Source organism: Gossypium hirsutum, chromosome A11 (assembly GCF_007990345.1).
Source record: "Gossypium hirsutum isolate 1008001.06 chromosome A11, Gossypium_hirsutum_v2.1, whole genome shotgun sequence".
Taxonomy (NCBI): Eukaryota; Viridiplantae; Streptophyta; class Magnoliopsida; order Malvales; family Malvaceae; genus Gossypium; species Gossypium hirsutum.
In genome coordinates, this window is record NC_053434.1 from 61636726 (window position 1) to 61703381 (window position 66656).

The 66656-nt window shown below is 33.2% G+C and overlaps 2 protein-coding genes across 4 annotated transcripts in view; both read right to left on the minus strand.

The window, feature by feature from the left end:
- Positions 1-26175: 26175 nt before the first annotated feature.
- On the minus strand, positions 26176-28770 carry LOC107893153 (insulin-degrading enzyme-like 1, peroxisomal). 3 transcript variants are annotated; one of them, XM_016818081.2, is made up of 6 exons: positions 28692-28770; positions 28093-28183; positions 27921-27994; positions 27790-27833; positions 26775-26826; positions 26176-26598 (listed from the first exon to the last, which is right to left on the minus strand). In XM_016818081.2, the coding sequence occupies exons 3-6, from the start codon at positions 27964-27966 to the stop codon at positions 26402-26404; spliced, it is 339 nt and encodes a 112-aa protein (XP_016673570.2). In that variant the 5' UTR covers positions 27967-27994; positions 28093-28183; positions 28692-28770; the 3' UTR covers positions 26176-26401. The 3 variants fall into 3 exon arrangements, 2 of the variants coding, with proteins under 2 accessions (XP_016673570.2, XP_040937764.1); XR_005905089.1 differs by lacking the exon at positions 26775-26826; XM_041081830.1 differs by lacking the exons at positions 28093-28183; positions 28692-28770 and having other exon boundaries at positions 27921-28086.
- A 37576-nt stretch (positions 28771-66346) lies between these two features.
- The window catches only part of LOC107893160 (putative glycosyltransferase 7), a 1527-nt gene continuing 1217 nt past the window's right edge, over positions 66347-66656 (minus strand). The window contains exon 1 of the mRNA XM_016818092.2: positions 66347-66656. This exon is cut by the window's right edge and continues 1217 nt beyond it. Within this exon, the coding sequence (XP_016673581.1) occupies positions 66455-66656 (202 nt within the window). The 3' untranslated portion in view covers positions 66347-66454.

Here is a 66656-nt window from a genome sequence, read left to right on the forward strand (position 1 = left end):
CCTCTTAGCCTTAATCCGGCGATCGGATTCGGATTAGGGGTGTTACATTTTATTGGTATCAGAGTTACGGTTTAGTCGATTCTAGGACTAACGTAGCGTATATGAGTCTAGCTATACATGCCATATAGTGTTAATACGATAGTGTGTTGATTTATGACAGTTAAAAATGTGTTTTCGTATAGTAATGGATCCCGATCCCGATCAAGCGGTAGCTGATGATGTAGAGAGTGTAGCGCCTGCTCTCGCACATGGGACAACGCCGATGGACTCTTAACCTATTGCGAGCAATCAAAATGACGAGGCTAGACAAGCCTTTTATAATGTGATGAATGATTGGTTTAACCAATACATTCGAACTAATGCGGCTGCTCCACAACCTCCACTTCCGACAAATACGCCCCCTGCAACCACGATACCTCCGGTAATTGATCAGATGAGGTTGAATAAGCCCCCGGTTGACAAAATTCGAAAGCATGGGGCTACTGAATTTAAAGCTACAGACAGTGATGATGCCGAGCAAGCTGAATTTTGGTTGGACAATACTATTCGAGTACTTGATGAACTATCTTGCACACCCGATGAATGCCTAAAATGTGTTATACCTTTGCTACGTGTTTCTACCTATTATTGGTGGAATACATTGGTTTCTGTTGTACCCAGAGAGCGGGTGACGTGGGAGTTCTTCCAAACTGAATTCCGGAAAAAGTATATCAGTCAGAGGTTCATCGATCAGAAACGGAAAGAATTTCTTGAACTTAAACAGGGTTCCATGTTAGTTACTGAGTATGAATGAAAGTTCGTCAGACTTAGTAGATATGCTCGAGAATGTGTATCGTCTGAGGCTATTATGTGTAAACACTTCGAGGATGGGATAAATGAAGATATTGAAATGTTTGTTGGCATTCTTGAAATCAGAGAGTTCGTAGTACTTGTTGAGCGAGCTTGCAAAGTCGAGGAGCTTAGTAAAGAAAAAAGGAAAGCTGATGTTGGAGCTGGAGAGTTTCGTAAAAGATCTTAGGGAAAGCCTTTTCAGCAATCATCGAAGAAATTTCGAGATGATTCAGGTCGACCTAAGAACACTTCGGGCATTTCCAGACGAGACCGTAATCGACCTCCTATGAGTACGCGAGCCACTTCAGTTGCCAGTGTTGGAAATGATTGTCGGGATAGGACCGAGTGAAAGTTTTATGGAAAATGGCATTCGGGGAGTTGTAGATTTCATGATCGCTCCTGTTATAGATGCGGATCATCCGACCACTTCATCAAAGACTGCCCGAGATTGTCAGAGCAAAATATGAATCAGTGTGGGAAACCGAGTACTGCTACAGCTCGAGGTAAACCACCTAGGAATACAGGGAATGCTAGTGGCGGTCAGAGAGGGTCTAGAGATGCTACGATCAGATCCGAGGCTCGTGCTCCTGCTAGAGCTTATGCTATACGCGCACGTGAGGATGCTTCTTCGCCTGATGTTATTACCGGTACTTTCACTCTCTTTGATACTGATGTGATTGCATTGATTGACCCTGGTTCTACTCATTCATATGTATGTGAGACTTTAGCATCCAGTAAGACTCTACCTGTTGAGTCTACTGAGTTCGTGATTCGAGTGTTGAATCCCTTGGGTCGATATGTGGTAGCCGACAAAGTGTGCAGGAAATGTCCCCTGATAATTCGAGGTTCCTGTTTTCCGGCCGATTTGATGCTTTTACCGTTTGATGAATTTGATGTTATTCTTGGTATGGATTGGTTGACCGTACATGATGCAGTTGTGAATTGCAAAAGAAAGACTATTGATTTGAGATGTGCAAATGATGAGATAATCCGAGTTGAGTCTACTGATTTGAACGGGTTACCAGTAGTAATATCCTCGATGTTGGCTCAGAAATATGTAAAAAAGGGGTGTGAAGCATATCTTGCGTACGTACTTGATAGTAAAGAGTCAGAAAAGAAACTTGAATCAGTGCCAGTGGTTTGTGAGTATTCAGATGTTTTTCCTGAGGAGTTACCGAGATTACCACCTGTTCGAGAGGTAGAGTTTGGCATTGAACTTGTACCTGGGACTACACCAATTTCAATAGCTCCGTATCGTATGGCACCAACCGAATTGAAGGAATTGAAAGCTCAGTTGCAAGAGTTGACGGATAGAGGTTTCGCTCGACCGAGTTTCTCACCTTGGGGTGCACCAGTATTGTTTGTGAAAAAGAAAGACGGAACCATGAGAATGTGCATCGACTATAGCCAATTAAATAAATGACAATAAAGAACAAATATCCGTTACCGCGTGATGATTTGTTTGATCAGCTGAAAGGAGCCTCAGTGTTTTCAAAGATAGATTTGAGATCGGGTTATTATCAGTTGCGATTTCGAGACTCAGATGTGCCTAAAACTGCTTTCAGAACGAGATATGGTCACTACGAGTTCTTAGTGATGCCGTTTGGGCTCACTAATGCCCCTGCGGTATTTATGGACTTGATAAATCGGATCTTCAGACAGTATTTGGACCGGTTTGTAGTTGTGTTTATAGACGATATTTTGATCTATTCGTGAGATGAAACCGAACATGCCGAGCGCCTGAGATTAGTGTTGCAGATTTTACGGGACAAGCAGTTATATGCTAAGTTCAGTAAGTGTGAGTTCTGGTTGAGAGAAGTTAGCTTTTTGGGGCATGTGGTATCTGCATCGAGTATTCGTGTTGATTCGAGTAAAATATCAGCCATACTTGATTGGAAACCTCCTAGAAATGTTACTGAAGTTCAGAGCTTTTTGGGACTTGCCGGTTACTACAGACGGTTTGTAAAGGGTTTCTCGATGATAGCCACACCAATGACAAAGCTACTTCAGAAAGATGTTAAGTTCGAATGGTCAGAAAAGTGCCAGAAAAGTTTCGACCAACTGAAAACCTATTTGACTAAAGCTCCAGTGTTAGTGCAGCCTGAATCTGGTAAAGAGTTTGTCATTTACAGTGATGCATCCTTAAATGGTCTGGGTTGTGTATTGATTTAAGAAGGTCGAGTTGTAGCTTACGCTTTGAGGTAATTGAAGCCACATGAGAAAAACTATCCGACCCATGATCTTGAATTAGCTGCCATCGTATTTGCTTTGAAAATATGGCGACACTACTTGTTTGGAGAGAGGTGTCATGTATATTCGGATCACAAAAGCCTCAAATATTTGATGACTCAAAGGGATTTGAATCTGAGACAAAGACATTGGCTTGAATTGTTGAAAGATTACGAGCTTGTCATTGACTATCACCCGGGAAAGGCTAAAGTGGTTGCCGATGCTTTAAGTTACAAGTCATTGTTTGCTTTGCGAGCGATGAATGTACACTTGTCCATTTTATCCGATAATGTGTTAGTAGCAAAATTAAAAGCCAAACCGTTATTGATTCATCAAATATGTGAAACTCAGAAAGTCGATGATGAATTGGTTGCTAAACGAGCTTAATGTGGTTCGAATGTGGATTTAGAGTTTCAAATTGACGACAATGATTGTTTGAGGTTCAGAAGTTGATTGTGTGTTCCAAGAAATTCAGAACTTATTTCGATGATTTTGAGCAAAGCTCATAATAGCAGAAAGTCGGTCCATCCTGGTAGGACAAAAATGTACAATGATCTAAAACGTCAGTATTGGTGGCATGGTATGAAACGTGATATATCTAACTTTGTATCGAAGTGTATAATTTGTCAACAATTGAAATCAGAACACCAAGTACCTTCAGGGTTACTTCAACCGATCATGATACCCGAGTGGAAGTGGGATCGAGTTACGATGGATTTTGTGTCTGGGTTACCTTTGTCACCGAGCAAGAAAGATGCGATATGGGTTGTTGTGGATAGATTGACTAAATCAGCTCATTTCATTCCCGTACGTATGGATTTCTCACTTGATAAGTTAGTCGAGTTGTATGTCTCTCAGATTGTCAGATTACACGGGGTACCTATTTCAATTGTGTCAGATAGAGACCCAAGATTTACATCAAGGTTTTGGAAGAAATTACAAGATTCTCTGGGTACCAAACTACATTTTAGCACCGCGTTTCATCCTCAGACAGACGATCAATCAGAACGGGTAATTCAAATACTTGAGGATATGTTGAGATGTTGCATCCTTGAGTTCAGTGGTTCATGGGAACGGTATTTGCCTTTGATTGAATTCGCTTACAACAATAGTTTTCAATCAAGCATTAAGATGGCACCTTACGAAGCTTTGTACGGTCGTAAATACCGTACACTGTTGTTTTGGATCGAGCTCAGTGAAAGTAAAATCTTCAGCGTTGATTTGATTAAAGATGCTGAACAGAAAGTAAAAGTGATTCGTGAAAGTCTGAAAGCAGCTTCAGATCGTCAGATGTCGTATGTGGATTTAAAACGAAAAGACATTGAGTATCAGGTCAGAGACAAAGTATTTCTTAAAGTTTCACCTTGGAAAAAGGTGCTCAAATTTGGCCGTAAGGGAAAATTGAGTCCGAGGTTCATCGGGCCGTATGAAATATCCGAACGAGTTGGGTCGGTAGCATACAGATTGATTTTGCCCCCTGAACTTGAAAAGATTCACAATGTTTTTCATGTTTCGATGCTTCGACGTTATAGATCTGATCCATCGCATGTAATTAGTCCATCAGAGGTTGAGATTCAATCTGATTTGAGTTACGTAGAAGAACCAGTTCGTATATTGACTCGTGAGGTAAAGGAGTTACGGAATAAAAGAATTTCGCTAGTGAAAGTATTATGGGTTAAGCACGGGGTGGAATAAGCTACTTGGGAACTTGAGGACTCTATGAAAGAACGATATCCTAACTTATTAATTGGTAAGATTTTCGGGGAAGGAAATTGCTAGAATAAGGTATGTGTAATGCTACTCTTGGAAATTCATGCATAATTTGAATGGTTAGTTTGAATTCTACCTATTTCATGGTTCGAATTTTTGTTATTTTGGAAGATTGATATTCGGCCATGGAGGTTGAAATTCTTGGTAGATGTTTTGATGTCATTGGTATGGAGATTTATGTTGGATGTGTTGAGTTTGCTAGTTGTTTTGGCTTGAAAGTTAAGGTTTTAGTATTTGATTATGTGATTCCCGAATTTAAATTTAGGGAGACAAAAAAAAATTAAGCATTCAGTTATGTTATAGATTCATGATGAAAAATGTTTAATGCTTTATATGTTATATATATGTGCTTGTATATGAATTTGAGATTTGTTAAATTGTTGAAGGGAGGTGTCGAATGTGGTTTTTGAAAGTGTCTTAAGGAATAATATTATTGTGACTTGAGTTTAATGACATTCGGCCAAAGGCCCTATGTGTTAGCAAATTCGGATATAAATGTTTAGGTGTTATTCATATTGTATTTGATGTTTTGAAGAATAAGTAGTGGTTAATTGAAGTGAAGAAGGTTGAATTTTGAGTTTTTAGTTAAGTTTGTGCATTCAACATATTTCCATAAATTGAAATGGTGTAATATGAAAGTTTTTAATTAGTTCATAATTATGTGGTGATAGAAACATGAATGAAATTTTGTTAAAAGAGCTATGAACATGTTAAAGTTTGATCGATTGGATTTTAAATTCATTTTATATCCGGTCAAGAAAAATTTATATGAAGCTTGAGTAAGGTTAAATTGTAAATGCCGAATGAGCTATAGGAAGTGTGGATAAATTTTATGCATGTGAGTGTGTGTATGCCATTTAGTTGGTGACATTCGGCATTTCTTAATTAACATTAGAGTTGAGTGCATGAAATCGACATGTGTACTTGTGAAAATGCTGAATTTGAACTTAAATAGTGATTTGAGCACGATGTGTTGTATTGAGATTATGCTTAAGTGAAATTATAGATATATGTGATGAAATTGATTGGTGACATACATGTTTAAATAATATGAATGCAAAGAGTTGTGAAAGAGTAAATTGTAGTAAATCTGCTTGGGACAGCAGCTGTAATGTGAATTTGGAAAAATCACCATAAATTGTGGGAGTGGAGTTAGAAGCTGAATAAATTATGTAATTAAAGCTTAATAAGTCTAGTTTTAAATGAAATCAACGAGATTGTATTTTGACTTCTGTACAATTATAAATTTGATTCGTAGTAAAGGGTGGTCAAATTAGTCAAACAGTGAAATAGGGGAAAACTTTAAGAAAAATATGGTATTGTTTGGCCAAACTAAAAATTCTGAAAATTTTATGGATAAAAGATATATGAGTCTATTTTCAGGGAAATTTTACGGCAATTGATTTGGAGTTTCGTAGCTCCAATTATAAATAATTTAGTGACTGTTGCTCAGGAAGACAACTTATTGTGAATTTGTGATTATGTGGTAAACATTGATAAAAATTTGTTAATGAGTTGCTTAATGTTTTCTTATAAACTTACTATGATCTATATGTGTGAAAGTCGAATATATATATTATATTTTTGAAGAAATGCTTGAATAGTCGAATAATGACTAGTTTAAAATTGTTGAATTTAAGCTCAAGAGCAAAGAGGGGCAAAGTTGGATAGGGGAAAGGAGAAAGTAATTGAGTAGTCTTTCCACAACCGTTCAAGTATATTCAAGGTAAGTTTTGAATAGTCACATTTAGTACGCAATTGATAATGTCTTGATATGTGTATGATAATTGTACTGCAATCTATTGATTCTATTTGAATATAGTTGAGTGACAAATCATTTATGTTTAAGGCTTAAAGCCGAATAGACATTAGAAGTTAAGCTTGGAAAGTAAAATGGACATATATTTTTATGTATGTTATTAAGCCAAAAGTTATATGAATAGTGCCCTTGTTATGTTATTATTCGAATGAAATAAATGAACTATGATTGTGAGATGCTATGTGGATTGAATTTTCTTGCGAATAAGTATGCATGACATTCAGTGATGTATATCCGGACTTAAGGTCCGCAGGTTATGTGCTGGAATTATATCCGGACCTAAGGTCCGTAGGCTATATGCTAGAATTATAACCGGACTTAAGGTCTGCAGGCTACGTGCTGGAAATATGTCCGGGATAAAGTCCCATAGGCTTCGAGCTGGTATTATACCGTGTTTAAATTCCCGTAGGCTTGTGCTGGTAATTGGTTTCAAGTTCTAAGACCTGACAGGCTTAATTCTAGTAAATTAAGTAAGATTACGATATTGAATGTTCGCAGTAAACCATCATTGAGTAAATATTGAATGTTCGCAGTAAACCATCATTGAGTAAGTACTATACATTTAAGATGTTCAGGTACGTATTACTTACACATCGGTGATTTGATTTCGAAGTGAATCATTAGCATCAAAGATGAATATATATATAAATGTGATTGATGGTTATATTTGCAAATATGAGAATGATTTAATCGGTCATGGTATATTTGTATATGAATTATATGTTAAAATTACTTTATGTACTCATTTACATTCAGTCAATGATTTTGTGAATTATTAGTATTAAAGAATGATACTTAAGTGTGAATGATTGTTATATCTACGAGTAAAAAAATGACCTATTCGGTCAATTGTTGTTAATATATGAGATTATTTGATTTAAATGCATCGTATGAACTTTAAGTAAAAGAAAAATATGTGCTGAGAATCTATGTTTATGTTTATGTGTATTCGGCCGTGAAGCAATTTGAATTGAGAATAAGTCTGTTTAAATGAATGTTTCAATTTTCGATAAGTTTTAATTGTTTGTGATGCTTAAAACTTACTAAGCTTTGAAAGCTTACTCTATTCTTTATTTCTCTGTTTTATAGATTGTTGATTTTGGCCACCGACTCGGGGATCATCAGCAGTTCATCACACTATCGATCTTTTTGGGTACAGCTATATTTTGGACTCGATATGGCATGTATAGGTTAGGCTGATGATAACAATGTTTTGAAATTGTAAATATTTTGGCCATACGAAAATGGCGTATAACTAGAATATCAGTATGTATTTCAGCTCGATCTCTGTTTATGTGTATTGACAATGTGAATGAGATAATTAAATGTTTAGTTCGGTAATACCTCTTAGCCTTAATCCGGCGATCGGATTCGGGTTAGGGGTGTTACAATCTGAGAGGTGATTCAAGTGTTGGAAGATCTGCTACGGAGTTGCGTTATTAACTTCCGTGGTAGTTGGGAGTATTTTCTTTTAGTAGCTGAATTTGCTTATAATAATAGTTTTCAGTCCAATATTGAAATGGCACCATACAAGACTTTATATGGTCATAAGTGCCGCACTCCATTGTATTGGACCAAGTTGGGTGAGAGGAGGATTATTGGTCTGGATATGGTTTCTGAGACTTAGGATAAGGTCAGGTTTATTCAAGATCGTCTTAAGGTGACTTCTAGCAAACAAAATTCTTATGCATATCTTAAGAAGAAAGATATAGAGTTTCCTGTAGGAGATCAGGTTTTCCTTAAGGTATCTCCATGGAAGAAGGTTCTATGATTTGGTTGTAAAGACAAGTTCAGCCCTAGGTTCATTGGGCCTTATTGGATTTTGAGACGAGTGGGATCGATTGCCTATCAGTTAAAGTTGCCTCCAGAGTTAGACCGCATACATGATTTTTTTCACGTCTCTATGTTAAGACGATATCGTCTGATTCATCTCACATGTGTCTATTGAGAAGATTGAGGTGAGGTAGCATTTGACTTTAGAGGAAGAACCAATACTAATTCTAGATCGAGAGGTTAAGGTATTGAGAAAGAAGATTATTCCGTTGGTTAAGGTTTTATGGTTGAATCATGGTTCTGAAGAAGCCACTTGGGAACCGAAGGACTTGATTCGATAGCAATATCCATATCTGTTTTAGTCAAGTAAATTTCGAGGTCAAAATTTCTTTAAGGAGGGGAGAATTGTAACACCCCAAAAATTTTCTTTTTGAATTGTTAAAACTTTTCAAGTGAATTAAATTGCTCCAATGGTTAAGCATTATGCTTGTGTGTGTGAGGTTCTGGGTTTGAATCTTTTCGCTAATTTTTTTTTGTTATTTTTTCCCAACCCTTATCTTTGAACATCTAGCATATATATTTTGTTTGCTCAATTGTTGTCAAAATGAGCCTGCTGGTTTAGTGGTAAGACTTCAGCTTACCAAGAGGTCCTATGTTTGAATTTTGTGCGTGCAAAGTGAAAGAATTTTTGCTATTCTTTTTCTGCGTTGCCCATGTTATCAAAATTTGAGTTAAATTCAAACTCTAAAAAATTTGATAAGTTAGGATTATATTTTATTTTATATTTTAAAATTTTTGAAAATTAGTTACTTAAAATTTCTCTTTTCATATCTCACTCTCCCCACTCATCTTTCAGTTTTGGTCCCCACGATACTTTTCTTTTTTTTTCTTTCTTCCTAAATTTTTTTGTTCTTCTTCTCCTATATTTTGTTTTCTCAATCAAACATCATTGTTTTGGGTGTGTGTTTACGTGCTTGAATTTTGTATCTGGTCTTGTGTATTCGAAAGTTCTCTGCTGCAACATTAAATTTTGGTGTAAGTATAAATCTATTCATTTGGCTAGGAGGTGGAGTGTGAGCTTTCATTAGCGGTTTGTGAATGTTTCTATTGGGTTAATTTGTTTTACCTTGTACTTCTGTTAGGTGAATTTCGAGAGGTGAAAAACCTTTTCCGATGTTCGGTGAGTCTTAAGATCGGTTACTTTGATCGGGCTAAGTGTCTGAATGCTTTTTGGGGGACGAATGTTTAGCATAGATGGAAATTTTTTTTATTAAGTTTCGCATAATGTTGCTAATTAGTCCATTTTTAATGCTAGTTTTACGGTTTAGAAGTGTGCTGAATCGTCGTTTATAAAAAAAAGTTCAGGTGTGTAACGAAAACCTCGAAAATAGCAAACAACGCGATACTGAAAAGGCCACTATTGACATCACACAGGCTAGATTAGTTGAGCTGTGTGGGCCATACGAGCGTGTGTTAGGCTGTGTGGGTCACATAAACTGGGCTAGTTAGAGCCTATTTCTGTAAAATTTCATTAAGGTCATATTTGAAGTGCGATTCTAAATCAGTGACCTTTTAGGATCCGATATGTGTTATGTATGGGTAATGGATACGAAATCTAATATTCTGCCTCTGCTAATGTGATTTATGAAAACATGGTATTATATTCTGATGTGTATAGCATGTATTACATATGTGCATATGATATCTGTATAGTATTGCATGTGCATTGGGGTGGGTTAATGATATAACAAAAGAAATGTTGGCAGTTTAGTGATCTACCTTATCTTGGTGTTTTTAACCACATTTCTGTTTTGGTGGCTTGACTATACTTATGTGATTTTGGCAGTTTATCGCATTATTGGTGGCAGCTTGACTACATTATTCTAAAAAGTGACATATGCTCACTTATAGGTGTGTGGGGTTGGATGGGTATTTATTACCTTAATTGGTGTGTAGGGATGGACGAAGATAATGTGTAGCGGATGGAGGTAGGATTTGATTCTGTATCTTTCCTTCATATGTATCTAATTCTGAAATTGCAACTGCATTTGTATCTTGCATCTGTTTCTGTATCTATTAATGTATATGTATTTGTTCTGTTTGTTTGAGATGAGTTACACATTGAGCTCGTAAGCTCACCCTTTGTTTTCATCCTCTCAGGTAATCAACAAACCTAGGAGCGGACAGTGTATAGGAACTCGGGATTGGACTCTTTTGATAAAATGATTTAATATGAACTTTATGTTAATACTAGACTTTTGGGATTTTTGGACTATAAACTATTTTGGACTTTATTTTTTGTATTGACATGTTTTTCTGGATTAAGTACTATTATCTTTCTATCCGTAAAATTATTTGTTTACAAATCAAGCCAAGGTTTTCAAAATCTCAAAACATAGAAAATTTCACTGCAAGACAAAGATTTCTCATAAATGTTTTTTGTAATAAAACAAATAGTCTTAATGGGTATTTTCCCAAAAAAATGGAAAATGATTTATCAAAAGTTAACATTGTTTTCTACACGATTACAATTCAATCTCTAAGTTTAAAAAAGTTATTGTAATTCCTCAAGCTCCGGCCACAATGTCTAAGCTGGGTGTAGGGTGTTACACTTGTCGACTTTAGAGAAGTAGGCGAACTCAGTTGGGGGTTAGTCTTGTTGGCGACATTGTACTGAGAAATGTGTCGAGTAACGAAACCACAAAAAATAAAAATCGGTGGTTGTATGCTAGTACTACAATCATGGCCACGATATCGACTGCCATTTTTACGTCTTCGAGTAGACCTCCCCTATACATTCTCACTCATAACAAGGTAAAATTCATTAGATAATATATTTACCATAATATAATTATTGAATTTTAAATTATTGTGTTAACATATTATTTCAATAGGTAGAACCATGGGCTGAGTTATGTTGAACTACCGAATGAGCTTCAAGATATACGACTTCTGTTAGACTAACGATCAGAAGCGGAGGTATGTATTTTTTTAAATTTGTATTATATAATATTAATGTAGTTCATTTAAAAATTAGTAGTATATAGATAACCAAAATTTTTATTATTTTAATATAGTTCGAATGGACGCCATACTATGATCAGACAATTCAAGAATGCATCTCGTTTGAATTCTTGGTGAATCCCAACATCTGGCACGTGAAGGTGCCTTTGGTAGTGTACATTACTGTGGAGATACACGAGTCGGATAGAGTGTTACGAAAATTCGGGTTCAGGCAAGAAATTCCATCGGCACCCCAAGACATTGAAGATTTGCATCATATCTACTTGCAGGGGAGAACGAATGAGCATTGATCTGCATTCCACGCGCAATATATCAACATTTGGAACAATAGGTATGATTTTTTACCTACTCGCGAGGCCATTGTCGCTCCGGAGTTAGTCTGCTATTTAGAGTACATGCCACAGTTTAGGGTCTATGGCAAGCCATAGTTGCTGGGTGAAGAGGCAAGGGGTAGGCAACTGCATACGAGGAGGCCACGACAGGCGCCTAGGATCCAAGGTGAGGAGGCCACGACAGAGCTACTGAGGTGATTCTATTGTCTACACTTACACAAGAACTAACATTGATGGCCGCTCCCAGACCTGCTCATGGGAAAAAATATAGGCCCGAAAAATAGGCTTGGGAAAAGAAATAATGCCTATTTAAAAAATGGGTCGGGCCTCGAGTAAGGTATTTTTGGCCCGGGCCCGACTCAATTTCACAAAAGGACAAAAAATATGTTTTTTTTTGTTTTTTTAATGTTTTTTTCTTGTTGTTTTCTCCCTATTTTTCTACCATTACATTATTATGTTACTACTATTTTGTTGTTATTGTTTAGATATTGTATAACACTTGTTTTGTTGTTAATTTTGTTATTATTTTAGAGGCATTTACTTGTTAAGTTGCATCTATCTTAGTGTTATTTAAGTATACATATTTTTTTAAAATTTATTTTCAATTTGTTGAGAAATATTTATTTTATTATTTTTAGTATTTTTGATTTATTATATATATTTAAAAATTATATAAAAATAATATAAAAATTAATACTGCTGGGTCGAGCTGGGCTTGGGTTTTAGCATTTTTATATAGGCCTAGATTAGGAAAAATTTTAGCCTATTTTTCGAGCCAGCCTAGCCCATGAGCACCTCTAGCCGCACCACCCCCCAGTTAGTATGACTCGACTTATTCTGGTGCTTATACTAACCCCATTATTTTTACACAAGCACCACATATTGCACCACATTTTTCTTCTTCTACTTAGATGTTAGGTTTTGTTTTTAGGCCTCCGTCCCCGACATATTACATGTTGATGCCATTGACGTTTCAGATGACGACGATGTCAACGACGACATATAGGTCACCTATGTTTGGGCCACTAACCAGGAGTCTAACCGTTATACCATTGGTGTATGGGGCACAGTATAGTTATACCCTTACGTCGATGGTGTCCCAAACACCATGGGGATTATTGTTCTACAAAGATGGACCATCTTCGCAACCACCTATTCCTAGATCGAAGGATACACGATGGTAATGAGGAGCAACCGATCACAATCAACTAAGGACGAAGGCGAAGAAGATGAGAGGCCAAGACCACAACCTATACCAGAGGTTGAACCAAGAAGGAGTCCTGCTCGCAACCGTCAACCACCCCGATGTGGTACACATTTTGACCGGGGATTAGATTGATTTATTTTATTTTTGTACTTTTCATGTAAATTTTTAAATAAATATGAAATGTTTTTATTGTATCGATGTTGTACATCCTTATGTTTTTAAATAAATATTGTTTTTGCATCAAAATTGGTTATTGTTTTCATTTCATATTATTAAATCAAGTCTCCACAGGAACAATGGAACAATGTTGTATATTTTATTGATTTGTATGGTATAATAAAAACACGTGTTTACAAATTAAAACAAAATTTGATATGAAAAAAAGAACAACAACAAATAGATTGCAGTTTAAAAATTAATAAATAGGTTAACAAATTAATAAATATGAGTATGGACGCGCTTTCAATGCTTTTTTTACAATGCACTGAAAATAATGCACTAAACCTATCTCAATGTTCGAAAATAATGCACTGGAAAAATAATACATTGAAGCTATCTAAATGTTCGAAAACAATGCACTGTAAATAATGATTAAAACTCAGTTGCATTAAAAAAAATTCAAAAAAAATTTAAAAAAACTAAGATTTAATCAAATCGAGTAGTACAAGTTTTGATTATGAATCGAATTGAATTTTGCAATTCGCATATATGATTGGTGTAAATACAATGCTTCTAAATATCAAATTAAATAATTATTAACTTTATATCTCAAAAAATTATAAAAAATAATATATAAAAAAACTTTAAAAAATATAAAAAACTAACAAACCCTAACCTTACGTTAAAAAAACAAAACCTTAACTCTAAAAAAATGAAACACAAGGAAAACCTTCCAGTTGGAAGCGTTTTCCTTATTTTGGCCTAGTCCCGTAATTTTTTGAAAAAATGACTTAATCTGGTAACTTTTTTAAAAAATCGGGATTTTAAAAAAATTCAATCCCCAAATAATGTATCAAAAGGAATTTTAAATAAGTAAATAATTAAAAGAAAAATGGAGAAAAATAATTTGAGAATAAGAAGATATCAAATATTTAAAAGAAAGTTCAATGGAAATTGTTAAAATTTTAAGCTATAAAAGATGTCAAATAATTAATAGAATGCGAGAAAAAGTTAATAGTTTTTATGAAAGAAAAATGTGAAAGTATAATATAGTATATTTTTATAATGAAAAGAAACAGATTTTTCCATACCAAACTATTATGAAATCTTAATGTTCAAAAAAGTATATTTTTATTCTTATTTTAAAAACAATGTTATCTATCTAAGTATAAGAAATATCAACTCAACCCTTAACTTCTCATATATGTCCTAGTTTTCTCTTTCATACTTTATATATAGGTTAGTAATATTTCATACATTTATAGTGTATTTGTAACACCCCTAACCCTTATCTGTCGCTGGAACAGAGTTATGGAGCATTACCAGACTTTACGGACTAATTACAAATATTTCATTACCTTTATTATTCAAATCAAGAATCAATCATATAACACTCATATTGTCCCTTAGATGGGCCCTCGAGGCCAAAAATACACTTTAGAAGTGATCGGGACTAAACCGGACACTTAAGGAATTTTTCCCAAAATCTTGAAATTTTTCTTAAGAGCAGTCCCACATGACTGTGTGGTCGGCCATGTTGCTCACATGGCCAAGAGACACGCCCGTGTCTCAGGCTGTGTGGGCATTCGATGTGAGGCACACAGCCGTGTCCTAGCCCGTTTCCTTACCCGTGTAACTCTCTAACTTGGGTCACATGGCCAACCACATGCCCGTGTGCTAGGCCATGTGCTAAAACCTGAGCATTTGGTTTCAAAATTTTAAGGCGCAGGGGACACACGGCCAGACTACACGCCCATATGCATGGCCGTGTGTCATACACAGCTGAGACACACGTCTGTGTCTCTACCATTGTGGACGAAAATAGGTCATTTTAAGGCCACTTTTCTCACCCTTTTTAACATCAACCTACACATTACATTTAAACACACTAATATATACCAACCAAGCAATCAAAACTAACCAATACATGTTCTAAACATAATATAACATTATATATAGATCAATTACTTATACTTACCCATTAAGTTCTTTTCATTGATTTATTAAATTTTACTACTAATTACACACATACAAACATTTAAGATTCACAACCACAATCAAACTATTTCATTGCCAATCCAATCCAACCCTATACATGTCATATAAAACAAATTTTACATTTCAAAATATTGGATTAAACTGGATAGTGTGACTTGATGTGTTGATTCGATCTCCCGATTACACGTTAATCTACAAGAACATAAAACAACATGAGTAAGCTTAATAAAGCTTAGTAAGTTCAATAAATTAAACATTTATCTTACTGAACTTAATATAATAAATTAAATTGTAAATAAATCATACATTCTCCCTATCAAATATAACATAAGTCAATGAACACACTTCTTTCAAATCAATATCATTAATAATCAATGTATCTTTCAATTCATTCACACAAGTCTTTGACCAATTCTTACTAAATCGAGGAATGACTTACGGATATGAGTACACCGTTTAATTTTTGTCATAGTCCAACTATGGTCTTACACATGCATTTCCATGGCCCAACCACGGTCTTACATTCGTTGTGCCATAACCCTGTTATGGTCTTATCATCAGAGTGCCATAGCCCAGCTATGGTCTTACATGTAAACATTGCCATGGTCCAACCATGGTCTTACATTCGTAGTGCCACAACCCAGTTATGGTCTTATCCGTCAATTCATCCTTTACATTAATGCCATAACCCAACTATGGTCTTACATATAAGCATTGCAATGGTCCAACCATGGTCTTATCCGTCAATTCATTCTTTGCCACGGGCTGATCGTAATCAATCCTGTTTTCTACTCATTTAAAACATTCAATTCAATTTTCATACTTTTACAATAATCTTAATTTCGACAAAAAATATGAATAAATATATTATACCATTCCTAAATTAACAAATAATCATGAAAATTTAACCATAAGAACTTACTTGGGCTGAATTGTAAGTTTGTAGTAATGAGGGACTATTATGCTAATTTCCCTTTTCTCGTTGATCTACGGGCTCTTGATCTATATTATTCATTCATTAGCATATATTTCAATTTCAATTCACTTCACAATTAATACCCCTCAAATTTTGAAATTACACAATTAACCCAACTTTTACAATTTTTACAATTTAGTCCCTCACTAAATATCCCATCAAATGAGCTAGTTTTTATCAATTAAAACTTTATATAAATATTATAAGTTATTATACAGCCTTTGATAAGCATAATTTAATACCAAACCCTAAGATTTAATCTTTTTCACAATTTGGTCCTAAAATCAATTTCTATTGAAATTACTTGATAAAATTATCATTTAACAAAATTAAAGCTTCAATTCCATGTTAATTCATTATAAAAATCCAATACTTATCAATGGTAACTTTCAAAACCACCCATAAAATAAAAACTAATGAAATAGACGATTGGACCTAGTTGTAAAAATCTTAAAAACACAAAAATTTCAAGAAAAGAGCAAGAATTGAATTCACATGATGTAAAAATATGGAAAAACAGCTTTATAAGTTCTCCTATGGGTGTTTTTGGCTGAAGATTGATGAAGAAATGTCTAGAAAATCTTTTAATTTCCATTTGTAGTTAAACTTTTACAATTTTTCAATTTTGCCCTTATTTCACCCAATTCCATGATTTTTCTCTACTTATGCTACCCAAGCCATCATCTCTGGGCTAATTTGCTTTTTAAGTCCTCTCTTATTTAACACTTGAGTTATTCAATCATTTTAGCAAATTTTGCATCTTTTTCAATTTAATCCTTTTAATTAATTAACTATCAAAACAGTAAAATTTTCTAACAAAATTTTAATACCAACTCAATGACACTTTATAAAAATATTCACGGCTTGTTTTATGGAATCGAGGTCTCGATACTCGATTTTCAAACCCAATTTACTTAATAAATTCTTCTAAATCACAAATTATTAATTTAAAAGTCTTCTAAAATCATACTTGACTCATAAATAATAATTAAATAATAAAATTTTCAAACTCACTCGTTGGATTTAGTGATCTCGAATCACTGTTTCCGACACCACATTGGGTTGTTACATTATTTTTTTTATTTCATAAGAAAATTTTAAAAAATTGAAATGTGTTTTTTTTTTTATATTTTTTTATATCTTTATATGACACTTGTCAACCTTCTGACCTTGCTTGTGAAATCTAAAAACTTTACTGGCAATGTACCAAATAATTTCTATATGTATATATAGGAAGGGGAGAGCCACTTACATAATGTAAAAACTAAAATAGTTTTACATAATTTCGTAATTACTTATATGATTAATATTTTAACGATTCAACTGTTATATTTTATATTCTATTCATGTAGATTATACATGTCAAATTTGATTTAAATTTAAAACTTCTAACTAAAATTCAACCGTTGAATATATATTAATATATACAATATTTTAGATCAATATGATAAAAATATCGGATTGGTTCGAAAATTTACATGTATAACAAGTACAATTATATTGATAAATTCAACGGTTGAATCGTTAAAATATTAATCATATAAATACTTATGAAAATATGTAAAATTACTTTAATTTTTATATTGTGTAAGTGAATCCCTACGACATATAAAGATATAATATCTTTTATATTTTTTTATTCAAACAACAATGAAAATTTTAAATATAAGTTCTTTTCAAGATATTACAATATCACTATTTTCTAAATTTCTAAATTGAACATATAAGTTCTCATTTTTGTTCTTGTTAATCATCCATAGTAGGATTGAATTTCTTAATTAGAAAAAAAAATCCTTGAAAAATTGTGAGAACACATGTAAAAAAAATATTTTTTTATAAAACCCAAAATCATAAATATTAAAATTTGATGATAAAAATTATTATATTTAAATTTCAAAATATCTTTTGGGCAAATGAAATATATATGATAAATATCTTCAAAACATTAATTAAGATATAGCAACAGAAAAGTGATAAGTGGTTGTTTTTAAATAAAAATCGGGTTTCATACATAGCTTATTAATAATCATCTCTTATTACCATAAAATAAAATTAAGTGTCATGCAAAATAAAATTCAAAATCCTAAGTCTCATGCCACAACTTCAAAATAAAATATTACATTCCTCGAATAATATAATAAATCACATAATGAACTTATAATAATTTTTTAATTAAAATTCAAGCCGAGACCCTCCAAATATCACATCCGAGTTCTAACCTTACGGGTTATCTGTAAGGATGAAAATTAAAGAGGGAGTAAGCTATGACGCTTAATGTGAGTTCCATGACAAGTAAATCAATGCCAACCACTATTCCAAGCATATATAATAACAATTTTCAATACATCAGTAATCATATAGCATAGCAAAACTTAACAGTTCATTCAAGCATGTTAGTGTGTGACGATGCAATATATTTAGCAATTTCAGTTTAATAGTATAAATAGGTTCTACCCCACCGCTACACTCCACAGTAAGAATTCCCCAGAATTCTTTTATCACGGCCACCTTAGTTTGTGGATAAACCACCAGTGTTACAGATTAATACGCTACCAGTAGTTGTGAGTACATAACGGGTTTGCAGATAATAGCTGTCAGTACAAGTTATGGATAAACCACAAGTTCTTGCAGGTTAATATCCTATCAGTGGTCGTGAATACACAATGGTTTTGTAGACGAAAGCTGTCTGTAATTTGTGGATAAACCACAAGTGTTTGCAGTTTAAAATTGCTAGAACTTCCTCGTTTCAAAACATCCCGTCCCATGCAATGCAGTATGTCATGCGAGCATCAATATAGTACAAAAACAGTAAACATGTTTAACATGCGTTTATATCAACAGTAGCAATAGACATGGCTCTTATGAATTCGATTTATTAATACAGTAAGTATGTGATTCATGCAATCAGTAATTCAATTATACTAATAACAGTAATAATCTAGTGATATTTCAATCATAAAAGGCATGTAAAAATCATGTAACATGCTTATAGAGTAATAAACTAATCAATCAACCATGGATTCTAGCATTTATTGTAATATCCTTAAACCGAGCCTAGTAGTTTCAGGTATATTTTTCGTGTTTCAAGAGTGAAACTAGGAATTTATAGGGTTTCTAGTAATTTTTAATTTAATTTAGGAGGTTAATTTCATCTAAAATCGATTAAACAATAATCCAAAAAATTAAAAAATATTTTTGAAAAATTAATTTTAAAGATTTTAAATAATTATTAGTGAAAGTAATCAATTTGGGTTGAAAAATAATTTTAAAATAATTTTTATTGGGGGCAATTTGAGTAAATTTTAAATATTAATTAAATAGGATTTAATTGTAAAACAAGTGAAAATTTGGAGTATTTATATGGAAAATAAACATTAAAATTCAAAATTTTGGAGGAAAATGATTAAATGGTAAAGTAAGGGAAATATGAGAGTGACCATTAGGCAAATTTCCCAATTTTAAATTTTTGGTAGGTGGTTTAAGTTTTAAAACTAATGTATCTAGCCCACTTTTCACACATTTTACATCAAATTAGATAGTTTTAAAATTTGTTTTCTTTGCATGATTTTGAAGATCTATCATCAGAGAATAGATCCAACCAATTTCCTTCTCAAAATACTCTCTTAATTCACCTGAAATCATTCTCAAAAGTAGCCAAAAATATTTTGAAATTTCTCAAGTTTCTTAAATCAAGATTTTCAATCAATGAATTTAGAGTGAATCAAAGGTAATCTTCAATCCTAAACTTGTTTTTATGATGATTAGAAACAATTTTACATGATTTGGGAGTCAATTAAAGAATTTTTATCAATGTCATCTTCTTCCAAGAACACATGGTTCTTTAATGGTGGATCTTGAATTTTGAGAGCAAATCCACAAATCAATGGATGTTCCAACTCAAAATGGATATATTAAAAGATTTTTTTATCTTATTTATCAAGATTAAACTTGATTTGTAAGGTAATTTAAAGAAATCTGAATTTCATCATTTTCATGAATCGATTTTCTGAAATTTTGTGAAATTGATTTAAAGTCTAGTATTGATGACTGAAAGTGTTAAGGAGGGTTAGAGAGATCGATTTTGTGAGGAATCGAGTTTTCGACTTGATGTTACAAATTCGATAATGTATCTTTGTGAGAGGATTTTGATTACTGTAGTTAATTAAAATTTGTGTTTATTATAAAATTAGAAAGGTGGTAATGCCTACTTTATCTCTGTTGAAGCTTCGAATCTTTAAGAAAACCGAGCTAACCAAAATTGAAGCTTGGATTTGCTTGGTTGATCACTTGTTTGTGGTAGAATAAATTGTGTGGTGAGTATTTCTAATGGTGATTTAGTAAATTGACCCTCATTTATGTTTAATTAGTAGCTTAATTAATGATTTCAATTGATTAATTATAGTTGAATGGCTGATTTTTACAAGATTGATATTATATGTACAAGAGTTGAATTTTTATTGAATAATGATAAGTAATCATTTAGGTGGTTTTGTGCAATTTAATTAGGCTATTTATATTGATGATTAAAGTATGTTTACTAGAGTTTTTGATCATGATATATTAGTGTTACAATTGGTAATTGAACATTGGAAAATGGCAAATGAAATGCTTGATTTAATTAGATGTTAAATGGCTATGTTACATGTTACACATAAGCATTTTGTCACATTAAATTGAGCACAATAATGACAAATTTATATGTTATGTTTGACTGAATATATTGGCAACATGCATGGTGGATCCATTGGATATAGTTGGCATGACATAGGATTTGTGAGTACTCACCTTTATTTGTGACATTGTGAGCATATGGCTCTAGGTGGACTGATTTGTTTGGAGTAGATGAGGGAGTGTTAAGCATGAGTCTCCACTCATTGGGTTATTTGAGGTGCTATAAGGGAGAGTGTGCTTCGGTCCACTCAACTGGGTGGACTATATTTGATATTTGTAGGAATTCGGAGATTCGTTTATCTTATGTATGATCACCCGATTAAGCCATGAGAAATGTATGCCAATATATTTATGTGTTATTATTGTTATATCATTTGATGTTTGTAAGCCATGAATAATTGGTTTTTGATATTGATAAAGTATATGAAAATTAAATTGACATGTTTCATTATTATGGCTGATAATTGGTGATTGATTGGGTTTGATTTAAGCATGATTTGAATGTTGATTTACTAGTCATTTTTATTAACATTCACTGAGCTTTTTAAAGCTCACAGCCTCACAATTCGTGTAGATAATCGTTGGGCTTGAGGAGCTAAGCAAGAGAGTTTCAAGAGATTTAGGCTTGGTAGAGACTTTATTACACGTTTTAGAGAATGTAGTCTGGCATTGTGGAACTCCCAGGAATTAGTTTAATTTTGGTTGTAATTGGACTTTGGACATTTTATTTTGGATGGTTTTATAATAATTTTAAGGCATGTTTGAGTTAAATTAGTAAATGATTTACGATGTATTGTTGTTTGATAACACGATGATTGATAACACGATGTGTGAGGCATGAAATTTATACTAACGATTGTTTAAATGAAGCTTCTATAGAGTGGGTTACTAGTGACTAAGGTATGCCACTTGATTGATTTATTCAGTGTTTGTTATTCATGATATTGATTGTCTAATTCTATATAATTGAGGCTTAATTAATGTCAATAAATTCAATTGAAGGTGTATGTATATGCATGTTAATTAATTGTACTTAAATTGGGTTTAATTGACCATTAAAATATGCAAGACCAGGTTCTAAAATAAGTTTTTTTGCAAAAATAGGTGAAGTGGTTTTCACACGGGCGTGTGGGTAAGTGACACGGGTTTTGGAGTTTAAATTTTTGTCTTTTTAAATTGATATTCTAATTTTTTTAAGTTACAATTTAGTCCTGAAAATTGATTAGTCTAATTAGAGCCTTAAATGATAAGGAAACTAGGTAAAATTTTAGGATAAGTCTCGTAATGGGTAAAATTTGATAGAAACTCACTTAATTTATAATTCAAAATAGGTATTGATAGTTTTTATTTGTTACAATTTAGTCCCTAATAATAAAACTTGAATTAGACATAGTAAATGAACTCAAATAAAGCTAAAATTTTTAGGTTTGCTTAATTTGAGTAAAAGAAGGTTAGTAAATACTTAGATCTAAAATCGGGTTAGTTTTACCATAGGTGGTAAAATGACAAAAATGCCCTTTTGTTAAATTACCTAGGAAAAGTTTAGCTTTGCATTATTAAATAACTAATAATTAGATAATATTGAGGTGTTATGAGGTCGGGGTGTGTCTTGGGTAGTCGTTAGGTGGACAGTCACTTAGGTGGCTAATGTAATGCTTTGAATTCGGATAAGTCCGTCCCGGTCAGGTTTAGGGTGACAGATTTAATCCTAAAATCAGTAACTCAATTGAATTAAATAATCACTAAAAATAGTTCAAGAGCCATTCTTCCCACAGAGGAGACACAACTGCGTGGCAGGCCGTGTGGAGGGTCCTAGGTCCTGTGAGAAGTGAATTCTCTAAGGTTTCAAGATGGACATGGTTGTGTACAAGGGTCGTGTGGTCCACATGAGTGGCCCTCATGTTTGTGTGGTTGGTCGTGTGGTCTATGCTAGACTTGGGTTTTCCTCGATTTTCTAATAAAAAACACACACCTGACACTGAGGTCTCAAACTATGATCCTCACTTCCAAATCTAATTTGGGATACCTACAAGAAGTCTTTCAATCAATAATTACACAAGAATTAATTACAGATTTCAAGAAAAATCAAGATTTTGGAATATTTTGTAAAGGTAATTGAATTGGGGAATTAGCGAGGAATGTTGTTATTTCAGAATTTACAAGTTCTACTAAATAAAATTAGAGTACTTATCGAACTTTTGATGAGAATTTGAGGGCTAGCGACGATAATTTTGACAATCGGTGGAAAACGATTCACGCTTAGGATTAATTTTAGATTCGAGAAAATAATAAGATATTCACAACAATGGAGAGAAAAAATTATGTAAAGAGTAAGATGAAAAGATTTATGGAAGAAATAGGGGAAATGAGCAAAGAAAATATGTTTTAATTTGGAAAGAAAATTATAGTTCTTTTGTGATTAGGAGAAAAGATTAAATATTTAGGGTTTCTTGAACTTGAGGGATTGTTTGGGTAGTTAACTGTTTTTGCTGAAAATAAAAGAAATGAGAAGGAGAATGTCATATTTCAAACTTGGATATTAAGGGAGAATAGATGTTTAACCATTTAGGTTACTACCCACTCTTATTCCTTTTCTACGAAAACTAATATATATCCTAAATTGAATTTGTTACTTAGTTGCTGAAAAAAATAGGAAGGATGTGAATTAACCCTAAGACCTTTAGGGAGTACAATAAACACTTAACCATTAAGACCAAGTTATTTTTTAATTAATTATTACTTCTAACCCTTTATATTTTGAGGTGTTACAGAAGAAAATGATACAAAGTTTGAAAAATAGTGAATATTTTGTATTTAAAATTAAAAAGATTGATTTTGGAAAAAGAAAAAGTTAGATAATATTGCAATATATTTCATTAGAAAAAAGCTTATATTTATTTCTTTTTCGATGTTGTTTTAATAAAAAAACATAAAAGGTATTTGAAAAAAAAGAATCCAAGAGAAATTTATAAGAGAGATGAAGTTAAAGGTTAAATCAACCTTTTTTTTATGTTTACATAAATGTATAACATTATTTTTAGAAATATGAATAAAAATATATTTAGTTGGGAATTAAGATTTCATAATAAAATTTCAAAATACATTAGTGAGCGGTGGCGGAGCCAAAGGTTAGCATAAGACTCAACTTTCTTAAAATAGAAAAATTTTCATTTAAATCTTTTATAATCTATAGAATTTTAAATTAGTAATAATAAAATTATATTTTAGTCCCTAAAAGATGATAAAAATTTGATTTAATCCTTTAAAAATTAACAAAATACTATTAAGATAATCACTTACATATTAAATTAACAAATTACTATTAAGATAAGTATCAAATTACATTTAATATTAAATATATTAAAATAATATTATTTTTTGAATAATTAATCTGAAATAAATTTTTTGGTAGAGTCCTAGTGGGAGTGTAATTCTTCCATTGCTCAACCATCGAAGACCCACTGACTCTGACCATTTTCCAGCAACCAGAATACCGCAGTCCCAGTCGTCGGTACCCCGAGCAAGTTTGCTTTCTATCAGTTTGGTACGGGCCGGTGACGGTTCGAGGTGTCCGATCCAACTAGTGGTTGGACCATCGGCTCAGTTTCACATACTAGGCCTGATTTGACCAGTTTTTGGGTATTGACCTCAGTTTTGGGCTCTCGACCCAATTTACGATCTCAAGTCCAATTTTCAAGTTCAATTACCTATTGGGTCAATTGTCTGACTTGAAAATTAATTTACAAAATATCATATTAATTTTAATTAATTTGATTAATTTAATTTTACTTGATCAAAATTAATTTTCCCAAAAGTCACTTATATTTTCCAAATTAATTTTTCAAGAAAATTCTTTAATCAAATTCTCTAGTTGAAAAATTCTTACGATCGCCCAATTTAATTCCACATCGAATAAATCGACTCAATAACATTTTTTCCAAAGTAGTAGAATTTACTTTTAATTCAAATGCAGTCCAATCAAGCTTTTGTTGAGCTAGCAGAGGGACCAATCGGACATATACAATTAGGTTCTAGTAATTGCAGTTATGTCCAGAAGTATTGTTTCGATAATTCACAATTACTTAATCATGGAGTCAGTTCACAAGAAGTACCATATTGAAAAACCCTTATTGTCTTTACAAAAGCAATTCATCCAAATTCTTTGTTATATAACCTCATCATGTGTGTGTTACCCTCATATGATATCCTTGATTTCTTTGAGTTAAATCATTCTGTAACACTCTAAAATATAAGGGGATAAATTAAATGAATAACCAAATAATTAAATATGCTTGATTATTAAGTTTTGGTAGCATAATGGATTATGTGCATGTGCTTAGTGAATTATTGTTATAAATGCTACAAATGACTTGAAAATTTACATGGTTAAGTCTTATTTGGATAATTCCACAATTTTACTCTCGATTTTACCGAAAATGTTTTACTAAAATATTTTACTGAGATTACGATTTAGTCCTTAAACTTTACTTTAAATAAGTAATTAAAGTATTACAGCACGTTTGGTTCGTTGTATTGGAATAGAGGCGTAATGGAATAGAAGTGTAATGGAATAGAGGCGTAATGGAATAGAGACGTAATAGCAATTCAATTGTTTGGTTGAATGTAATGGAATAGAGGCGTAATAGTATTCTTGTGTTTGGTTGAATGGAATGGAGGTGTAATAGCATAAGGGAAAAAACTAAAATGACTAGAATACCCTTAGCAGAAATTTGTTTAGGTAAATGATTATTGTTATTGTTATTAAATTTTAATAATATTATTAATATCAATAATAAATAATTTAATCATATTTTAACATAATTATTATTAAATATATATTAATTAAAATATATAATTTAATAAAATTCTTAATATTAAATATTCTTATATGAATTTATTAAAATCATAATATATAATACTATAAAATATAATTTAAAGTTATTATTATTAAATATAATTTAATAAAATTCTTAATATTAAATATTCTTATATGAATTTACTAAAATCATAATATATAATAATATAAAATATAATTTAAAATAATTATTATTAAATATAATTTAATAAAAATATATAATTTAATAAAATTCTTAATATTAAATATTCTTATATGAATTTACTAAAATCATAATATATAATACTACAAAATATAATTTAAAATTATTATTAAATATAATTAGATAAAAATATATAATTTAATAAAATTTTTAATATTAAATATTCTTATATGAATTTACTAAAATCATAATATATAATACTAAAATCATAATATATATAATTTAATTTTTGAATGAATGCAAATGATTCACTATGAATGTTTCATTCATAATATCTCCTCTGCTGTAACTTCTTCCTAGATAAAGATTGAAAAACAATAGCAAACAAATAATTCAAAGGATTTTTTCATTAATTTTATAAATGTTAATTGGGAGAAGCAACTCCAGAAATCATCATATGTTATAAATAATTCAGCACTTATGAGCTAAACAAAGGAGCTTGATGATATCCCAATACACAGGTTTATACAAACTTGATAGCAATCTTCCATCAAAAGTGTACGGATGAAGATAAGAGATGGTGACATTTTGGTAAGATAACGGTTCCAGGACAGCTTATCGCCCCAAAAGCGCAACACGATCCTTCTGTACTGCTTGTGTCAGGTTGATGTCAAAGAGTTCGAATCGTATGGGCATCTCCATCTCATAGAAGGGGTTCTTCAAAACATAATCAGTGTATAGCTCATAAACAACTTTCAAGAGAGCCTCCATGTGCTGTGTCCCAGGTTCACAAACTACAAAGAACTTTGTCCCTGAAAATCATAACATGCATATTTGCAAAAGGAAATATATATCCAATATCCAATATCACTAGGTTAATTGATTGACTATAAAGCAGAAAGTATGCCCTATAACCTGCTTAGGCAAGAATTCAACTTAAAGAATAGCGGAGAGAAGGAAGGAAGATCAACTAGGAAAGGTTTTTAACCTATGCTGAATTTATGATATGGATGACTTTCCAAGCTTAGATGTTTCTGAAGCTGCATAGAAGGAAAAATTAAAACCAAATAGGAATACATCTAAAAGGTTCACCATTGAAGAATATTAACATGAACTCAAATGAGATGGATTAGGTAGTAAGTGCAAACTAGTACAAAATAAAAGTTCTGAATCAATTTGATCACCACCAATACCCATAATCCATCAAAATTTTCTTCTACTCAACTAAAAGTAAGAAACACATTCTCATTTATTTTCAAGAAAGACAAAGATTGGGAAGTTTCTAAAAGTTTGCTAATTTTTCCAACAACCATCAATTCTTAATTAATTTTAATAGCATAAATCAACCACTTGAGATGATTAGATTGCATTCAAACTCACAAACAATTGCTCAAATACGAACTGCAACCCAGTATGCTTAATAATCATAAGTCTCTCTCTCTGAAAATAGCAATGAAACCACAATAACCATGCACACCATAAACCCTTAACAAGAAAAGAGGAAACAATTGATGAATAGCCCTTAATGACAGGGTATTATCCAATCATCCTCATCTATCAATATCAAAGGATGAAAGAACACTTCCAAACATAAGCTTAGTTCACCACTTTAAGGAATCAATCATGTTAATAAGTGACTTGTTTCTCTGTGAATTCCAGCCAAACACCAAATTAGTATTAAATGAGAATCTAAACTTGACAAGTACATACAGATATGGAATTTTCAACAGTAATTTATGGAAAACATTACAAGATGTTCCTAAGACAATAGTTTTTGGGCTTTGGTTTTGATCATTAAAGAAAAAGTGATAAGAATTAACACCATAAAAAGCATTGACGGGAGAGGACTCACAAACAATATTAAAGTTGCAATTGAGGAATAGGGATCAATTCCAGGTTCCATTTCTTCCAGAAAAAATTGATTAACATTTTTAAATAGTCAAAGCTGAGATCTTGCAATCTTTTAGAAGACAAAGGGTGATTCAAAAAAAGAAAAATAATACCTGGTTCATTCTCCATGCATCAGACAGTAAATTTTTTTGGTTCTCTAGAAAGAGAGAGAATAGTGTTGATTAATTATAGATTAAAATATAGGAAATCCATGTGTAAAGTAAACCAAGAACCAAAAGCTAACCAGAATCGACAGCTTTAATTTCCCTCATGGTAGCATTAGCTGACATCAATGGTTTGATGAAGAACTGTGCGAACCTAGAGAGCAAGTGACAGGAAAACACCCAATCTCACATACATTAAATGAACATTGATGAAAATGAGAGCTAAAGAAAGACTGCACAAACAACATCTACCGGTCCAAAGCCTCTTCAAAGCAATCAGTGTTGACATCAAAAAATAGTTGGTCATCTCAGAAGCTGTGAAGGCGTTTGTTCTGCCTCCATGCTGTAAATCAGGAAAAAATAAACTACGTAATAAAATCAAAGGAATACTATCTGAAAACAAGTCATACAAATAATTTTACTTCACTATAAGCCTCTTGTTTTATGTCATCTCTTCAAAAATTTTGAAGTTAATTTTATTCAAAGTTAGCTAACAATAATCAGTTATTAGATCACATACATTTTACAGGAATCCTTTCAAATTTTATGTTCAATTGGTTTAAGATTAAGATTTTTTATCTATTATATGTATTTCTGTGATTATAGTATTATTGAAATATTTTGGCAAAAAAAGATACCAAGAATTTGTAATCACCCCTTTTATTTATGCTTCAAAAATAATATTGATGCTTTTATAGTTTAAAAGGTTTGTATCAATAACGCTATGAGGAAGAAAATTACTAAAGTCACATACTGTTAAAATTTAAAGTAAAAAAGGAACAAAAAATTTCCAGACAGTTCACAAATACAAATGGAAGATAAAATAAACGGATGAAAAAGATAAGCAATACCAAGAAAATGGGCAAGGCCTTCGAGGCCGTCAGGGTCACAAAAGGAACCGACACTCACATTCATAGAAGCAGCACACTGTAACATCAAAAAACAAAGAAATTAGAAAGAAAGAAAAAAAGAAAGGTCAATAATAGTAATGGAATTGCTAATGAAATGAAACTGAAGAAGGAATTGAAAAATTAATTTGCCTTGTCGGTATCGAGATCGCTGATAAGAAGAACTTGAAGGGAATTTCTAATGACGATCCTCCGATACTCTCTTTTGTCAATTCTGGGCTTTAAAATCTCCACATCTTCTCTCCCGACCCCCATTTCTCAGTTCTCTACTTTTCTATGTTTGGATTTTTTTGTTTTTGGATGATTTTGAGTTTGGTTATGGAAAGTGGAAAGTGATTCAGGTGGATTTTTATTTGACAAGCAAGAAATCTGAATCTGAATTAAAAATTACCTGAAATATGATAACAGAAGGAGAGAAAGTTACATATCTATGGGAGAAGATGAAGGAGAATATCTAAAATATGGCAAGAGAGTTTGAGGGCAGAAATTGTGTAGAGAGTTTAACGCAGATGAAGGAGAAGATGAAGGAGGGAAAAATTTGGAAAATGGGAAAAAAGAGCGGAACGTAATAGCTATTCAGTGCTGAAGGCAAGGAATGGCTATTACAGCTTCTCACGTAATAGAGGCTGAATGGAATAATGCTATATTACAATTACAGCCAACCAAACGTTGGTTTGGTGGTGGGCCCACCGATTTGGGGGGGAATGCATTCCTATTCCCCCCAACCAAACATGCTGTTAAAATAATATAATCAAACTTTCTTTTATTAATTAATCTAAAAAGAAACTTGATTACAAGGTTTAATTAGAAAATAATGTGTTTTAATTGAGTTAGGACCTAATTGAAAAAGGGGTAAAATAAATTAAAATATTAATAATGAGTCTTGATTATGAGTATTAATTCTTGTATATAAACTAAAATGTAAGTGTATTAAAAAATATAAAGTTAAATAAGTTAATAAAGAAAAAATTGATTAAAAAACTAAGCTAATAAAGAATAGGTAAGTTGAGCCGAAATAGATATACACAATTAAGTGACTAAAATTAACATGAATTGAGTTTTAATTGAGTTTTAGTATTAGTGGTTAATAACTTTTAGTAAAACCTGTAGGGAAACAAGGTTCAAGCCTCACATTTTACATTTTTCCTCTTCATTTTTTCAGCAACTAATGATGAAAGCTAATCTAGTATAAGAAATAAATGTGGTAAGAAATGACCAGAAATGGGAAGTAGCCCAATAGTTTAATTACCATTTTTATTAATTTTGGTAGAATGGTTTAATTGCTAAATCAGCCCTCAACTTTGGAAAATTTATAATGACGCCCTAAAGATTTGTGAAGTTTAGAAATTCACCCTAATCCAATCCCAACAAGAATTAATCTCTTATCCTTCTTCAAAATTCAAATAGAAATAGAATTTCATATCTTTCAATCTTCTTATCCCAATTTGAAATCATATATTATCATTCTTTAAAATTCAAATAGAAATAGAATCTCATATCTTTTTATCTTCTTATCCTAACTATAATTCAAATTACTCCTTTTCAAATCCTAATAGAATTTATCCTCCTTATTTCTATTTATTCCCCTTTTCTTCTTCATCTTTTCCTTTGAAAATATCTTCTCTCCATTCTTGATAATTATTTTTGCTCCCGAATCAAAATCTATTCTCGATTTCTACTCATTTTTCTATCGATTGATTTTTCGTCAATTACATCTCGTATTTTCATCAAAAATTTGGTAAGAAATCTTGTTTTGATTTATTAGAACTCGTCAATTCTAAAATTTCGTTGTTTTGTTAAATCTTTCAATTTGTTATCAATCTTTAACGTTTTAGTAAAAAAAAACCCTCAAATCTTGAAAACTCCTCATTGACCATCCCGTTTTGTCAATTGAAAGGCCATTGAATGTGTTTGGATCAAGCTTGAATCTAGGGTAGTCGCCTAAAATCCCGAGAAAGTAAGGTGGATGACTTTTTATGAAAAATCGAGTCAAAATTCGAAACTGCCCAGGTACACACAGTCTATCACACGAGCATGTGGCCCACCTATATGGGTCACACAACCCTCACGTAGCCATGTTCCCCTGTTTTCCCTTGCATCCATGTTTTTCACACGGCCTAGACACACGGTTGTGTGGCTCCTACACTTTCACCTCTACGTATCGCGCACGGCCTAGGGCTTCACACACAAGCTGGTCACACGGCCATGGGGCCCCTGAAACTATAAAATTATAGATTTTCCTTATCTTTATTTATTTTATGTAATTCAATCCTTGATTAGGTTTTTAATGGCCTCTAGATAACTAGATTTTTCAATTAGGTCCCGGATTAGAAATAGAATGAATAAACACATGAATGAGTGAATTTATGATTTAATTGTTTATGATTAATAGCATAAACTCGTGAATGAATTTATGGTTACCAATGGAATTTATTTGCTTAGGAATGATTGCTTAAATCTGTGAATGATTATATATATTTACTAATGCTATTCATGTTGAATAAATTTTCACATGATTTAATGATTGATTTATTAATTGCCTCTATTTTTGCAATGATATAGAATGTTCAATGAATTATTAATGAACGAATTGAAAAGATCTAATTATATTGCATATGCATGGAGGGGGAAGCTTATGAAAGGTGGAAGAACAACAATTCATATTAACTGCATAAACGAATGTTTGTTGTGTATTCATAGCCATAGCAGATTCCAACTGTGATGATCTTTCTATGTGCCCACAGAACAACAGATTCAAACTACAATTTTATTTTATTGGGCATCGACAATCCCTCTAACAGCTTTTATTTGCGAGCAGTTGTGGATTCTCAGCCAAACAATAGCTTTTCTTTGCACCTAATAAATGTAGTGCTTTTAAGTCCACAAGATGGATCCAGAGCTCCCTATTTAGAGCACTAGCGTCAAAACTAATATTGTATGACATATTATGCATACTCATTGAAAAGTACATGATGAAATGACTAAACTAATAAGGTGCATATATCTAATGTGAATGATATTATGACTCTATAGTGGATTTGTTCAATTAAATTTGACTGACTATTAATGTTCGGCTTGTCTAAAGTGACAAAACTGAATTGTCATATTGATTTGATTATTCTGTAAATTTGATTATTATGATTAACATGCATATTTGAATATTGATTTGATTTATTGTAAAGGGACTCTCACTGAGCTTCCATAGCTCACTCCTTTTATTTTCCATCCTTTCATATAACCCAATGACTAGGACGCGGATTCGACATGCAAAAGGTCTTGACTTGTTCTCGCCAATGATTTATTATTTATGTAGTAGCCCATTATTGCCCGGGTTTTAAAAACCAAAAAAAATATTTATTTATTACAGTCCATGTACAAAAGCCCAAATTAATTGACCCATTTAGCCTAAATCCCAACAAGACCCTTTACACACAAGACCCGATTATACTACTACCTGTTACACCCAAACCCAAAATTTAAACGGCCCAAAATATTCTTTTGACCCAACTAAACCCATAACCTGCTTAGCCTAGTAGCCCATTTTACAACCAGATACCCAAATACCCTGAGACCCAATTAGCTTTAGCCCAAGTACCCAAGCCAGACCCAAAACTAGCAAGGCCCATTGCCTAAACTAAATCTGGAAACCCTAGGGTTTCCAAAAGCTTCGCGCCGCAACTGATGCGCCTCTTCGCCTCACCCTATAACTCCGGCCTCGAATCAAGCCGAAATCAACGCAGGTCAGCGCCGTTTCACCTCGCATCGTTTCAGCTACCCTTCATCGGTGCCATGATTCCATGCCCCGTGCCTCGTTGTAATTGAGACGCAAATGGACACCGTGATCAAGTGCCCCTTCTTCTCCTCGATCATCTGCAAAAATGGAAAGAAAGGACAGATGCAAAAAAAATATGGCAGGGAATATTTTTAAACATATAAAAATGCTATGTACAGTGGCTATAAAAAGCCTGATTCAGAACAATGTAAAGCCCGGATTTTTACAAAGGCAATAATATACACACATATATTCAGAAGAAAGAAAGGAGTTCAAGCAGTTTCTTAAAGGTGATATACCTTTATTATTTTTTTTTCTTTTCTTCTCTAAATACATGCAAATACTATTAAAATAAATAAAAAGGAATTTACCGTTGAAATCACGTTGAAAATTGAGACTTATGGACTTCCGACCGCCATACGGGGAGGAGTAGGCGACGGCACGTGAGCGCGTGAGTCCGATGACCGGGACTCGGCACGACGGAGACCGGAGCCCAAAGGACTGCTCTCAACTCTCTTTCAGAGAGTTTTTTTCAAACTTTTTTTAAACTCGGGTTTCAAATGATTTCAGGGTTTTAAGTTTGGATTATATAGCCTTAATAGAACGACGCCATTTTAGCTTAATCCAATAAGCCTAAAACGACGTCGTATTTTAGCTGAAGATCCGCGTGTTTTTAAAAATGGGTTAATTGCCCAATTAGTCCTTTTGATTTTTTAAATGTTTATAATTTTATTTATATTCTAATTTGGCCCTAACAGTTTACCTATGTTCCAGTTTAGTCCAAATGGTGATTTTAAAATAGTATTTTGGAAAGTGACGTCGTTTTGGGATTAGGGTTAATTGCCCAGTGAGTCCCTTGGTTCTAACGCTTGTTCTAGATTGATCCAATTTTTTTTTATTTTTCTAATTAACCCCAAAGTTTTAATCATTTTTAATTTTAATCCTTTTATATATTTTTAATTTTATTTATTTTAGATACCATATATTATTTATTTGTATGTGTAAAATTTATTGTGTATTATTTTTATTATTTCCAAGTATATATATTACTTTTATATTATATTAACATATATTATTTTATATTTTATTAAATGTTATATATATTATATTATTTTATGTTTTAATATATATATATATATTATATATTAGGATATTTCATATTTTATTATATATTATTATATATAATTTTGAAATTTATAAATTATTATTAAATATTATATTTTTATTCAAATATTTAAACCTCATTTTATAATCTATATTATTACTTTATTCTTTATAATATATATTCTATTATTTTATTATTTTATATATATCTATTATTATGCATAATTTGTAAATTTGTAAATTGATAATTAAATATTATACTTTATTAATATGCATTATATTTTGAAATTTTTTGTGATGTCTTATTCCTACTTGATGTTATTATGTATGTATATATATTTTAGGTTATTATATAGTATATTTTATTAGTAAGTTTTTTTATTTTCATTGCCATTTCTCCTTGATATTTCATATGTCGTTTAAATATTCCTTAATACCCCATTCATTGTTAATTGTATCTATCTTCATCTTTTTTTTTTAAAATTTGATAGTTTATCGTGCAGTTACTTAGCATAATCATGGTACATTAACTTATCTCTTAAAATATTTGATACTTTTATACTTAATTGCATGAATTGTGGATTATTTAGGTTATTATCTTAGATTATATTTTTATGAAATGATGTTGTATATGCTATATAATGTATGTTTTATACTTATTATTTTATGGTTACTTGCATAATACATAAATATATATAATATGTATTATATTATTTTTTTTTATTAATGAAGTTCCATAGTTAGATATTGATATATGTTAATATTGTATCTTGATAGCATCATGATTTTAAAAAATATACAATTAAAGAAATGTTTTTTTTTAAAAAAAAGGCAATGTTTCTCGCATTTAGGAATTCGGGAAGTAGTGTCCTAACATGCTGGGTGCGATTTCTCGTTCATCTAAATGCCTAAAATACCCTTCTAAACAATTTTAAAAATTACGAGGTGACTTTAGTTACAAGAGTTTTAGAATATCGTGTCCTATCATGCTGGATGTGATATTCGTATTCTTTTGGAATGAAGGAATCTTGATTTTAAACTCGAATTATTCTAATTTCAAAAAGGAATCATATTTTCATATATTTTCAAAATTTAGCATTAAGACAAAATTATTCAATTTGGTACCAATTTTGGGCGTTGCGAGGGTGCTAATCCTTCCTCGTATGTAACCGACTCCCAAACCTGTTTTCTTAATTTTCGTAGACCAAAACGTTTTATAAGGTGATCCAATCACACCTAAAAAGGTTGGTGGCGACTCCCGTTTTTGTTTTTCAAAAAGTCGATCCCCGCTTTTCAAACATCCCTTTAAAAAATGGTTTCGACAATTTATTATTACAATTATTGTTTTATTTTATTAAAAAACCATGGTATGAGACAATTATTTTTAATTACATCAATTAGGATACATGTTATTAATAGGTATTTATATAGATGGAAAGGTTTATACTTATTATTTCTCATTGATAATGATTTTAGAATGTTGTTTATTTATTAAGTGTTTTAACCAAGTTAATTTATTAGACAAAGTTTATTATTTATTTTTCGCTGCTAAATAATGTTAATTTTTAATTGATTAATATGAGATATTCACTATTATAAAATAAGTTTAGAGTTGAGAATGGATCTAAAAAAAAAGACAGGATCACTATGGTGATTAATATGATCTCTTCGGCTCAGGTCTACCATCTAGGCCGGGTTGGGGTGGTTACACATTCACTCAATAAAATTCTATTTTATCTCATTGTAACCATTGTGTCATCTTAATGATTAATATGACCATTGTCAACAAATGATTATGATAAATTGCTCGTTCGAGAACAAGCAACCCATGGCCACGTTAAATATTTATCAATCCACATAATGCCAATGAGAGGATATCATTAACTCTTTAATTGAGCTATGAATTCCACTGCTACTAGTAAAGTCATGCCATACACAACTCATGTACCCAACATACTAGCTACCAGCTCGATCATTTTTAAAGCATAAGCCTCCACTTATATCAAAGCACATGAGTTACATACGCATGATCAGTGACTAACTTAGGATTTAGGTAAATCACACCATAAATGTCACAAATGAATTAATTCACAAATGGATTTAGAATTAATTCATCTTGGGTCCAGTCCAATGTATCATTCTACCAATGAATACATCTAAGTTTCTACCCGTGGAGTCAACTACTCTGATAGCCAAGATTAGCCATCTCCTCAATTGGAATTGTGGATGACATAATAATTCTTCTCAGTATTTGAATAAATGCTCATTTTGATTCTTTTACGGGATTACGGGCTTGTTTAGATTATCTACTAAAGTAAGTTGTCTTTCTCACAATGTAAACGTTCTTACAATGCCACTTATCATCAGTTTGAACTTAGATAATCAATGAGCTAGTATTTTCTTGTCACAATTTTGCTATGCATTAAAAATATGAAAGACGAAAATACAAAAGACATAACAGTGAAACATGAAATTTTGTTATTCATCATTCCAATACATAGAAAACAATTACATTTTTACATAATATGGGAACATTTCCTAACAATCTCCTACTTGACCTAGTGAAGTAAATGTGTTATGTTTCGTATTCCTATATCTTCAACGTGTTTGTTAAAACTTCTAGTTATAAGAGTATAAGTAAATGGATCCGCAAGGTTATCTTCATAAGCTACTTTCACCACATCTACAATTTCTTCGGCTACCGCTCTCGTATCAAGTGATACTTTCGATTAATGTGTTTCGCCCTATTGTGACTTCTCATTTCCTTATTATTAGTTTCGAAACCATTCTTTTGAAAACGGGGATTGACTTTGTTTGAAAGTGAAAATTAAAACGGGAGTCGCCACCAATCTTTTATCAGGTGTGATCGGATCACCTTTGTTTTAATAAATTAATTTTAGTTTACTAAAACAGGGCCTTTGGTCTACGAAACTTGAGAGAATGAGTTCAGGAGTCGGTTACGTGCGAGGAAGGATTAGCACCCTCGACACGCCCAAAAAATTGGTACCGAATTGATTAGTTAGTGTCTTAATGTCGAAAATTAAAAATCGGGAAGGGACTTGAAATACGATCTTTTCTATTAATACTGATTTTAAAATTCTTGAATTAGCTTAAATTGATTTGTTTAAAGATTTCTTTATTTCAAGATATCGGAGTATCACATCCCGTAAGTTAGGACACAATACCATGAATACCCGAGCACAAGGTCGTCTTTTAATTTAAATTAGAAATCCGTGCATTTCAAAACTCAAAAGGATATTTAGCTATTTAGAACCAACAAGAGAACCGAAACCCTGTAAGTTAGGGCACAATTCTTCGATGTTCCAAAATGCGAAACATTGCCTTATTTATTAAAATTAGTAAAAACATGAATAAAAATCTTTAAAGTAATGAACAATAGAATGATATAAAATAGGCGGGAGACAAAAATAAACGAGTTGGAAATACATTGAAACAAATAATAAATATGACAATAATATTAAAACAATAATAATGCATACGATATATTAAACGTAATAATAGTATCCAATGTGAAATAAAAACAACGAATATATACATAATAAAGATATTAAGAGTATGTACGTAATATATATATATATATTTATAAATAGTAATAGTGTTAGAAATATACTATATATAGTGTTTGAAGTATATACATAAAATAGTGAAAATATAACTAGTAATGTTAAGATATATATAATATATACATATGTATGAAATAGATATAAAAAAAATATGTACATAATATAGTGCAAAAAATACATACATAATATAATTAAAATATATACATAAGATAACATGTAGAAAAAAAATACATAAATAATATAGTATTAAAGATATATACATAAAATAGTATAATATATATACGTAATATAGAATTTAGAATATACCTAATATATTAAAAGAATATATATAATATAATATTAAAAAATATAATAATAACAAAAAAAGAGAGGGAGAGAGTGGGTGATTTTCGGCCACAAGGCCGGCCACCGTCCGGTCACCGGACCGCCGCCGGCCACCGCCGGTGCCACCGTACACCGCAGCCGGACCTCAAAAAAAACTTTTTCGGTAAAAATGGGAAAGCTTCCTCCTTTTATTTTTACTTCCGTATAAAAGAAACAAAATAAAACTGAAAGAAAAACAATAAGCAAACAAAGAACTTAAAATGAGAATAGACCAAGAAACCTCTTTTGCTTTGATATTTGATTAATCTCCAAAAAAAAAAAACTAGCCTCTCCAAAAACTAGCCTTTACAATAACTCTTCTCCTTGATTACTCTCAAAAAACCTTTCAAAAAATCCTTTACAATAACTTTCTCCCCCAAAACTTCTTCCTTTTCTTAAATACAAAATATGAGAAGGCTTATATAGCCATTTACAAAATTTTTTTTTTATTGTTTATGTCTTCATTTGTAGGTACAAGTGGTGGTGGAGCAAGTGTGGCTAGTGGAGTAGGTAGTGAAGCAAGTGTGGCTAGTGGAGTTGTTGGTGGAGCAATTGTGGCTAGTGGAGTTGGTGGTGGCAAAGGCTAGGATTTAGTTGAGGAAAGTTTAGGTTGTGGGTTAGGGTTTTTTATTTTGATTTGGGCTTTGGGTTTGGGCCATTGGGGTTTTGATGTAAATTAGGCTTTGGGTAGTTAAGATTTTGGGTTTTGGGTTTAATTTTGGTAGGTCAGGTAAGGCTAAATTGGGTTTTGATGTAAATGGGTTAAAATTGGCCTACAACAGCCGCCCCTCTTTGCTTATTATCGTGTAACGGGAATAGAGCAAAGACACAAAGAAAGGCCAATTTTTCCCGGTCTTGCTAAGTATGGACTTCTTTGGTGCTTTTCTCATCCAGGTAGTCTCTTTCTAGTCCACCGCATCTTGTAGCTTTGGTTCAATCCATTACAAATTCGGAGATATGCCTTGTAGCTTCAATCTACTCCAATGTAACTTCAAGGGTATGAGATTTGTGGCTTCGATCCGCTTCACTCTAACTTCAAAAAGATAAGATCTACAACTTCAATCTGTTCTTCTATTGCTTCAGTGAGATAAGGTTTGTAGTCTTCTCTTCTGCAACTTTCAAAAGGCAAGATTTGATATCCTCGATCAGCTCCACTGCAACTTCAGGGAGACAAAATCTTGTGTCTTCAATCAGTTCCAATCTTTATTCTTTATTCAGCATGTGATCCTGAGCTCAACTCATTTCTTGGAATATGAATTGACTCTTTAAAAACAGACATTAAAATAGAAATTGAACATAGCTCAGCACGTGAGCCAAGGCTCAACTCACCTCTCGTAATATGAGTTGGCTTTTTTTTTGAAACTTAATTTGAAAACAGATTTTGAAAATACTTCGACATGTGCCCCGAGGCTCAACTCATCTCTCACAATATGAATTAATTTTTGAAAAATATAAATTGAAAAAAATAGAAATTGAAAATACCTTAGCGTGTCCTGAGGCTAAACTCACATCTCGCAATATGAGTTGATTTTTGAAAAATATAAATTGAAAAAAACAGAAATTGAAAATACCTCAGCATGTCCTGAGGCTAAACTCACCTCTCGCAATATGAGTTGATTTTTGAAAAATATAAATTGAAAAAAACAGAACTTGAAAAGCACCTCAGCATGCCCTGAGGCTCAACTCACCTCTCGTAATATGAGTTGATTTTTGACAAACAGAAATTGAAATTACCTCAGCGTGCCCTGAGGCTCAACTCACCTCTCGCAATATGAGTTGTGTTTTGAAAAACATAAATTGAAATTACCTCAGCGTGCCCTGAGGCTCAACTCACCTCTCGAATATGAGTTGATTTTTGACAAACAGAAATTGAAATTACATCAGCGTGACCTGAGGCTCAACTTACCTCTCGCAATATGAGTTGTGTTTTGACAAACAAAAATTGAAATTACCTCAGCGTGCCCTGAGGCTCAACTCACCTCTCGCAATATAAGTTGATTTTTGACAAACAGAAATTGAAATTACCTCAACGTGTCTTGAGGCTCAACTCATTTCTCGCAATATGAGTTGAATTTTGAAAATAGAAATAAAAACATCAAAATACCAAAACCTGTCATCTGGTGGAACTCAGGTGTCTTTTCCTTTGATTCAATACAGCTATCATCACATCTTCTTGCTCTACTGGAGTACCTTATATGTCATGCATGATGTTATCATGATATGCACATGTTGGTCTTAAATGCCCTTATGCCTACATGATTATGCTTTGCGCCTTGGGTTTGTTTGTCATATATCCTTGTTCGTCATGATTTTTGATGATCTGTGTTCATTGCTTTGACTCTTGACTCTCTTTTCAGGCCCTGTACCCGTCCTCAAACTTCACGAGTAATCCACGTTTCTCAGATATCGCTCTTTTTCCCCTGGTTGAACTTTGTCCGTGCTTTGAGGTTCTTGTACTTATCCAATTCTTATCCGGGTAATGCTTAAACATTTCTTTTGTTTAGAGTATGTCATTTCACTATTTATCATGTAAATGAACCACATAATGAGATGCATGAAAATGGTCAGGTCGGGACAAAAGGATACCTCACATTTATTCATTTCAAATGTAGCAAACAAAGAAAGTTAACCAATGATAGTAAAAAATGTCATAAAGAGAAAGGGGATCGTATTTCAACAAATACATATGCTCTAGATATTCAGCGCATGAACTCTTCCACGTTCCTCAATCAAAAATCTTTTCGAGCATGGCTTCTTGCGTAGAAGATTTCGAGCTTTCAAAAATTCTTCAAATACTGTAGTCTCACTGATTTGACCCACCATTCAAAATGCTTTGCTTTTTACGCCAGTGTTTGCTTCATTAGAACGCCTTTTCGGGTTTTCATCCTAATCTTTTGTGTTAATCAAGACGCCCTTTTTGGGTTTTCACCTTGATCCCCTTTTTTTAAGATGCCCTTTTTCGGGTTTTCATCTTGATTTTCTTTTCTTCAAGCATAATATTTCTTCACAGCATCTGAGTTCACTGGGTTCGATAACTCCTTCCCATCCATCTCGGTGAGAATTAAAGCTCCACCTGAGAATGCCTTCTTTACGACATATGGACCTTCCCAATTTGGTGCCCATTTTCCTTGCAGATCTTTTTGTATTAGGAGAATCTTTCTCAGCACAAGTTCTCCTTCATAGAATTCTCTTGGCCGTACTTTCTTGTCATGGGCCGCGATCATTCTCTTCTGGTACATCTGTCCATGACAAATTGCCTTTAGATGTTTTTCTTCGATGAGGTTTAACTAGTCATATCGAGCTCGAACCCATTCTGCTTCCTCTAATCTCGACTCCATTAAGACTCGTAGAGAGGGGATCTCAACTTCGATAGGTAGCATAGCTTCCATTCCATAGACCAGTGAAAAAGGAGTTGCCCCCGTAGATGTCCGTACAGATGTGCGGTATGCATACAAAGAAAATGGTAACTTCTCGTGCCAGTCTTTATATGTCTCGGTCATTTTCCCAATAATCTTCTTAATATTCTTGTTGGCTGTTTCAACAGTTCCGTTCATCTTTGGGCGATAGGGCGAGGAGTTATGATGCTTTATTTGGAATCGCTCACACACTTCTTTCATCATCTTGTTGTTCAAACTCAAAGCGTTATCTGAAATGATTCTTTCAGGCAAACCATATCAACAAATGACTTCCTTTTTCAAAAACCTGCAAACTGCAGTCTTCGTCACATTGGCAAACAATGCGGCTTCTATCCATTTTGTGAAGTAATCAACAACCACAAAAATGAATCGGTGTCCATTAAAAGCTTTTGGGGAAATTGACCCTATAACATCCATGCCCCACATAGAAAAAGGCCACGGAGAAGTCATGACATGAAGGGGCAAAGGGGCTACATGAATTTTATCACCATAAATTTGACATTTGTGGCATTTTCGTGTGAAATTAATGCAGTCGCTTTCCATCGTCAGCCAGTAATAACCGAGTCTCATAATTTTCCTGGCCATAGTGAAACCATTGGCATGTGTCCCGCAAATTCCCTCATGGACATCTTCAAGTATTTTTCTGGCTTCAACAGCATCTACGCATCTCAAAAGCACCTGATCTTTTCCTCTTTTGTACAGGATGTCCCCATCAAGAACGAATCCCGCTGCCATTATTCTGATTGTTCTTTTGTCGTTCTCATTTGCTTGTTCGGGGTACTTTTGATTCTTGACGTATTCTAAGATATCATGGAACCATGGCCGTCCATCTGGCTCTTTCTCAATGCTGAAACAATGTGCAGGGACTTCATATATGCTCATTTGAAGAAGCATTATTTCCGTTTCTCTGTTTGCTTTGAACATTGAAGCCAAAGTGGCCAGGGCATCAGCCAATTGGTTCTCTTCTCGTGGGTGGTAATTAAAAGTTATTTCTTCGAATTCTTTAATCAGCTCTGCCACTAGACCACTGTATTTAACCAATTTCGGATCCCTCACTTCCTAATCTCCACTTATTTGGTAAATCACTAATGTTGAGTTTCCGTATACCTCTAAAGTTTTAACGTTTTGTTTAATAGCTGCACGAAGTCCCATGATAAGGCCTCATATTCCGCTATGTTATTGGTACAGAAGAAGTTCAGCCTGGCAGTGAGTGGGTAATGGTTCCCTTCTGGCGATACTAAGACTGCTCCAATCCCATGCCCCAATGCGTTTGATGCACTATCAAAGCTCATCTTCCATGACTTTTTTCTTGATGACTCGCCCTCTTTTTCTGTAATGCACATCAAATCTTCATCCGGGAAATCAAATCTCAATGGCTCATATTCATCCATTGTTCGGGTTGCCAAGAAGTCAGCTATTGCGCTTCCTTTTATTGACTTTTAACTCACATAAACGATGTCGTATTCCGATAGTAAGATCTGCCATCGTGCCATTCTTCCTGAGAGTGCAGGTGATTCCATCATGTACTTTATTGGATCCAGCTTTGAAATTAACCATGTCGTATGATACAACATGTATTGCCTGAGTCTCCGAGCTACCCAAACCAGAGCGCAACAGTATTTTTCAATGGATGAATACTTTGTCTCATATTCAGTGAACTTTTTACTAAGGTAGTAGATCGCCTTTTCTTTCTTTCCTGACTCGTCGTATTGCCCCAGTACGCAACCTATTGAATTTTCGAACACAGTAAAATACAATATCAATGGTCTTTCTGAAGTTGGCGGTACTAGCACTGGAGGACTAGACAAATATTGTTTTATCTTATCAAAGGCCACTTGGCATTCCTCATTCCATTCTCCCGGGTTATGTTTTCAAAGAAGCCGAAAGATTGGGTCGCATTGGTTGGTAAGTTGAGCGATGAATCAGGCGATGTAGTTTAACCTCCCTAAAAATCATCTGACTTCCTTTTGCATGCACGGAGGTGGTAACTCTTGAATGGCTTTTATTTTATCTGGATCAACCTCGATACCTCTTTCACTGACAATGAAGCCTAGCAATTTTCTCGAGGTAGCCCCAAACGTACATTTGGCCGGATTGAGCTTTAGCTGGAACTTTCTCAGTTGTCGAACAACTTCTTCAAGTTCACTACATACTCTTCTTTGACGTAGACCTCTATTTCTTTATGCATCATATCATGGAATAACGTCACCATAGCCCTCTGATATGTTGCCCCAGCATTCTTTAATCCGAACGGCATTACCTTATAGCAAAATGTTCCCCACATTGTTACGAAGGTAGTTTTCTCCATATCCTCAGGGGCCATCTTGATTTGATTATACCCCGAGAATCCATCCATGAAAGAAAACAATGAATGTTTTGCTGTGTTATCCACCAATGTATCAATGTGTGGTAAGGGAAAATTATCTTTAGGACTTGCCTGATTCAGGTTACGATAATCCATGCACATTCGTACTTTGCCGTCTTTCTTTGGTACCGAGACTATGTTAGCCACCCATTCTGGATATTTGGAAGCTTGTAAGAAACCCGCATCGAATTGCTTTTTGACATCTTATTTTATCTTCAATAGCATCTTAGGTCTCATCCGTCTCAGCTTTTGCTAATGGGTTTGTATTCTGGCCTTAATGGGAGTTTATGGACCACTAAATCTTCATCCAGCCCTGACATGTCCTGATATGACCATGCGAATACATCGTTGTACTCACTGAGCAAAGCAATCAAATTATGCCTGGTGCCCCCTGAAATAGAGGTCCCAATCTTCACTTCTTGCTTCCTTTCTTCAGTTCCCAAGTTTATTGTTTCAACAGATTCTTGATGAGGCAAAATCTGTTTATCCTCTTGTTCCACCATTCTTAGCAAGTCAGGAGACGAGACATAGTCTTCAACATTTTCTTCGGCTTCGAATTCTCCTAAACAAACAGCCTTCTCAAAATCGATTTCAGAACTCGTAACGGGTTTGTTCATGCAATTGATATCTGAGAACCTGAAAGTTGAATGGAAAAGGAAACTATAGAGGGGCATCTAAGTATTGAAACCAACAAACTGAATGTTATGGTATGGCATGAGGCAAATGTAAAGATAGGCTATGAAATGATTATGGAATTAGTGATAATGCAAAAAATCGTGAAAAAATGCATCTTCATTAATATTCATTTAAATGATAAAGAGTGAATGCAAGCTCTTACAAAAGAATTCTATTATATCTAAGGACATAACAGAATGTTAACGTTTGAGCATTACTCTGAAGACTTATAAACTACAAGAAGATCCTCGGCAGTCCAATTGTTGAACATGAAACCCGGGGGACAAGAGCGTATCTTTGAGACGACTTTATTCGGGTCAGCTCCTTTGTCAATGACATTTATACTGATATTCTAAAAACCCTCTTCGATCATTAACATTGTGCTTTGTGCACTATACTGCCCTGGGTATATCATTCCCACAGACGTAAATGTTCTTGACAAATGAGGGAATTTCATGGGCTCCCATTCTGGTTCTCGGCCTAATATTCTCGCGATCCTTCTTTCTTGATCTTTCTTCCACTGCTTTCTTCTTTGATGCATATCCAGCTGGAACCCTAAACCGTATCGAGCCTTGTGGTGTACTGGCTTTAGAGCCCTGACTATTCCTTGCAGATATCTTCCTAAACCTCTTCTCGCTCGAGCTCCCCTTCCTATAGTCAACTTGACACCCATTCTGGTATTTCTCAATAGTTTTGGCACCAAAATTCTATTTCCCTCAGTGAAAAAAGTGGCATTGACAAATTCAAGGGATCGGAAGGAACATTCCACTGCGTCTTTGCTTACTTCAAGATATGGCGCATCAGCAGAGATAGATACGATAATGTCTTCTTCTCCCTCGACAGTGACCAAACAACCATCCATGATGAACTTTACTTTTTGATGGAGAGAGGATGGAACTGCTCCAGTAGAATGGATCCAGGGCCTTTCCAGAAGGCAGTTATACGAGGGTGTGATGTCCATGACTTGGAACTCGACATTGTAAATGTAAGGGCCCACTTCTAAAGGGATATCAATCTTTCCCATAACTTCACGCCTTGTCCCATCGAATGCCCTTACCGTGGAATGACAGGGCCTTAAATAGGATAGATCTATTGGAATTCTGGAAAGCGTGGCCAAAGGCATGACATTGAGTGCTGAGCCATTATCGATAAGCACATTCGGTATTATGTAGCCCTTGCAACGCGTCGTAACATGTAGTGCTTTCACGGAGCCTCTACCATTGGGTGGTATTTCGTCATCACTAAAAGAAATGAAATTATCCGCATTCAAGTTGTTCACCCATCTGTCCAGCTTCTCCACAGATATATTGTTTGCCACGTAAGCTTAATTCAACACTTTCAGTAAAGCGTTCCGGTGTGGCTCCGAATTTAACAGCAGAGATAAAACCGAGATTCGTGCTGGTTGATTATTCAATTGTTCCACCATATTGAATTCACTGTGTTTGATAAATTTCAAGAACTCCTGTGCTTCCTCCTCATCCACAGGCTTTTTAGTTTCTTGCATGGGTGGAATTTCTTGCTCGACTTCGGCCTCATGCATCACTGCTTTCCCTTTTTGTTTCCAGTCACTGTTCTTCTTCACTGGTTCAACCTCTTTCGAATAACATTTTCCACTTCGGGTAAAATGACCTACCTCTCCAACATCTCCAGTTATGGCTTTGAGCTTTTCATCTTCCGGTGTGACGATATTGATGTCATATTTCCATGGTACGGCTTTGTCGTTATTGTACGGGAAAGGAAACTGTACTTCGATTATCATTTTTGGTTTCACCAGCTCTTTCGTCGCATCGTAATAAATTACTAACGGTCGATCCATGCTATAAGGGAGACCTGATGACTGGTTGTCAGAGGTGCATACTTCTCTTTCGTTCTTCTCTTTCGTTGGTTTCTTCCCTCTTGTTAAGGACCTTAATCTCTTTATTATCCATCCGGTCTCGAAGCAACCTTTTAAATTCCTCACACGACTGAATGTCGTGTCCTACAATTCCATGGAAATTGTAAAAACTTTGACCTTCTTCTCCGAGAATTCTATCGGGGTGACAAAGCAATCCTTTCTTAACCAGTACCTCCAAAATTTTCTGCAGAGGTGTCCTTATTTCCGAAACACATCTTCTGACTTTCCATTCGTCCTCTTTCCCCACTGTGCTCACATTCCCTTCAGCATGGTTAGGGAACGGGTTCCCAGTTGCCTTACTACCACTATCAAACCGTAGGATACCCGCGTCAATGAGTCCTTGAACTCTCCTTTTAAAGGCTAGGCAATTCTCCGTGGAATGCCCCTGGTTCCCCGCGTGGTATGCACAACTAGCGTTTGGAACGTACCACTTTGGGTTTAGAGGTTTAAGGGGTGCCATGTAATGGGGAGAAATCAGCTGTTTCTCCAGAAGTTTTGGGTACAATTCCCCATACGACACAGGGATAGGAGTAAATTACGGTCTCTCAGGATTAGGCCTTACTGGTCTTGGTTCGTTTCTGGGCTGGCTTTGAGCGGGTACCGTGTTTTGTGGGAATGTGGTGACGGGCCTTTGGTTGTTCGCAGCGTATACGGGGTAGGAAGGAGGTGGTGCTTAGTAGTAAGGGGTTTGAGGGGGATAATAGAAATTTAGAGGTGGATAACTTCGAGGTCGGGACTGGTTTGGATATGGATTAGGGGCATAACAACTTCCCATTCCCACCATGTGGGCTTCTGGTTCTTTCTTCTTCATGGGTGCTACCCTTCTTGAACTTTCCTGACCTTCCATTCTACCGCTCTTGACGGCGTTCTCTATAAGCTCACCGGATATTACAATATTCGTGAAGTCCTTCGTGGCGCTTCCCACTAGTTTGTCATAAAACAACATCTTCAAGGTGTTGATAAAAAGGACGGTTATCTCCGTTTTCGTTAGTGGGGGTTCCACTTAGGCTGAGACGTCCCTTCATCTCTGCGCGTACTGTCTAAAAGTTTCTGATGGCTTTTTCTCTATCATTTGTAAAGTCATCCGATCAGGCACCATATCTAATACATGCTTGTACTGCTCACAGAATACCGACGCCAAGTCTTTCCAAGATCGGATCCTTTCCTTACTGAGCTGGTTGTACCATCGAAGAGCCGATCCTACTAGACTGTCTTGAAAACAATGTACAAGTAGCTTATCTTCGTTCACGTAACCGGTCATTTTTCGGCAAAACATGACAAGATGTGCTTTTGGACATCTTGTCCCATCGTACTTTTCGAAATCAGGCACCTTGAACTTCGGAGGCAGGATTAGGTCAGGTACCAAACTGAGTTCTTTAGCACCTAGTACCGAGAAGACTTCAGTGCCTTGAGTCTTTCTTCTAAATTTCTATACTTCTTTTGAGCCTCGTGATCATCTATTTTCAACTTGGCTACTTCGACTGGATCATCTAAATCTGGAACTACAGGATTGGCAGGGGTTGCTCTGGGATTTGACATAAATGTTCCTTGCCCTAGATGAGCAAATGGCATAGGTCGTTGTTCCAAGCCTGTGGATTCCCCTTGAGTATACCCTCTTTGTGCTACGTGGGCATGTGGTGGAGTGAATCTTAGGGGATAGAGTGGATCCTGGTCATGATTAATTCTTGATTGAGGTTCCGTACTGTCGGGGTTCTGCATGGGTCCTTTTCCTTTGACCAAAACTGATATATTATTCTAGCCATTTGATCCTTTTGTTCAAGTGATTCCTCTGAGATCTTGCTATCAAATCCCTCGTTTCTTACTGTGACTTAGCCAGTTGTTCTTGTAATTCCTTCTGGACTCTTTCCATCCTTTCGATTCTTTCATTGAACTCAGCCTCCATTGCTCTAGCTTGTCGACGCGTTTTATACGAATGGCGTGGTTCCAGATTTGAAGTGTTGCAACTGCGAATTATATGATTCTAACCTTAGCGAATGATTATGGGATATGTATATGCAATGAATGAATGCAAAAAGAGGCGTTGATTCCAATTCAATTTCATTAGAAGAACTTTACTAGAAGAAAATTTTCTTTACATAGAATGGATGATTACATATACGACTTCGCCCTAATGCCCAAAGTTTTAACTTTCCTAAGAAGCCAAGCTAAGCTTCGACCTCGGTCTGATTCTGACTTGTACTTTAAGCTCAATATATCAGCCTGAACTGCCAAGGTTTGCAAGTGATCAGCTATCTCCCGAACCTGAGCTATAGCTTCGCCCATGACATAGTCTCTATCTCTAATCTGGTTTTGAGAGTGATGAAGCTGTTCCCTGTAATGGTCGTTGTTCGTCTCAAGAAGTTCCACTCGAATTTTGCTATCTCGCAGTGCAGTCTTGAGTTCTTCTATTTTCCCTTTCAACTCTTTGATCCTACTCAGACTAGCCTTTAGCTTAATTATCGAATTATGGCTACGATGTTGCTGAAGTAATCTTTCCAATTCAGCCACCCGAGCTCGTAACTTCTCCTTTTCATTTTGGGTTTCTAACAAACTCTTCTTCAGAGTGTCCTCTCGTACTCGAGCATCTTGAAATCTTTTCTCCCAATGGTCGGCTCTAGTCTTTTCCTCTTTAATCTCTTGACGCCATTGCTCCGACGTTTTACCTAATCTGGCAATTTTTATCGTTATACGAAGCTTCTTGTAATCGGTTTTTAGACTATCTAAATCTTCCTCGGCCTTGTTCTTTCCTTTCCTTAACTTCTCGGCCTCTAGCTTGTGGATATCGACGTCTAACCCCAACTTCATTTTATCTTCTTCTAGCTGCTCTATCTTCTTCCCCAACTCCGAGTTTCTTTTCTCAAAATCTTGCTTAATGATCTCTAACTCGGATGGGATGACCCGTAAATGCTCCTCTATCGGTTGTGTATTCCCTTGATTCTACCTAGGGATGTTATCGTTGACTCTTCTACCCCACCGCCATTCATACTCGGGGGTCGTCATCGGGCCTGCAGTGAATCCTTTCATTGTTCGAGTTTGGTTCCATGCATCTGATATCTCGCGAACCCTCTTTTTATAATTGTTGTCTTTATAGAGGAACTCACATTGTGCCAACCTTTGTGTCACCGGTATAAACTGCCTTGATCGATACTGCCTTAACACCATCAGTGGAGCGTATCCAATGGCTCCCCATATTCCAACCAGAGGGACCCAGTCAAAATCACCGCACCTATATAAGATCTCGTCAGGAATCAACCACGAAGCCCTCCATTCAACGTCTTCGGCCCGTAAATTTTGGAGAATAGTTATCCACCTCTCTTCGGAGATATTGTCCCGCCTCGATGTGGCCACTAATTCTCTTAATGGGGAATAATCCTTAAAGAATACTCGATAGAAGACCTTCTCCACCTTCCAAAAATGACTGTGGAACCAAGCCAAAAGAAGCTGTGCGCAACCAATAAATCTTCCCTCACCCGCTCTCCGGCATTTATTCAAGGATTGGAAAGTTTCTGCTAGGATTACTGGGACGGGTGTGGTACCTTTATCAAGTCGATCGAATAAATCTGAGACGGCTTCATCTATGTGTCCAAGTGCTTTAGGAAAGACAATCAAACCGTAGAGACTTAAGGCAAAAACATCGACCCTTTTCTTCAAATTCGGGTGCGCAAGAATAAAATCCCTCAAATTTCTCCAAGGAATACATTTACTATCCCCTTTTTGCTTGATATGGGCCGCAACCCATTGCTCGCTCATCCCCGTGATATTCATCAATTTCTTCAAAAAGGGAGGGACATTAACAGGTCTTGAATAGGCCCTATCGGCCTGAATCTTTGGGCAATTAAGTAACGCCATGTATTCCTCCACCGTAGGTACTAAATCAACTTCTCCGAAAGTGAAACAACTGTAAGCGGGGTTCCAAAATTGCGCGAGGGCCCGGAACAAGTACTTGTCCACCTTTACATCGAGCAAATAGGGTAGGTCGCCGTAGTTACAGCAAAAGAGTTGTTTGACTTCGCCATTCCAACTATTCCATATATCCCTTAACTCTTGCAGGTCGTTCTGAGTCACCCTGATGCGAGTGAAATCCCACAACTCCGATTCATATCCCTCGGTCAAACTATCTCCTTTCTCCTGTTGCGTTCTCTCAGACCACACTCGGACGGTCGCATTATCCTCCATTCTATCAAGAAATCCTTTTTCCATGCTAAACTTTTCTAATTAGTAACTGAACGTAAATCAACACCCTTTTATGATGAAATGTCATGCGAAAATGATCAAAATACAACAAGTTAGTATTATATACAAAGAATAGAATTCAAAGCAAATAGTGAGTAAATAAGCACCTAATTAGGTACCCACTAGGGTTTGGTGTGGTTCTACCTAGGGTAGGCTCTTAGGGCTCATTACATATAGTTTGGTTCTAAAGTAAAGGTACCTGAACCAGAAGATTCCTCGATCCTCACCCATTATAGGTTCATACAGACCGAGTTTGATTCAGGGGAATACATTTCCCTACGGCTATACGGAGGTGAAAACCTCACGAAGACGCAGGTACGGATGTATCCCGAAAGCGATCCACTATCCTATACGGAGGTGAAGACCTCACGAAGGAGTAGTTTTTCACTTCCACTTAAGAGGGTGAAATTGACCAATAATGCGATGCAATATGCAAAGATACCTCAAAGAATTAAACCACTTAAAGCAAGCATATTATGAAGAGAGTCGCGAAAATAACAGACAACATGCAATGCAGTAAATTTAAAATCGATTTTCGATTTTTGACAAAAGAAAAAAATAATCAATTTAAGGCTCGACTCTCGAGGTCCCCAGTGGAGTCGCCAAGCTGTCAAAACCATTCTTTTGAAAACAGGGATCGACTTTGTTTGAAAGTGAAAATTAAAACGGGAGTCGCCACCAATCTTTTATCAGGTGTGATCAGATCACCTTTGTCTTAATAAATCAATTTTAGTTTACTAAAACAGGGCCTTTGGTCTACGAAACTTGAGAGAATGAGTTCGGGAGTCGGTTACGTGCGAGGAAAGATTAGCACCCTCGACACGCCCAAAAAATTGGTACCGAATTGATTAGTTAGTGTCTTAATGTCGAAAATTAAAAATCGGGAAGGGACTTGAAATACGATCTTTTCTATTAATACTGATTTTAAAATTCTTGAATTAGCTTAAATCGATTTGTTTAAAGATTTCCTTATCTCGAGATATCGAAGTATCACATCCCGTAAGTTAGGACACAATACCATGAATTCCCGAGCACAAGGTCGTCTTTTAATTTAAATTGGAAATCCATGCATTTCAAAACTCAAAAGGATATTTAGCTATTTAGAACCAACAAGAGAACCGAAACCCTGTAAGTTAGGGCACAATTCTTCGATGTTCCAAAATGCGAAACATTGCCTTATTTATTGAAATTAGTAAAAACATGAATAAAAATCTTTAAAGTAATGAACAACAGAATGATATAAAATAGGCGAGAGACAAAAATAAACGAGTTGGAAATACATTGAAACAAATAATAAATATGACAACAATATTAAAACAATAACAATGCATGCGATATATTAAACGTAATAATAGTATCCAATGTGAAATAAAAACAACGAATATATACATAATAAAGATATTAAGAGTATGTACGTAAAATATATATATTTATAAATAGTAATAGTGTTAGAAATATACTATATATAGTGTTTGAAGTATATACATAAAATAGTGAAAATATAACTAGTAATGTTAAGATATATATAATATATACATATGTATGAAATAGATATAAAAAAAATATGTACATAATATAGTGTAAAAAAATACATACATAATATAATTAAAATATATACATAAGATAATATGTAGAAAAAATATATATAAATAATATAGTATTAAAGATATATACATAAAATAGTATAATATATATACGTAATATAGAATTTAGAATATACCTAATATATTAAAAGAATATATATATATATAATAATATTAAAAAATATAATAATAACAAAAAAAAGAGGGAGAGAGTGGGTGATTTCCGGCCACAAGGCCGGCCACCGTTCGGTCACCGGACCGCCGCCGGCAACCGTTGGTGCCACCGTACACCGCAGCCGGACCTCAAAAAAAACTTTTTCGGTAAAAATGGAAAAGCTTCCTCCTTTTATTTTTACTTTCATATAAAAGAAACAAAATAAAACTGAAAGGAAAACAATAAGCAAACAAAGAACTTAAAACGAGAATAGACCAAGAAACCTCTTTTTCTTTGATATTTGATTAATCTCAAAAAAAAACTAGTCTCTCCAAAAACTAGCCTTTACAATAACTCTTCTCCTTGATTACTCTTAAAAAACCTCTCAAAAAATCCTTTACAATAACTTTCTCCCCCAAAACTTCTTCCTTTTCTTAAATACAAAATATGAAAAGGCTTATATAGCCATTTACAAAATATTTTTTTTATTGTTTATGTCTTCATTTGTAGGTACAAGTGGTGGTGGAGAAAGTGTGGCTAGTGGAGTAGGTAGTGGAGCAAGTGTGGCTAGTAAAGTTGTTGGTGGAGCAATTGTGGCTAGTGGAGTTGGTGGTGGCAAAGGCTAGGATTTAGTTGAGGAAAGTTTAAGTTGTGGGCAAGGGTTTTTTTATTTTGATTTGGGCTTAGGGTTTGGGCCATTGGGATTTTGATGTAAATTAGGCTTTGGGTAGTTAAGAATTTTGGGTTTTGGGTTTAATTTTGGTAGGTCAGGTAAGGCTAAATTGGGTTTTGATGTAAATGGGTTAAAATTGGCCTACAACAATTAGCTATTGCAGCATTGTTATCATAATACAGTGTTATAGTCTTTTTCGTACTAAGAATGACTTCAAGATCGATTAAGAACTATCGAAACCATATTACTTCTTTCGTTGTCTCAAAAGCAGCCACATACTCGGCCTCCATAGTAGAGTCAGTAGCGCAAGTTTCTTTTACACTTCTCCATACTATGGCTCCACGACCTAAGACAAATAAATATTTCGATGTCAATTTCCTCGAATCTTTATATGTTTGGAAGTATGAGTCTATGTATTCAATAGGAGTATGGTTCTCCCCATAATACACAAGCATATAACCCCTAATTCTTTTAAGATACCTTAATATATGCTTTACAATTTGCCAATGCCTAAGACTAGGATTTGTAACAGCCCAATTTAGACCCTAATTGGAACGCGGTTTTGGGACCACGAATTCGAGTCAGAAAAATATTTAAAAATTATTTTCTATGTTTATTTTGTATGAATTTATATCTGTGAAATTTTCGTGATTTAATTTTGTCGTTTAGGTATCCGATTAAACAAAAGGATTTAATCGCGTAAATCGAAAACTTGATAGTTTAAAATATAAGGGCCAAATTGTTAGTGGCTTTCTAAGTTGGGGCATTTTTGTTGTAAATATCCCATTAATATATTAGTGGGACGACATAAGCCATAAATTACATGTTTTTATATTATATAAGTAATTAAACATTAAATTAATATATGTTATAATATAATATATATCATAAAATAATAATAAGCCATGCTCATCTTATTCTTTTGACCGAAACCAAAAATAAGAAAGAAAAAAAAGAAAGGAAAGGAAAACCTAGTTCGGCCATAAACAAACTTGATTGAGGTATGTGTTTAGCTCGGTTTTTGATAATTTCTACATTTCTGAGATCGTTGCTTCGAGTACTACGAAACCCATACTTGAATTTTTGATTTTGGTGAATATTTTGAGTTATGAAATTGTTGAAAGATTGTGATTTTTGTTGTTCAATGATGAAATATAAAAGATATGTTTTAGATTAACATATTTTATATTGGAGTTTTTGATGATTTTGAGTAATTAAGACTAAATTGAAAAAATAATAATTTGAGGGACTAAAATGTGAAATAAATGAAATATATGGACTTGTGTGAATACTAGGAATATTCGGCCAAACATGGGTATATTGAAATTTTGCATATTTTGTGTTTTGTACAATAGGGAATAAATTGTAAAAAGTGTAAATGTCAGGGGTAAAATGGTAATTTTCCTATTTATGTGTCTTTGGACTAAATTGAATGAAAATATATTTGAATGAGCTTAATCTGAATATGTTTAGATCAAGAACCAAAGAAATCAGATTTGGATCGAGGAAAAATGAAAGCCGTCGACTAGTTGTCCCGTTCCGTTTTATATCGTTCGAGGTAAGTTTATAAGTAAATAGAAGATGTTAAATTTCAATATATGTGATTAATAGATAGTTATATTGATTAAAAGTAAATTATGAATTGATATTGAAAATGAAAATAATCTATGTTTGATGATAAGTAATGAATAAATTTAGTATTTGAAGTGATGTCATGAATTATATATGTTAAAATGTAGATTAATTGTATATTAATTTCAAGTCTATATTCGGCTAAATGAAATATGTATGTGATATTAAAATGTGAATCATGGTTAAATGTATATATATATAATTGAATATTTAATGATAATGTGACTTTGATTATGAATGGTAATTTTGTTAATGATCTTATGTATAATTTGGCCGATTTTTAAAGTTGATACTTGGAAGAATATGTGGCATCTATATGTGACTTTGATATATGTGTGCAAGTAAGACCACGTTTAATACGTTGACATTGATATGTGATTCTGATATATGTGTGCGAGTAAGTCCATGTTTCATACATTGGCATCGATATGTGATTCTGATTTGTGTTTACGAGTAAGACCCTGTCTGGGATAGTGGCATCGATATGTGACTACATGTAAGACCACGTCTGGGACGTTGGCATTGTACAATTTGTGAGATTATCCGAGTGTCCTATCCAATTCCGAATGGTTTATCAGGCAAAGGTAAATTGAGTTTGAATGTGTAAAATGAGCCATATGCCAGGTATGAATTAACTCATTACCTATTTGAGGTAAAGCAAGTAAGTACCTTGTTATTTTTACGAACTTTGAAATGGTGCAAATAAAGGATATATGCGAATGTGATATGTGTACTAGACTTTGTGAGTCAGTAGCTTATTTATAATGAATAATCTTTAATCATGTGCATATATGATTAGGTAATTTCGGTTACATATCTAATATATGAATATGATGAATTATATTGATACAGGGGTTTAAGTATTCCAGTGTAATCGGCCTTGTAATTATTATTGAAATGAAACTTTGTATTAGACATGCATGACTATAAGTGTTCGGCTTCATAATTAGCATATATATATGAAACTATGCAACTACACATGAGTTTATATGCTTCTGGATATGTGAAGTAAGTTACAATAATTAATTAGTTGTGGGAAATAAATGATCATAATGATAATTTGGCTTCATGAGTGTTCGGCCAGTGTAACATTTGAGTGTGAAAATATATATTTATAATGAATTATAAATATTTGGATTTGAAAGGTTATGATTTTATAATTTATTTTGATTTGAATAAGTTTATAATATTATTGGGAAGTTAAATTGTTTATAACTTACTAAGCTTCAAAAGCTTATTCTGTGTTTTTATGTGTATCTTATTTTATAGATTTCGGATTCAAGTTACAAACTCGGGGATCGTCAGCAAAGTCTATCACACTATCTACAACTTCGGTACTTAAATATTCGAACTCGAATTATGGCATGTATAGGCTGGAATGTGTTTTGTAAAGTTAGATTTTCGGTTATGAGTAATTTAAGCCATGCGAAAATGGATAAATTATTATATTAGAATTCGGTTACGTTAGGTAAGGCTTATATTAATTTGGTTATTAAGTTGTGTGCCATGAATGCATAAAATATGTGATTAATATTATATGTTACGAAAATGACTTGCTTATTATGTCCTGGTGAGTTCTTAGTCAAAATATTTAGTGAGCTTGTTTATTGGTAATTGATGATAGAAGTTTTGGATGTGTATGTATTTCTATGTAGCCAGATTTGGCTATGAAAAAGTAATGTCATAACAAGTATTTGGTATGTTAATTAGTGTGATGGGTAAAATGAAATGTGGCATTTTTTAAGTGGTGAGTGATTATATTCTAGTCTGACTAGTTTGGTTGTTAAATGATAAACAATGCATATGAATCATGAATAATCTAGTTGACTGCTTAGTATGTATTTAATGCTCAATTGTTAAGTATGGCCTTGGCTTTAGGGTAAATGTGCACTATGCATATATAACTGTTGATTAGGTTACATATAAATAGTTGGTTTTGTAATGAGCCTATATTGAGAGTGTAACCATAATTCAGATCATTTGTGATGATGTTAAATACATATATTCGGCCGTATGATTCATGATGAATATTATTGAGTTTTGGTAAATTAAGAAATTCGGTAAAAAGAAAGACATATGCATGATACAAATTTGGTGTTATTTATGGACTAAGTTAAGACATGCGTTTATAATTTTGAGTCCATTTATTTTAGCTAAGTTTTTATATGCCTTATACGTATATAAAGGTGTTCATATTAATGGATGCTATATACCCATGTATGTGACTACACGAATTTGCTAAACTTGTGTAAGTTTGCGTATGGGTACATTGATATATATTATATTTTATTTTGCTTCTTGTGAGTGATGTGGCTATATATACATATGATATGTAATAGATTTCACATATTTCATTTGTGTATAGGTTATTATGTGCGATTAAAGTGTAATAAAGTTTGAATGTCTGCATATTTTTATACGTATAAATTAAAAGTTTATTCTATTATGTTTTATTAGTAATTTATACAACTATTGATGTTAAATAATTATTTTTAAAAGTTTATATAAGTGTACTCATGTGAATGTTTGGATTTGTGCTTTGAACGGTGATACCTTGTAACCCTAATTCGGCAGCGAATTCGGGTTAGGGGTGTTACAGGATTCGCCTAATATTGACTAACCATTCCTACTACAAAACAGACATATGAGCATGCAAAGCATCGCATACATAAGGCTTCCAACTATCGAAGCATATGAAACCTTACTCATATGCTCTCTTTCTTTTGCTGTCTTAGGACAATAATCTAGAGAAATATGAAAACCTAAAGCTGTCGGCTGAGCGTTTCGCTTAGCATCAGTCATTGCAAAATGTTCTAGTACCTTATCAATGTATGAAGCTTGTGATAGAGCTATCGTTTTATTCTTTCGATTCCTAAGGATTCGAATTCCAAGAATATAACTAGCTTTACACAAATCTTTATGCTAAATTGTTGAGCTAACCACAGTTTAACCGATGACAATTCTCTTACATCGTTTTCGATAAGTAGAATATCATCAATATACAAAATGAGGAGGACCACCTTTTTGTCCTTTATATGTTTATAAACACAAAAGTCATGATCGTTTGATCAAATCTTTTATTCCATGAGCGAGACGTCTACTTAAATTTATAAATGGATCTTAGTAGTTTGCAAACTTTCTCCACCTTTGACAACATAGTCAGTGGGTTGAACCATATAAATGGTCTCATCAAGATAATCATTCAAGAATGTTGTCTTTACATCCATTTACTAGATCTCTTAATTGAGAGTAGCAACAATGGATAAGAGTATGCAAATAGATATGCAAATAGACTTGAGCATGGCTACCGGAGAGAAAGTCTCATCGTAATCAATACCTTCTCTCTATATGTAGTCTTACAAGTCTAGCTTTATGTGTTTCCGCTTTCCCTTTCGCATTTTTGTTCTTATTGTAGATCTATTTACACCTTATGGGTTTAATCCCAACCGGTAAGTTTACATATTTCCACACCGTATTGGATTTCATAAAATCCATCTCTGCATCCATGGCTGTTTCCAAAGCTTGGAATCAGCGTCCTGCATAACCTCATCGTAGTGAGTGGATCATCATCCTCATGATTGGCTTTTGTATTATAAATACTACTATAATAGATGAAGAAGTTCAGTTTCTTACAAACTCTTGCACTATGACGAATTCCCTTATGTTGTTGATTTTTTACAGGTCTTTCTACAACTTTCTCAAAAATTAAACTTGGTGATTATTTTACAACTACTGAAAGTTCCTTAAGTACCACTTTACTTTTAGGCTTAAAGCTATTCATGTAGTTTTCCTTAAGAAAAATAGCATGAGTAGAAACTTTGATTGTCTTATCTTTCATATTGTAGAATAATCTACCATTTGTTCCTTTCAGATATCCTACAAACATGCACAATTCTATCCGTGCACCCAACTTCTTTGCATCCTTATCCAAAATATGTGCTGGATAACCCCATATTCTAAAGTGACCTAGAGCGAGTTTCTTTTCATGCCACAGTTCATAAGGTGTCTTACAAGCAAACTTAGTTGGCACATCATTCAAAATATAGCAAGTTGTTTGTATCGCATATCCCCAGAAAAATGTAGGGAGTTGTGAATAGCTTAAAATTGAATAAACCATGTCAAGAAAAGTTCTATTCATTCTCTCAGCTACATCATTTTGCTGTAGAAATTTGGCGTAGTCCATTGGGATAAAATCTCATTCTTTATGAGGTATCTTAAGAACTCGTTGGACGATTATTCCCCACCTTGGTCAAACCGAAGATTCTTTATGGATAAACCTAATTGATTTTCCATTCCTGTAGGAAAATCTCAAAATTTATCAAAAGGTTTTACTTTTGCGGTGCATTAGTAACACATATCCATATCGAGAATAGTTATCGATGAAAGTCACGTAATAATCGTAACTTCCTTGGCACTAATTCTCATGGGACCACAAACATCAATGTGCACAAGTTCTAAAGGTTGGTTGACCCTTGTACCTTTTGCATACCTATTAGTCATTTTACCTTCAAAGTAAGATTCACCTTGTTGAAGACTAACTTCCTTAAGCATACTTAATGGGCCATCTTTCACGAGTCCAATAATTTTTTCTTGGTTAATATGACCAAGTCTTAAATGCCTAAGGTACCCCTCATTAGAGTGAGAAGTTTTAAGCTTTTTATTCATTATTTCAGTTTGCAGCACCGAGTAGTTATTTGGTTTGACAAAGTAGAGATTGCTTTCCATCCATCCATTATAGATTAAGGCACAATTTCTATGAATAGCAATCCCTTTTATTGAATGTCAAGGTATAGCTGTCATAAAATAACATGCTACAGAAATTAACTTCCTCTTAAAATGAGGCACATAAAGTATGTTCTTTAAAATAATCTTCTTAAAATTATCAAAATGCAAAATAACATCTCCTACTGCTTCGGTTGAAACATATCTCTCATTTTCGGTCTACAACGAGAGGCTCTTATCACGCAGACTTCTTGTTTTGCTGAGCCCCTGTAAAAAAACACACGCTTGGTTAGTGGCTTCAGAATTAATAATTCAGTTTTCAATTGATTCTTCCACTAAGTAAGCTTCAACAATAAAGAGTTCCATACCTTTGCCCTCTTCAACTAGGTACTCCAAATACTCCTTGCAGTTTGATCTGAAATGCCCTTTCCTATTGCAAAAGAAACATTTGATCTTTTTAAGATCTTTTGACTTCTTAGCCTTCTTCCTATCCATACGAGGTGGAACCGAAGACTTAGTCAATTTCTTCTTTCCCTTACCTTTTTGCTTCCCCTTAGAGGATGAGGGGCCCACAGCTAAGTTTGTCTTACATTTCTCCTAAACTATCTTACAACCATTTAGCATCAACTCATTAGATTGAAATTGCTTCATGAGTTGAGTCAAGGTAAGCGCCTTATTCCCCAAGTTATAAACAACCCTAAAACCAATAAACTCATTGGTTAAGGATTTGAACACTATTTCAATCTACGTGTTCACATCTAGCTCAATCCCATTACCCTCGACTTTTGCAAAGAATCCCATAAGCTTAATAAATGTTCTTTGACCAGAGTGTCAGATTTTTGCTAAGAGTTCATCAAATTTTTAATAATGGATTGTCGAGCAAATGCGAATTGGCCTTCAAGCAAATCCTCCAACTTTGTCATGATCTCTTTGGCAGTACGTAAATTCTAGTGCTGCTTTTACAACACACTACTTATGCTTTCTAACTTATAACATTGAGCAATTGAATTAGAGTCTCTCCAACGATTTCTCGCTTTGGGCTGAGCTCCAGAAAGACACATTTCATCAAGAACAAATTTGTCTTGCTCACAGCTGAAAACTATTAGCAAGTTTTGTTTCCATTCTCGAAAGTTATCCCAATTCAATTTATTCTCAGTAAGAATGCTAATAAGAGGAGTATGAGACATATTTAAACTGAAAAATAAAGATTCACTAATTACTATCCTTATATTAAACAAATATTTTCATTTCAACAACATATCAAGAATGCAGTACAATACATGCGTCTTGTATTAAAACCTTGAAAAAATATTTTTTTTCATTGCTATGATTATTCTCACACCCATCAACCATATTTTCTTAGGGTTCCATGATTAATTAGCAAGTACATGAATTTCATCCAACCAAGTCATGAATCTTAATTCTCAAGACTCCACAAAAACCAATGATCGTTTAACATTTGGTCATCATCTCTAGCTTAAATATCGTTTCTTGGGAAACTATTTAATAAGAAAAGATCTTGAGTGTGTAATAATTGACTCAACACCCATCATGAACACACTTTCATTTGTGAGTCACCTTAGGACAATCTCACTAAGAGTCATGCATGACTAGTTGTCCTTAAAAGGAAATCTCATCCAGGGAACTCACGTGATAAAGTTTACCTTGGGGTGCGGCCGGGGTGGGGACCAGCTTGAAACTTTTTCATTCTATCACTTAGGGACTATCAATAGAGGTCGTAAGTCTTGTTCAAGAACATTCTCTCACTCAATATTTTAAAATAACAAGCAAGGTTTTTTTTATCCCATATTTCAAGAATGATCAGACAATAGTCCTAATGGCATTCTTAACTAATCTATATGACATGCTTCTAATATATGCTTGGCATGCTATGACAATTTTATAATATTTAAAAAAATCAATCAATCATAAAACAAACAATTTTAATTTTCCACAATTTTTCTTTTAAGGGAAGACCCGAATAAGTGAATGTAAATCGTGCACTAGGTAAAGTCGAAGGAAAGGGAGATGAGTCAAATTTAACCACTTAAAAACCAAGCATTTCCTAACCAGAGCCAGTATTAGACATGCACCTTCTCATTACCACACTTCTTATTTTTTTTAATCGATCAATTATGGATCATCTCATATATATCAGAATTATATCATCACATAATATAAATACTATAAATAATTAAAATAAAATTGTTTGTCAAGGTTTCCATGGTTCTATTTCTTTGAAAATAAATGACAAAAAAAAAGTTACATAGTTTTTCACCACAAGGCATTCATTTGGTCTTCAACCATCATCACTCCATCTTTTCCTCGTCATGGACTTCTTTTGGAAAAAATACATTTAAGCCTTATGTCCATTTTCTGCTCATAAGAATTTTATGAATTAAAAAAAACAATCCTACTTGGAGATGATAGTCAACGGTCTATTTCTTAAGAACCACAACCTTGAAAAAAACAATTATATAACAAATGGATAATATCGCATCCATTCCCATATATAACTAAAAACATGCATAAGATCTAAAGAATGTCACTTTCTATGTAATCAAATCATTCAAGAAGAAAAGAAATTTATTTTGATTATCTGTTTACACTTATAGATAAAGCACAACCTGACTTTGATACCCATTGTTGGAAAATCAAATGAAAACTAAATTTAGGGAAAAGCCAGAGTTTTAAAAAAAATCCAAAACAAGAACTTAATTGTGATATCTAAAGTAATAAACACTAAATCAAAATTATATCTTTTTGATTCATTTAGGATGAACTCTTTAACCGAGTAGTTTTCTCCGTTATCCTCAAGCTCACGTCTGTCAAGTGTGGGCTCGTTTTGAATCCAAAAAAAATTCACAAAAATTACCAATGGGTAATTTTGTAATTTCTTCAAACTTTTGGATTAAATTGTAAATAAGAAAAAAATCTCTAGGAATTTTCTGAAATAATTTTTTAGAGAATTTTCTCTCTATAACTTTCTCTTGAATTCAAGTGTGTGAAAAATAATGACCCACGGCTCTCTTTATATAGGGGGAGTTTAGAGAGTTCAACTATGATTAAACTTAATTGCTTTAATATTAAATTAAATTAATATTTAATTTAATATTAAATCTTATTAAATTAATAAGATATTAAATTTAATATTAAGATAATCACTTTAATATTAAATTAATAAATACTATTTAGATAAGTATCAAATTTAATTTTATATTAAATCTATTAAAATAATATTATTTGTCGAATAGTTAATATGAAATAAAATTCTCTAATAGAGTCCTAGTGGGAGTGTAATTCTTTCATTACTCAACCACCAAAAACCCACCGTCGTCGACCATTTTCCAGCCACCAAAATATCGTTGTTGCAACTGTCAGCACCTCGAGCTGGTTTGGTTTCTACCCGTTCGATCCGGGCCAGTGATGACCCAATCAGTTCAGTCAGCCACCGGTTGGACTGTCGGCCCAGTTCGACCATGTTTTGGGTCTTAGTCTCGGTTTTGGGCTCCTAGGCCCAATTTATGATCTCAAGTCCAATTTTTAAGTTCAATTACCCATTGAGCCAATTGTCTACCTTGAAATTTAATTTCCAAAAGTATCATATTAATTTTAATTAATTTGATTAATTTAATTTTACTTAATCAAAATTAATTTTCCCAAAAATCTCTTATATTTCCCAAATTAATTTTTCAAGAAAATTCTTTAATCAAATTCTCTAGTTGAATAATTCTTACAATCGCCCAATTTAATTCCACATCGACTAAATCAACTCAATTAAATTATTTTTAAAGTCGTAGAATTTTCTTCTAATTCAAAAGTAGTCCGATCAAGGTTTTGTTGAGCTAGCGGAGAGACCAATCAGACATATACAATTAGACTCTAGTAATTGCAATTATGTCTAGAAGAATCATTTTGATAATTCGCAATAACTTAATCATGGAGTTAGTTCACAAAAAGTACTATGATTGGAAAACCCTTATAGTATGCTATTTATGAAAGAATTTATCCAACTGTTTGTCCAATGACCTCATTATATGTGTGTTACCATCATATGATATCCTTGATTCCTTTTAGTTAAATCTATTCACTCAATACAATCCTATTTTATCTCATTGTCACCATTGTGTCTTCTTAATGATTAATATGATCACTGTCAACAAATGACTGTGATAAATTTCTCATTTGAGAACAAGCAACCAGTGGCCATTTTCGATTTTATAAATCCACACAATGTCAATGAGAGAATATCATTAACTCTTTAATTGAACTATGACTTCCACTATTGCTAGTAAACTCATACCATACACAAGTTAAACTATTAAAACAAGTAGTTTTAAAACATTCCAATAATGGGGATCGATTAAAACAAGTAGTTGAAATCAAATCAAAATTAAACATTCCAATGTAATATTAGTTAAATTGCAATATCAAACTAATTATTTCAAGCCAAAATTTCAAATTAAATTCCCTTAACAATTTTTTCTGAAATGTCAAGTCAAACATCTAGATTGGGTTGGGAGGTTACAATTTTTTTTTCCCTTTTAAGTCAAACTACTAAAACAAGTTATAAATATAGTGTAATTTTTTTAATAATCTCATTATAAGTTTTGGTCATATCTGTTTTTTTACATAATGCCTAAAATTATCTATAGCGATTCCTCAACCCATGAATAGGATTCATGCGCTCCAGCGCACTCAAGTTCACGTCCTCTTATATTGACAATAATGTCTATGTCAATCGAGCTAAAACTCAATCTACATAATTATATTGTATTTAATTTATTATTTGGTCTTTTATTAATTTAAACTTAAGAACTCGTAAAAGAAACTTAGACTACTGAACTTTTTCTTTTATAATATTACTGATTAGTTATAGATATTAATACCAAATTACTTTTGAAAATCAACAAGAATTGTTTATGGTAATATCGAATATTCCATAGACTTTTTAACGTATTTGTGTTTTTTCTTTAATAAATAATAGTCCAATAGCTACTGCTTTGTGAGTTGAATTAATTAATGATAAATTTTTTATATATTTTAAAAAATAGGATTTTCAAATTAAAAGAAATAGTAGAAAATTAAAGGAATTATACTGACCGTTTTTAAGAGAGTAAAAATAAGAGAAGTAGGTTTATAAGGAATGTAATTTTATTTATTCAAAAAAATAAACCTATAATATATTGTATTTAATTTATTATTTGATTTTCTAAAATTAAACTAAATTCATAATAGCATAAATGGGTTTAAAAAAAGGAAAAAGAAATATTTGAATTGATTTAATGGCTCATTTAAAAGAATTTATATTTTGATAAGGGAATTTGGGTTGTGGAGATTACATATTCTTAAACTTAATCTTAGTAAAATTTCATTTAATCTAACGATATCAACTAATAAAAGAAAATAATAACAACTCTCAACTCTTAAATAAAAGAAAATATACGTTTAACCTTACTGGAATCTAACGATATCAACTAAGTTAAGACTTAATCAACACGAATTGAATATATATAGGGTACAGAAACAAAAACTCTCAACCTAGAAAGAGGAAGGAGAAGAATTGGCCTAATAATAAGATTAAAACTAAAATTAAATTAAAGTGAGTATCTCGGAAAAGGATTATATAAAACAATGATGTTATATAAGCTTTATCCATTTTCTAATAATTTAATGTCACATCAATACTTTCATCCTGAATTTCAAAATTTTTATCGTAAAAAAATCAAATCCAACTAAAAATTCTGAAATTCATTTTAATTACTGATGTGACATTAAATTATTAAAAAAGAGATAAAAATGATCATTGTTTCATACCATCCTTTTTCGTATCTAAGACAACTAGAATAGTAACTTTTTTAAAGAAAGGCGTAATTAATTAAAAATGAATCATTATAATTAATTTAATCAATTGTTTTTAAATTTAAAATATAAATAAAATATATTTACCAAATGATTTACTTTAATCTTTTAAAATCGTGTACCATATTCACCTAAAAGAAATAAATTTTTATGTTGAAAAGAAAAAACAATTATTCTTTTAGAAAGATTGTTACTTTTTATGTATGGATTACTATCACATACTATTAATATTTAATGTTTTAAAGCTAAAAATATTATTTAATTATTAGTTTTCATAGGTTCCCTACAAATCTTACAGGAATGACTTCAGATTTGAATTAAAGAATTGTTCTGTCAAAGGGAAAGGAGTATTTTAAGTAGAGGTGAGCATTCGATCGAGTCGAGTCGGATCGAGTCGGATCGAGTTAAAAAATTTTGAGTTAAATGAGTTGACGAATCATATTTTAGCAACCAAACTCAATTTGAATTTTTTTTAAATCGGATCGAATCGAGTCAAAAAATTTCGAGTCAAGTCGAGTTAACGAATCCTATTATTTGTACTTAATGTTGCGTTTACATGAACTGATTATTTAACTAGGAAACGAAGTATAAAATTTTTTAAAAACATAAACAATATAATAGTTTTACCTTTTAACTTAATTAATAAACATTTATCAAAACAACATAGTTTTACCTTTTAACTTAATGATTTTGACTTTTAACTTTAGAAAAGGTAAATATTTATCAAAATAATGTAGTTTTGCCTTTTCTTATTCAGATTTTTGGATAACTCGAATTGTATAATTCACATTCGAGTTAAACCGAAAAACTTATTTTTTTATTCGAGTTGACCTAAATAACTTAAATTATTTAATTCAAAATTTAAAAATTTTATCAAATTTTTCGAATTAAATCGAATTTTGCTCACCCATAATGTTAAGTACCTTTTTTGCATGCGAAAAGCCATTCATTTTTTGTCAAAAACAAAGTAAACAATACTAGTCTTGGATCATGCATTAATCAAAACCCTTAAAAGAAAAAAAAATAAAGCAAAAGCAAAACACTTTTTATCTGTAAAGGTCAAAAAGAAGAGACCAAATAAGAATCAAATCTCATTCTCATTAAATAAAATAATGACAAACTCAAACCTTTTTGGTTTTTCCTTTGTTTTGATGATACTGTTTCTTCGGGCAAATCACATACTTAATTATTAAATTATGGATATTTTTTTATTTTAGTTACTTAACTATTCAAAAGTTTTTATTTAATTTATTAAACTATTAAAAAATCAATGTTATATATAGCTTTCTCTTTTTATATTGCTTAAACAAATTGAAAATTTTCTTTCTCCTTTCCTTTTAGAGTTTAAATTCTTTTCATTAAATAACTTTGAACCTAACGAATTTATAAACTAAAATTTAAATAGTTTTTTTTAGATCTTTGGCACTGATTGTGAAATCGACTTGAATCTAAAGTATGTTCTTCTACTGATCGATAGGTACTAATCTAACTTATCAATTATGAATCGTCATTTAGAACTCACTAGCAAAAGTTTTTTAACTTAACAACCCAATAACTTAAATGAAACCTTTTTAATAATTTAATAACTTAAATAAAATTTTTTAAATATTACATTCACCAAAGCAAAAACTTCCTAACATATATGACTTTTTTTTTTATGAGAAACCCTCACCATCAAGGGTTAGGGCAATCAAAGGGAACTTCAGTAACAGTGGAGGAATCCAGTAGATCCGAATGCAGGAATCCATAGTTACGCAAAATCTGATTATCAGCAAAATTCAAAGCTTTCACCATACCTTTCCAACAAGTTTCCCCATCATATTTCAGATTATGGTTCCCACTACAAGGCTCACATCCAGTGAAATGCGTGATAAAT

Bases quoted from the DNA above. Each gene is read 5' to 3' on its own strand.
- LOC107893153 (XM_016818081.2), bottom strand. From the start codon at position 27,966: ATGTCAGCTAATGCTACCATGAGGGAAATTAAAGCTGTCGATTCTG. The intron at 27,834-27,920 runs GTTAGCTTTTGG...CTCTCTTTCTAG, and splicing joins AATTAAAGCTGTCGATTCTG to AGAACCAAAAAAATTTACTG. The intron at 26,827-27,789 runs GTATTATTTTTC...CCTTCTATGCAG, and splicing joins ATGCATGGAGAATGAACCAG to CTTCAGAAACATCTAAGCTT.